The sequence below is a fragment of the Silene latifolia genome, unplaced genomic scaffold (assembly GCF_048544455.1).
Source record: "Silene latifolia isolate original U9 population unplaced genomic scaffold, ASM4854445v1 scaffold_158, whole genome shotgun sequence".
Taxonomy (NCBI): Eukaryota; Viridiplantae; Streptophyta; class Magnoliopsida; order Caryophyllales; family Caryophyllaceae; genus Silene; species Silene latifolia.
In genome coordinates this window covers 532,550-601,800 of record NW_027413142.1, presented here as the reverse complement: position 1 = coordinate 601,800, position 69,251 = coordinate 532,550, and the positions used below count along the sequence as shown (strand labels likewise).

General features: G+C 39.6%; 5 protein-coding genes across 14 annotated transcripts; 4 read left to right on the top strand and 1 right to left on the bottom strand.

Moving 5' to 3' along the window:
• Positions 1–9,136: 9,136 nt before the first annotated feature.
• LOC141637954 (uncharacterized) lies at positions 9,137–18,708 on the top strand. Of its 2 annotated transcripts, none has more exons than XM_074447380.1 (12): positions 9,137–9,468; positions 11,177–12,040; positions 12,146–12,179; positions 13,656–13,735; positions 14,123–14,182; positions 15,305–15,415; positions 15,804–15,884; positions 15,982–16,056; positions 16,391–16,868; positions 17,405–17,517; positions 17,610–17,640; positions 18,209–18,708. In XM_074447380.1, exons 2-12 carry the CDS (start codon positions 11,234–11,236, stop codon positions 18,379–18,381), a joined length of 2,043 nt encoding a protein of 680 aa, XP_074303481.1. In that variant the 5' UTR covers positions 9,137–9,468; positions 11,177–11,233; the 3' UTR covers positions 18,382–18,708. The 2 variants fall into 2 exon arrangements, with proteins under 2 accessions (XP_074303481.1, XP_074303482.1); XM_074447381.1 differs by having other exon boundaries at positions 9,356–9,468; positions 11,185–12,040.
• Positions 18,709–19,226: 518 nt separating this feature from the next.
• LOC141637952 (lysine-specific demethylase JMJ27-like) lies at positions 19,227–36,687 on the top strand. 8 transcript variants are annotated; one of them, XM_074447372.1, is made up of 25 exons: positions 19,232–19,817; positions 20,499–20,614; positions 21,274–21,373; positions 21,460–21,601; positions 22,104–22,167; positions 22,243–23,086; positions 23,883–24,212; positions 24,842–25,378; positions 25,473–25,545; positions 25,630–25,715; positions 26,185–26,304; positions 26,444–26,731; positions 26,826–26,859; positions 31,468–31,547; positions 31,933–31,992; positions 32,784–32,894; positions 33,256–33,339; positions 33,437–33,511; positions 33,642–33,750; positions 34,037–34,149; positions 34,267–34,297; positions 35,096–35,236; positions 35,551–35,663; positions 35,782–35,812; positions 36,256–36,687. In XM_074447372.1, exons 1-25 carry the CDS (start codon positions 19,278–19,280, stop codon positions 36,330–36,332), a joined length of 4,299 nt encoding a protein of 1,432 aa, XP_074303473.1. In that variant the 5' UTR covers positions 19,232–19,277; the 3' UTR covers positions 36,333–36,687. The 8 variants fall into 8 exon arrangements, 6 of the variants coding, with proteins under 6 accessions (XP_074303477.1, XP_074303476.1, XP_074303475.1 ...); XM_074447371.1 differs by having other exon boundaries at positions 19,233–19,817; positions 25,473–25,715; XM_074447373.1 differs by lacking the exon at positions 22,104–22,167 and having other exon boundaries at positions 19,233–19,817; positions 22,269–23,086; positions 25,473–25,715.
• Positions 36,688–40,909: 4,222 nt separating this feature from the next.
• Positions 40,910–49,755, top strand: LOC141637953 (lysine-specific demethylase JMJ29-like). 2 transcript variants are annotated; one of them, XM_074447377.1, is made up of 13 exons: positions 40,910–41,889; positions 41,986–42,101; positions 43,350–43,449; positions 43,536–43,677; positions 44,188–44,251; positions 44,327–45,227; positions 46,038–46,367; positions 46,984–47,484; positions 47,579–47,651; positions 47,759–47,844; positions 48,311–48,430; positions 48,562–48,751; positions 49,445–49,755. In XM_074447377.1, exons 1-12 carry the CDS (start codon positions 41,068–41,070, stop codon positions 48,745–48,747), a joined length of 3,441 nt encoding a protein of 1,146 aa, XP_074303478.1. In that variant the 5' UTR covers positions 40,910–41,067; the 3' UTR covers positions 48,748–48,751; positions 49,445–49,755. The 2 variants fall into 2 exon arrangements, with proteins under 2 accessions (XP_074303478.1, XP_074303480.1); XM_074447379.1 differs by having other exon boundaries at positions 40,913–41,889; positions 48,562–48,747.
• Positions 49,756–56,984: 7,229 nt separating this feature from the next.
• LOC141637908 (nuclear transcription factor Y subunit B-3) lies at positions 56,985–59,402 on the top strand. The gene is made up of 2 exons (XM_074447312.1): positions 56,985–57,183; positions 57,787–59,402. The coding sequence occupies exon 2, from the start codon at positions 57,853–57,855 to the stop codon at positions 58,357–58,359; it is 507 nt and encodes a 168-aa protein (XP_074303413.1). The 5' UTR covers positions 56,985–57,183; positions 57,787–57,852; the 3' UTR covers positions 58,360–59,402.
• A 1,519-nt stretch (positions 59,403–60,921) lies between these two features.
• Positions 60,922–65,736, bottom strand: LOC141637932 (uncharacterized). Its single transcript, XM_074447350.1, has 3 exons — positions 65,542–65,736; positions 63,135–65,364; positions 60,922–61,303 (listed from the first exon to the last, which is right to left on the bottom strand). The coding sequence occupies exon 2, from the start codon at positions 65,340–65,342 to the stop codon at positions 63,171–63,173; it is 2,172 nt and encodes a 723-aa protein (XP_074303451.1). The 5' UTR covers positions 65,343–65,364; positions 65,542–65,736; the 3' UTR covers positions 60,922–61,303; positions 63,135–63,170.
• Between the last annotated feature and the right edge of the window lie 3,515 nt (positions 65,737–69,251).

The following is a 69,251-nucleotide window of genomic DNA, read 5'->3' as shown; positions in this document are numbered from 1 at the left end:
GTCTTTCTTAGGCCGTACCATATCCCCCCTCCACATGGATGTGTATTGGGCATCCGATGTGGAAAAAAGAAAGGACGCCGGTCGAGACCGGGTTTGAGAGTCTTAGGTAGTTTTTGATTGCCCCCGGCCGTGCTTGTCTAGCTTGGTTGATCATGTGGCCGGCGGAGAACGGATGCTTGGGAATTTGTTGAGGAAGGTGAATAGGCAAGGAGATATGAATAGGCGTGTTGAAGACGCTTGGTCACCGTTGCATTGATTGACACTCAATCGTTGTTGCAACGATTGACATCCGTGGTTGCATGTTCGACACGTGTCCGCACGCCGATTGGTTGACGCTTCATGGGTCGTTCGCCGATTGGCCTGCTTCATGGGCTTTTCCCTATAAATAGGGCAGTTGCTCTGAAAAATTGGCCACCAATTTCATTCTCCAAAATTTTCTTCTCTCTAAACTTCCAAGGGTTTCTTTGTCTTCTAATTTCCGAGTTTGTTACTCGTGAGCGTTTTCTTCAAGGTAAACAAACTTTCCAATTCTTAATTTTGTAAGTTCATTGTAAACATGTCTTCTCGTCGATGCCGGGCCTAGTAAGCGGCGTCGGGGACGACCTCCTCGACAAGGCACAGGGGCCCTAGGTCTCCTTCTCCCGAAGTCGATCCTCGTATTCTGGAGGAATGGGAGGATGACTCCGATGTCGATGATGAGCCAGACGATTTTGATGATGATGCTGAAAGGGCTCGTCCTAGTAAGGCGAGGGAGTACGTTATGGATCATGGTGACGCCCGTAAAGTCCGTCTTGACCGTGCTTGGACCCATAAGTTAGCCCGCTGTTACGTGAGATATTTTTCGAGAAACATTTCTTCTTTGGTGAGGGCTACGAAATTGTTATCCCTGAGGAGGGTCGTTTGTCTGTTGCTCTCCCCCGGGCCACACCGGCGTATACATGCGGCACTTGGAGTACGGGCTCCGATTTCCGCTGAACGAGCATGTTATGGCCATTATTAAGGCCATGAACGTTCTTGTTGCCCAACCGCACCCATTGGCTATGAGGGCCATAGTCGGCTTTGTCCGGCTTTGTCTCTTCAAGGGGGAGGCCCCAACGGTGAACTTATTTCGCCGACTTCATTACCTCCGGCCGTCATTCTCGGCGCGCCGGTGGTACGTGTGCACACGGAGAAGGGTTATGTCTCTGTTGACAAACTTTCCTCTTGCAAGGGGCGGGGTCGGTGGGTGTACGTTAAGGTGCTTGGATGACTATCCGCGCCCGCGACTTTCAAAGACCGAGTTAATTTGCGGTGCGAGACTAAGGCGGAGCATGACGGATGGGTCTCCGGAAGAAGCTTAAAATGGACGTCGGCAAGGTCCTTCTTACGGAGGACGAAAACGCGATGAGGCTTTTGAGTTGGACAAGAGTGGGCTGCCGAAAAGATGGATCCCCGACGCGAGATCATTCTTCAGGACGAGCCGCTTTGCCATGTCGGCCTCATACCGGCCCTAGCGCGGGGTGAGTGGGGTCGGTGTGAGGCCCATCACCGTTCTCATTGTGTCTTTGAACTTTGATTTATTTCTTCTACTTAATTCTTGCTTCGTTTCCTTCGCAGGCCATTTTGGACCGGACCTGTCTGAGGATATCCTCCGGAGAATGGGGCTGAACAAAGATAAGACCGTTGCTAACTTACGTCCCAAAGCTCTCCCCAATGACCGCAGGAGGTCGCCGACTGATCTCATGGAGCATCGGCTAAAAAGCTTGAGTGCGGTGGAGACCCAGGCGAAGGTCGTTAGTAACGTGCCGCGCCACACGCGAAAAACGAAGTCCTCGGCGGTGGTGGCGTCGACATCGGCTCCGCCTTCCATCCCCCCTGTTCAGAAGAAGACGGTGGAGATCGTTTATATCTCCAACGGGGATGACTCCGACGAGGAGGAGGGGTCGCCCCTTGTCCGTAAAAGAAAGCAGACGGCCTTTACCGCGACCGTTGATTCTGCTGCTGACGAGGAAACGCGTCTTTCGGCCAAGAAGGCCAAGCACGGTATTGTTCTATCTGTGGCTTCAGATTTAGCTGGTTCCTTAGGCGCCGCTCGTGACAGGAGCTCTCGTATGTCTGCGTATGTCGATACTTATGCCTACTTTAAATTTTGTAGATCGGCCGCGATCGTCCGCCGCTCCTGTTGGGCGGCAAGTGGAGGGGAGTTACTGTGCGGCTGGTGATCAACACGTCACCGTGAACTCTTCATCCCGAAGGTTTTCCTCCCCCACCGCAGTAGGTGATCAAAATGTCACCACTTGTCCCTTTATCCCGAAGGTTTCCTTCTCCCGCCTGTTAGGTGATCAAAGGGTCACCACCGTCCCTTCATCCCGAAGGTTTCCTTCTCCCACTCATAGATGAGGGCACGGGCCGATCAAGGAGTGGCGAGGTGGAACAGTCTTCTACCGGTGCTCGTATCGTAGAGCGGGAGAGAAGGCCGTGGCTCAATCCGCTTTTGAGCTTAATGCCACTAAGAAGGTGGCCGCGAAGGCAAAGCAGATCTTCTCAATGAGCGAGAGGCTTAGGGGAGATCTTTGAGAGGGCGCTCTTGGGCTGAAAGAAAACTTAGGCGGGGACGTTGAAAAGGAGGTCCTTCTTGAGAGAGCCAAGGCCGAGGCTGCGGCAGCCCGAAGGCGCTAAGTCGCCGGAGAAGTGTAAACTTGTTCGGAGGCACGCCGACCTCTACCTCCAGAGAGGAATGAATCCGGGGACTGTTTAAGGCCCGGTCGGAGGTGGTTCGGAGCAAAGAGGCCGTCATTAGGCAAAAGGAGAAGGACATTGAGATGCTTCAAACCGTCATGCTCCCTAACATGTGTCTTTGAATTCCGGGATTTGGCCGAAGGAGTGCTAGGAAGTGATTGAAGAGCTCTTCCCTCTTGATGGTTCCTTTCCGTGGGATAGATATGACGTCTTGCTTGATGACAAGCTCGAAGCCAAGGAGAAGGCCGTGGCGGAGAAGGCTAAAGAGGCGGTGAGGAGAGAAGGCGGAGAAGGAGGCGGCCGAGAAGGCGACTCTTCTTGAGAAGGCTAAAGAGGCCACGGAGGAAGTCAGCGGGCAAGGGCAGTGAGGCTGCCGAGGCTAAGGCCGAGGTCTTGTGAGCCGAGGCCGCAAGAGAGCTCTTTGGTTACCCGTCGAAGAAAGTGCATTCATTATCGCTGTTGATGGTGAGCAACAACGGACATAGGGAGATAATATCTGTAACCTTTTGTCTTTTGGCTTATGCTTGTAATTTCTTGTAATTCGTTGAACATTCTTAATAAGAGCTCGTTTCTTTTGCCTCCGGCCCGGCCGAGGTTTTTACCTCACTTCTTTTTCTTGCGCTAGTATTTGTGCGTCTCGATTGTACCTTAGCGTCTATGTCTTCGTCTGGGTTGTCTCCTTACGTTATTAATTGAGTGTCTCTTTTGTTCCCGCCTCGGCTTGGCCGAGGCAGTCTAGAGTGCGTATCTCAATCGTGTTAACGCTTCCAAGGCATTTTGAACGCTCTGCAGTATCACTGCGTTGGTCATTGCCATCGAGGTGTCCGCTTCCCTAGCGGTGATTGCGCTCTTGTCGGTGTGTGACAAATGTGAGCCAAAGATCTATTTCTTGTTATCGATTAGTGTGGTGTCTACCACTTGAGTGACTGCGACGGCGTCAAACCTCTTGGGGTGGCTAGTGGCGTCTACTACTTGGGGTGACTGCGACGGCGCCTGTTTCTTCATAGAGACTGCCGTGGCGTCTACCACTTGGAGTGACTGCGACGGCGTCAAACCTCTTGGGGTGACTGCCGTGGCGTCTACTACTTGGGGTGACTGCGACGGCGCCTGTTTCTTCATAGAGACTGCCGTGGCGTCTACCACTTGGAGTGATTGCGACGGCGTCAAACCTCTTAGGGTGACTGCCGTGGCGTCTACTACTTGGGGTGACTGCGACGGCGCCCGTTTCTTCATAGAGACTGCCGTGGTGTCTAGTTGTCTACCACTTGGAGTGACTGCGACGACGTCAAACCTCTTGGGGTGACTGCCGTGGCGTCTACTACTTGGGGTGACTGCGACGGCGCCTGTTTCTTCATAGAGACTGCCGCTCTTGTCGGTATGACGGTGTGAGTCGACATCTCGCTATCGATAAAGACTGCCGCTCTTGTCGGTATGACAGGTGAGTCGGCGTCTGCTTCCTAGTGACTATGGGAAGAGCGAACATTACGATGGAAGACTTGGATGATTCTTCATTTAGATAAAAACATGCGTCGGGGGTGCCCACAAATGCTTTTTGGACACCTCCGCCGCTACATAGATTATTCCCGAGATTACCGCGTCCTAATGGCCTAGTCGGCCACTAGTTACATCCATGAGGTCGCCCTCCCGTTGTGGATAGACCTTTCCCTTTTTCGATTTCTTTGCCACTTTGAGGGATTGCATGTTGCATCCTCCGGCGGCTATCCGGACGTTGACCACCTCGTCGTTCTCGTCTTTAGAGACGAGCTTATGCGCTTCCCCCCGGTCCGAGACATACATCAGTGTTAGGGCCCGGATGGACATCACTGCGTCAGCCTCGCTCAGGGTGACTCGGCCTATGAGAACGTTGTAGGCGGACGAGCCGTCGATGACCACGAACTCAGCTAGGACATTCTTAGCCGCTTTCTTTTCGCCGAACGTTACGGAGTCCGATTGATCCCAGTGGTACCGGCCGGCCCCAGAGAAGCTGTATAGTGGGTTGGTGCGAGGGCTCAAGTCCTTGACTTTCGGTAGAGGCCGAGGAAGCACTCCACGAACATGATGTTCGTGTACGCGCCTGTGTCAATCAGGCACCTCTTGACCAGGTGGTTGGATATGTCCAAATTGACTACAAGTGGGTCGCTGTGAGGAGCGATGACTCCTTCGTAGTCCTTCCTTCCGATGGTTATATCGGGGATGTTGGAAGCGGGGATCGCTGTGTTGGGCACAAAGTTGATGGCCTGATATAGCTCGTTCAGGTGTCGTTTGTGCCCATGAGCGGACCCTCCGTTCTCGTTGCCCCGATGACAACATGGATCACTCCTATCCGTTCGAAGACGGATTTCTTACCCGTCTTTGCCGCGTCGGTCTTTTGGCCTTTGGCAACGTACTTGCCGAGGCTCCCCTTCCGGATCGCTCTTGAATGGCATTCTTTAGATGCCGACAGTCGTTGGTTAAATGGCCGGTGTGGCCGTGGTACTCACAGTACTGGCTCGTGTCACCGTCACTTTTTGGCTTGGGGGGTTTCTCCCACTTCTGGCCCTCGCTTTTGCTCAGGGCAAAGACCTCGGCGGCTGATACGACGAGTGGGGTTTTATCACTATACCGCCTCTGGTGGTACGTTCCCGAACTCCACCCGGTGCCCGTCGAGTCCTGTCTCCCGGGCAGTTTGTCCCGTGACCTATTATTCTCACGGCGTCGTTCATCGGACCGTGACCTATTGTCGTCACGGCGTCTTTCATCCGGATTATCCCCGCGCTCTTCTTTTCTCGAGTGCTCGGCCTCGGCACTGGGCCTACCTGTCTTGTGGTAGTCCTCCACCTTAATGGCTTGGTCGGCCATCTTCCCGGCGAGTCTAGTCTTTGGCCGCCGCACTTGATGAGCTCATTTTTTAAGTCCCCTCTCGGAGACCTTTCATCGGCCGTGGGCGGCGATTCGCTATTCGGATCCCGAACCTGCTGAACTTTGGCGTCGAACCTCTTCACATAGCTTCGGAGAGTCTCGCCTCCCTCCCTTGATAGTCGGGAGGTCCGATGTTTCGACGGCCCTCCTCTTATTGCGAGAATACTTGGGCCAAAATCTCTCTCTCAGGTCGCCATACCCGTATATCGATCCGTCGGGGAGTCCTTTGTACCAGCTTTGTGCCATCCCATGCAAGGTTGTGGGGAAGACACGGCACCAGACCTCATCGGGCTGTTCCCATACCGACATGTGGGACTCGAAAGCCTCCGCGTGGTCGGATGGGTCGCCCTCTCCTGAGTACGATATGGGTGGCAATTTTAGCTTAGTTGGCACCGGGATTTCTAGGACGTAGTCGCTGAGGGGCTGTCTGACCACGTGTCGAACGGCACGCGGCGATCGGCTCCTCACGCCCTAGTTCGGCTCCTCTCCCGTGGCGGGAAGGACTTCTTCCCGACTCGCGAGTCGGGCTTCTTCTTCTCCGACTCGATGAGTCGGACTTCTTCATTTCTCCGGGCGAGCCTCGTGGGCTGCTGCGGTGACGCTGTCCTCCCGCGAGCGCGGTCGGGACTTGTGTCCACCACTTGCATTCAGGCTCTTCCGGCGTTTTGACAGGGCCAACTTTTTCTAGCGCTCCATTCAAGTCTCTTAGAGTCACATTACAGGCCCCGGTCTCTGTGCGGGTTCCGCCGCTCTTGTCGGTGTGACAGTGTGAGCCGACGTACTACCAATGAGGTCTAGAAGTTGCTTTAGTAATGCCACGTCGACCACATGTCCCATGAGGGTGACTTGGTTGGCGGGCGCATCTGGTGTTATCGGCATCCCGAACTCCGGTTGGATCACTCCGCCGGTGGAGGGCTGCATGACTCCAGAATTGTTGAAGGTATCATCTGGGTGGAGGGCTCGTCGATTCGAACACCTCTTCTTTGTTTCGACATTTTTTTAGCTTTTTGGGTGGGTTTTTGTTTTGTGTTTTTAAGGGATTTTATTAGCTTTTAGTATGCCATCCCCACAGACGGCGCCAATTGTTCCGGGTGTAATTCCAGAGCAAGTATAGTTACCACCCGTGGCTTGTCGAATGATGTCTTGGGTTGGATTCTCCCTTGGCCTTAATCGTTCCTCTCGGCCTCTCCTGCAACAATGAACGAACTGAGGGCTTGGCTTTGAGCCAAGCGTACCCACTCCGACGCCCAAGTCAGTAAACTTAGATGTATAAGTTGTATGTTAATTGGCTAGGAATATATTGTAGAGAGATAAGGGAGATTATACCAGATGAATAGTGTATTTAGGTTAAGTTGTGTATTTCTGGATTGGATCCTTTCCTCAATGAAGGTTGAGGAGTATTTATAGACTTCACCTTTTGTCACGTAGTGGCCAAGTGGCTAGCGGTGGAAAGATCGATCTACCCCTCGGCCGAGGGACCTATGGTGGCGGCGGGCCCCGGTGACTCACCGCCGAGGGGTCTTGGATATGAGTACGGGTATGTGTTCCGGGCGGTTGTCATCGGGACCCGGAGTTGGCGGTAGCCGATGGGTCGACGGCTAGGTCGTCTAAGTCGTTGACTTGCTGTGGATATCTTTGACCTTGCTCAATATGTTGACTTGGTCAGCGGTGCAGAATATGCCCCATCAGAACCAATTGATTGATATAAAGCTGGCTTGTTTCTTACCTGGAAATCGTACAATACCGAAATAGACCCGATTCGTGATTTTCCAAAATCCGAAGTGATTGAACCCGCCCATCTAATCCATTGAATAGGTTTATATGAAGTCTCTCTTAAAACAACATCATCCGTCTTAAGATGGACATATGTCAAATATACCCTCACTTGATTATATACAGGAGGGACTTTTTTTCTCATCTACGTAGTGTCATATAGTATTAAGTTTAAGACAAGTATTATCAACTTAAACTAAAAATTGTAGCCATGTTATAAAAGTAAAATTGCCAGCAAATATAAGAGTTTAGCTAATAAAGTTATAAGGGGTAATTTTAATGACCTTAGTTTAAAATTCGTAAGCACTCAATTTTCCCTAATTGTCCACTACAATCTACAACCATAAGAAGGTACAATTGAGAAATTGTATCTGGAGTTATGAAAAAAAATTATTTTAGTAAACCCTGACAGCTACACCGCTCAATACATGTCACTATGAGGTACTACATGTTTTTATACGGTAGTTTTTATTTAGAAAGTCTTATCGAGATTTTTGAATGATTAACAAAGAAATAAACTTCTCTTTTAAGTAAAATACTGCTTCGGGTTCAATCAATTGTATTCCATTAACTATTTTTTTGACATAGATTTCAAACCTATATAACTATTGATTAGGAAATAGACAATACATTTTGGCTAAAACTATTCGTCAAACTAGATAATAGGTTTCAGGTAGTTTGATGTTACATCAATGTTACTGAAGGCGAGATTCAAAAAGGGGATGTCACTTTGTGTGACGTGTTAATTCATGGGTAATAACCTTTTTAATACCAACTCAGCGGGTAACAGACTAACAGTCTAGCACAAACTTTTTCCAATCTAACATTTTAGGCAACTGCACGAGTTGTGCCATTTAAGCGTATTAAATATTCCATATAACATGCTTTTCACAAACTGTACGTTGTTATATCTGCTTTAAACACATCATAAAAAACACTAAACTCTCATGCCATTATTGAAAACCCTCGCCTCGTTATAAATCACACAACATATGTAAATTTTATGTACACGAACCTATATACCCCGAGGATCAAAAGCGATGTCAAGGTGTTCTAACCAACGACCCAAGCTAAAGTGCCTCAATCCCAAATGGGCAGAAATCCGAAGTGAATCAACGTCAATAACGCTTAATAAAGTAATTCAAACCTAAAATAACCCAACAAAAAACGAAGCATCGGACTTTGTTCTTTTGTCTTAATGCTCATTTAAGTTCAGCGTAAGTCGGCTGAACTTTATTCAATTAAGCTATATTCAGCTCATCTCGTCACAAATTTAACTCCTACTCCAGCTGCATCCAATTTAGCTCATTTTTAGCCGAAAAGAATAACAATTAAGAAACTAAAAATAACCAGTAACTCATTGTCGATTGACCTATACGAGATCCAGTATAAGTAGAGGCGGACATTGGGCTGGGCCGGGTCGGGCTGGTGGGAGCCAAGGGCGGGTTGGGATGGGGTAGAGCAGCCCTGGCACGACACTAACATAGGACCGGGCTGGGCTGATTTTGGTCAGGCCCGGGCACGGCACTATAGGGGCGGGTTGGTTACAATTTTTTTTAAAAAAAAACGGGCTGAAAAAACCCAACACTAACACGGCCCGTAGGGCTGACCGGGCTGGGCCAGGCTGGGTCATGTGCTGATCGGGCTGCTAAATTCTGGCCCGTGTGACAGTACTGGGCCGGGTCGGGCTGGCCCGCTATGTTGTCCACCTCTAAGTATAAGATACTCCCTTGTCCCTACCTAACTAGACTTGAATAAAAAAAGTTTGGCACTCCCCCAAAAAATTCGTGAAAATTCAAACCTCATCCGCCAAAAAATTAAACTAAAACTCAAATCCGAGTTTCATATCCGATAGACACGAAATACATACAAGCGAAATGTTCCGAAACTACCCCACATAAAACACCTAAAACACGACACGTGTCCCAATTTTATGCCAAAACTACCCTTCCCTCTCTATTTACTCACTACTACTACTACGAACTAAGGAGAGAGAGAGAGAGAGAAAGAGAGTGTCAAAGTCGTCGAACAACTTCTCTTTACACCTTCGAATCTTCATCTTTTCGCTCTTAATTCTCTGTAAGTTCATCATTTTCTCACTAATTTCGTACTAATTGTTGTTGTTTAGTGGAATTTTGGCATCAATTTTGTGTAATTATTGTGTATTTTAGCTGTGAATCTTGCTAATTGTTATCTCTAGGGTTTTGTTGTTTAGTGTTAATTTCGTGATTTTGTAGCATGTAATTGTTATGAATTTGTGCGTTTTGTTTGGTTTGAGTTTGATTTGATGTGTTTTTAGTTGCGTAGATCTCGTTGTAGCGAAATCTCTTGAAATTCTGTATTTTTTGTAGATTTAGTTGCTGTTATGTCTTCAATTTCGTGTAAGTATAGTTGCGGAATCTTGCTGCCTTGTGAGTGCTAGGGTTTTCGTGTTTAGTGTCGAATTTACGAACTTTTTAGCATGTAGTTTGAATGAATTTGTGAGTTTTGTTTGGTTTGAGTTTGATTTGCACTGTTTTGAGCCTGTGTAGATCTCGTTGTAATGAGCTACTGGAATTCTGTGTTTATGTAAATGTAGTTGTTTCTGTCTTCAATTTCGTGTTTTTATTGCATATTATAGTTGCGGAATCTTGCTGTTTGTGAGCGATAGGGTTTCCGTATTTAGTGTCGATTTCATGAACTTTTTAGCATGTAGTTTTAACGAATTTGTGCGTTTTGTTTGTTTTGAGTTTGATTTGCACTGTTTTGAGCCTGTGTAGATCTCGTCGTGATGAGCTATTGGAATTCTGTGTTTATGTAAATGTAGTTGTTTCTGTCTTCAATTTCGTGTTTTTATTGCATATTATAGTTGCGGAATCTTGCTGTTTGTGAGCGATAGGGTTTTCGTATTTAGTGTCGATTTCATGAACTTTTTAGCATTTAGTTTTAATGAATTTGTGCGTTTTGTTTGTTTTGAGTTTGATTTGCACTGTTTTGAGCTTTTGTAGATCTCATTGTAATAAAGTCTTGGAATCCCGTGTTTTTGTAGATATAGTTGCTGTTTCTCTCTTCAATTTTCGTGTAATTATTGTGTATATCAGTTGCGGAATCTTGCTAGTTGTTTGCTCTACAGTTTGTGTTTAGTTTTAATTTCATGATTTTTTAGCATTTAATAATTGTGAATTTGTGCGTTTTCGTTTTTATGAGTTTGAATTGCTGTGTTTTTCGTTTGTGTAGATCTCGTTGTAGTGAACTCTTGAAATTCCATGTTTTTGTAGATTTAGTTGATGTTTCTGTCTTCAATATCGTGTAATTATTGCGTATTATAGTTGCCGAATCTTGCTAATTGTCAGCTCTATGGCTTTTGGTGTTTTTTGTTAGGTTTTTGAATTTTACGCTTTTTGTGGTATGAAATTTGTGCATATTGCTTGTTTAGGTTTGATTTGACGTGTTTTGAGCTTGTGTTGTGTTCGTTGTCGATCTCGAGGTGGTGACACATGAAATTCTGTGTTTTTAGTACAAGTAGTTGTTTCTGTCTTCAGTTTTGTGTTTTTATTGCCTGTTATAGCTGCGGAATCTTGCTGTTTGTGAGATCTAGGGTTTCGTTTTTAGTGTCATGATTTTTTTTAGCATGAGTTGCCGAGTTGGTTATGAATTTGTGCGTTTCGTTTGTCATGAGTTTGATTTGCTGTGTTTTAAAGCTTGTGTAGATCTCGACGTAATGAACTCGTGAAGTTCTGTGTTTTTGTAGGTGTATTTGTTTGCGATCTGCAAGCTGAAATTTAAGAGTTTTTGATGTTGTTTTTAGGATTGCAGAGGCTGTTGAGTAAGAGGAAGTTTGATTTTGTTGAGTTAAAGTAGGGCGATGGGTGAGGAGGAGACGAAGACGGAAGCGAAAGAGACCACATCGAACGGAAGTAAGTTGCCGGAGAAGGCGGCTGAAACTGTGGTGGAAAAGAAAGAAGTGGAGAATGGAGTGAAAGAGATGGAAGTTGATAAGAAGGACGAGGAGAATAAAAATGCTGAAGAGAGTACTGATAGTGACGAGAAGGAGGAAGTTAAGGCAGCGGTAGAGAAGGAACTTGTGGCAGAGAAAGAGACAGAAGTTAAGGACAAGACAGAAACTGGGGCAATGGCTGAAGATGAGAAAAAGAAAGATACAACGGGGGAGAACAGTAAGGGTTTGGACGAGAAAATGGATGAGGTGATGGAGGCTGAAGCAGAGGAAGTTAAGGAAGAGGCTAAAAATGAGGCAATAGGAGAAGGGAAGAGCATTGTCGAAGATGAGAAGAAGGTTAATACAACAGGGGAGGAAACAAAAGCGATAGATGAGAAAATGGATGAAGTGACAGAGGCTGAGGATGAGAAAGTTAAGGAGACAGAGGAGACCAAGGAGAGTGAAGAGGAAAAAGAGGATGCAAAGGAAGGGGAAGGGGAAGAGAAAGAAAAAGAGAAAGAAGTGAAGGGGAGTGTGGAAGAGAAAGGATCGAAAAAACGCAATAGGGCAAAGGGTGACGCGGTGAAGAGTTTGGACAAGAAGAAAAAAGTTGTTGAAAAGGAGCCGGAACCTAGGACTCCTACTTTTGACCGTCCAGTACGTGAAAGGAAATCAGTTGAGAGGCTCGTTGCGACAATTGAGAAAGATACCTCCAAGGAATTTCACATTGAGAAGGTGCCTATGCAGATTGGCTTTATTCTTTTATCTTTTTTTTTTTCTTTCCTTTTTTGACATGCTGGCAATTGGAGTTTTAGCTGATGTACCAGCTTGATATTGCAGGGCCAAGGCACGCCGCTGAAAGAAATACCCAATGGTACAGTTTTGCTCTTTGGTTTGTCATTTGTATGAATTGTTCTTTTTTTTTGAAGCATTTCATGTTCCTTTGTGCTATTATTATTGTGAAATACCCCTGGTTGTTTAATTATGATCTTTCTTAATCTTGCCCTGCTGAGTGGCTGGCTCTATGTCTGAGTGCACTTCTTCTCTCCTGAGCTGAATGGGCAACAGTGGCTTAATATGAGTGTCATAAAGAGAGGATGAAAGCTATCTCTATAGCGGAAGTTTCTTTTCTTTTCTCGGAAATTAACGCATTGTATTCCGTAGATTTGATTTCTAGCCGATAACGAAGATTCCATCTTTACTTTGTTTCCATTTAGAGTTATTCATGTGATATTTCGCTAAATGAAGATTTAGCATTTATGTACCTAGTAGTAGGTTTGATTGAATTTGCCTTGATTTATTGTTCACTGTCAGTTTGATACTCCCTCCAATTCAATCCAAAGTACCCATTCACTTTTTAAAGTCAACTTTGTTAAATATTGACCTCAATTATACAAAGCCAAATTTTAAATTTTTTTATCTAAAATTTGCATATTCACGTTTGTTATAAAAAGGGGTTTCGGAAAATTATAACTTCGACCAAAAAACATAATATATAAATGAAGAAAAACGTGGTCAAAGTGTCGTCTCGTAGACCGTGAAAAGTCAAATGGGTAGTTTGGATTGGATTGGAGGTAGTATCACATAAAGTAGTTAGTGCCTCAGTGATGAAGTCTTTGTTTGAGACTTGATATGGGAATCAGTCACTGTGGTCTTTCCCTGGTCGTTGCGCTGTAGATGCGGCCAATACGGCCTCAATATGCTAGGGCAGTAACTTTCAAAACGTTGATCACCCTGTCACAGAAAGGTGTTGAGGAGGATATCCTAAACCATTGGTGCTAATATTGATAAATAATGAATTATCTACATATCATCAGACTTTCACCCTGGTTCTTGCCGATGTGTGTTTCAAACAGTGGTTTGTTTTCATGGTGGGTTGATGGGCCTGTATAAGTAAAGTTTCTTTACGTTTGGAAAATAGTATTACTTAATAACTACCAGAATTGCATCTCTAGTAAAACACAAAATCTTGTTGGCACTGAACTATTTTTATTTTGGACGGAGGTTTGCCCACCATTCTTCTTTGTATCACTTGTTGGTACTGGTTAATGAGTTTACCCTTAAATCACATTTGTTTGTAAAGACATAGGTTTTTCTGCAGATATTTTTCGATTTATTTGTGCATTTATTTGGAAATAATATCAAAATTGTGTAACACATGGTAGCAAGTGCTTATAAGAATATAGACGGTACTATAAGCTTGAGTATTTGACAGACGCTCTAATATAGTATCCACATTTATGAATGTTAGTGTTTTTTGCTAACTTGTTTTTATTTTCATTGTGCACTGATGATAATGTTCAAGGAGTTATGATATTTTCCTGCTGTTCTGACATTGTTTGGATTGCAGTTGCATACAAGCTGTCAAGGAAGAGAAATGATGAGACATTCAAGTTGCTTCATATGATCCTGTATGGGAGGAGAGGAAAGGTGTGTCCAATAGATTTATCATCATACAGTTGCCGTGTATTATACATTCCTTCCCTCAATGTACACACTTTTTTTGGTTTAATTTGCGTGGTTGTGCTTGATCAGATGGCCCGAACGTACCTATGTTATTCCTTGGAATAATAAGTGAGTGAAATCCAATGTTTCATGTTGATGCAGCATGAATGCATGATATGGGCTATAATGTGTCAGCCTTGATTAACTTCATCTCTTTATTCTGTTGTAATGTTTGCAAATCTTTGTGCCACCCCCGTAGTGCTTTATCAAATCTAACTAAAGAATGTCTGTCATTTTTACTATTTTTTGCTATACTGAAATTTAATCACTTTATTGTCATGATCTAAAATGTTCGGTCTGTTCTTGCTGCAGGCTCCTCAGGTGAAGCAAAATATATCACGGTTTTCTGGCTTCGTGTGGCATGGAAATGAGGTACAATTTTAACACCGTTTTGATTCTCCCACAAGAAATATTAGATACGTATGGTATACAGCTTAGTTTGAAAATGGGCAAGGCGCACCGAGGCATTAAGGGGCCGAAGCGCAAGGTGAAGGCGAAGGCGCACGCCTTTTGGACGTTATTTATAACAAATTTGTAATTTCCTATTAAAATTTTGGGCAACAATAGCCTTTTTAGGAGTTTTCAAGTTTGCTAAGTTGGCTAACATGTCATGGAGTAAAGTTAGAAATAATGGGGAAAATAAATGGCGAGCCTTGTCTAAAAGATATGGGAAGTGCTTACTAGTTAGCCTTGTTACTTGTTAGGCGAGCCTTGTCTTAAAGGTGCACCTAAAATGCACCGAGGCCTTTTGGCGCACTTTTTAAAACTAAGGTATACAGTGGATTGAAATGTTGTCTTCCTGCATTGGCTTTTTTCGTGTCCAAGGTAGGTGTGCATATTTGCGTGTCACTTTCTGAATGTTGCCTTTTAATAACTACTCCCTCCATTTGATTGAATTAGCCTCGTTTGCGCGAACCTGAACTCTGAAGATGTGTGTTACTACTCTTATGTTTCAGTTTCTTTCTCCTGTTTGCAAAGGAAACTACAAAATTTCTCAATGGGAGAGGATAAAGTTACTGATGTTCTTTTCCTGTGAGATCCTGTGAGATCGTCATCATTGTCATAGTAGGAGTAGACGTTCCTTTTTTGACTTCATTGCCATAGTAGGAAATTACTCAGATATGCACATGCATCTGTTAGTCTTGTTGACCTTCAGTATTTCTGGAAATGTCGTTGAATATTGCATTAAGTACTTCACAAGCCACCCTCTTTCTGTACTATTGTTATGCAAGCTCCATTTGTGTCTCTTCCAGAAAGGAATGTTAGATTCGGTACAAATTCCATATCCTTGAGTGTCATGTCAGTCACTTGTTTGGCCCAGAAAGTGTAGAGTCAAAGTAAATAGTGTCTGCGTGCTACCTAGTAGTAACATAACCTTCCAATGGAGTGTAAACCATATTTCATTTTACGTCAGTTTTTTTTTTATATTTTCAATTAACCGCTGCCGCACCTTGTATTTGGTCTTTGTGGGTAAGTTTTCTATTGCTGTTGCAGGAGAAGCAAAGGCTGAAAGTAAAGGAGAAATTTGACAAACATGTCAAAGAGAAATTGATGGAAATCTGTGATGTGCTCGACATCCCACTTACTAAGACTACCTCTAGAAAGGTATGTCCAGTGATGATAGATTCTTGTATTCTTTTCTAACTTTTGAGGTTTCTATTAAAAGTCCCACTTGCTATCGATTACGCGTAATGAGCAGTGATGTGGTCTTTCTAAAACGCTCTCTCGGGTCAGTGGTCATTTATGTGAACACACAATACTGGTCTGCTTGTAACCTTCGACAGTCTGGCAGATGAAGGACAATACAACATCCCCCCTGTTTAGTAAACTGTTGTGCTTAATTCAAATGGATTGTATTGAGTAAAATATGTACAAAGCCTTGTAAACTATGATTGTGCTAACTTGTATTCTACCCCGTCTGCTCCTTTCTGTTTTGGTTGATCACTTGGCAAGACGACTTAAAACATTGTACTTGTCATTCTGTGCTGTGCAGGAGGATATTGTCACCAAGCTGCTGGACTTTTTGATGGCTCCCCATGCTACAACTACTGTTTTACTTGCAGATCAAGATCAGGTTTGACTCAAAGCTAGCAGATGTGCATTTGCTCCGTTTACATTTTTAATGTTCCTTGGTTAAGAGCCATTTACAATCTGCATTGGTCATTTTTCAGGGAAGAAAACGCAAGAGGCCTTCCTCTGCCACAAAAGCTGCATCTCCCCCATCATCATCCAAAGGGTCTTCAAAGGTACCCCCTTATTGTCTGTACCTGTTGTATTTCACTATTTCCTGCTCGTTTAAGATTACTCTTTACGTTAAAATGATAATTCTCAATAGCATCTTGGAAATTTCCGATTGATCAATTCAAAGATGTAAAAGTTTGTGTGGAAGAAAAAATTTAGCTGTCAATTTTGTTTTTAGGACCATGGTATTAAATCAAGGCCAGGACTCTGAATTCTGAAACCCGTCTTTGTAAAGGTTTTGAAGAATACTATGGTCAAGGCTTTATAGGAAATATAAGCGATGTTGCATTATTGTAGTGTTGCCTAAAATTATTTTGTTTTTGCTTGGCATGGTTGTAGAGCCGCAAAAAGTCTGGTGATAATTCTAAAGCAGAGAAGAAGGCTACACCGGTGACTGATGAGGAGTCTGAGGAAGAGGAAGAAATTGAAGAGAAGGAGAAGGAGAATGGTACTGCAGAAAAATCGGAGGATGAGAAATCCGAGCAGTCTGAAAGTGAAGAGAAAAAGGATGAATCTGAAGGTGATTCTGAAGAAGAAACCAAAAAAGAGAAGGCAAGTGCAGGAAAAACAACGAAAGAAATCAAGAAAAAGACTCCAAGTGTTGAAGCTTCAGCTAAAGCTGCTAACAAAAAAGTTGTCAAGAAACCTAGATCAATACCCAAAGGAACTCCTAGAAAATCATCTGCAAGCCGGTCGAAGACTAGTGAGGGCGATGACACAACTCCCAAAGTTTTCTCAAGAAAGAAGAAGACTGAAGAGACAAAAAAGGAGAAGTCATCATCAGCTTCGAAGAAATCGAGCACAAAGGAAAAGTCTGGTAAAGTATTTGCACTTGAGCATCATATTGGTCAATGCTTTAAAAATGTCGGCGAGTACTATATTCAGGTTCCATGGTTGAATGTTCATCAACATATCTTCTCTTATGAGGGCTCTCCTAAATCAATTTTCGCCTATCTTTTGTAAAAAGCTAAAGCTACTACGTATTAAGGAGAAATCATTTTCACTATCAGAAGAAAATTATGAAATTGAATTAAAAAATCCTGGAGCTGTTTTTTGTAAAATTCTGCATCATAATATCGAGAATGGATCCTCTCCATTTCCTCTCTTAAACTCATTTAATAATATTTTTCCCACAAAACCTCATTCTCTCTTTATTTTTACCCATAAATTTTGAGCCGTTCGATAATGCCAGAATTCGATCTGGATCACCGAAAGGCAATGGCCTCTCCATTTCTTTTTAGGAAATGGAGAGAAACTCTCCATAATATCATACCCCTATTATAGTAGAAGTCGGAGCAACTTTCTTTCTGGTTGTCCGTCCTTTACTTAGTTTTGCTATGTGTTCTTCTGAAGGTTCAAAGGCTGTGAAAGCAAAGGAGAAGCCAAAAGAAGATAAATCAAAGCCGAGTGATGATGAACTAAGGCAGGCAATATGTGATATTCTTAAAGAAGTTGACTTCAATACGGTGAGAATCCGACATCATTACATTGAATATGCCTAGCTTCTTCATATTGTAGCTCATACTAAAATTAGATTCTCTTCTGGAACTCCCTGCAGGCAACGTTCACAGATATTCTGAAGCAACTTGGTACGTCCTCTTTCCTTTATCATTCTATGTATGGCAAACCTGGTCACTGAAATACAACCACTTGCATGAGCTGACCTCTTACGTATGACTCAAAAACTTGTGATGGTCTTGTTAGATGAGTTGATTGATCATACAATTAAATGCGGAACGCATAAATATTTGGGTCGCTCTCATATCTGAGATTGTCTCATACAAGACACTTCATGCGTCCATTCCTATACTTGCCATTTCGACATTCGCATCTTAGCCTTTCATTAAATGTGGGGATTTGCAAGGGGAGGGAAAGGAATGAAAAAATTGCAATCTCCCTTGTTTAGATAGCAAATTGGGGTTGAGGTATCCATTTTCCCTCACGGCTTATAAGCCGAATTTTATTCGTCGAACATAAGCTAATTTTGGAGGAAACCGCCTCTTTGTGTTGCTAACAGTCTAACACAAGGGTAACGCTGCGTACATCCGATCCCCCTTACCCCGCAATTTGCTGGAGCCATTGAGGCACTGGGGTAATGTTGTTGTTGCTGTGGTTAACATGTGTCGTGTTACTAACTTGAAATTGGGAATACTGCAGCCAAGCAGTTCAGTACAGATCTTGCACCCAAAAAGTCAGCAATCAAGATTATGATACAGGATGAACTCACAAAATTAGCTGATGAAGCTGACGACGAGGATGACGAAGAGGAAGACGAGGAGGATGCTGAAAAGGACGAAGCTCCTCCCGCTGCTAAAAAGGTCAAAGCCTGATTTAGTAGGAGAGGGTAGACAAATGGTGTAATAGGATGTAATTACCATGCTTTCCCTCCTTTTGCCCTCTTTCCCTTATGAGGGAAAGTGGAAATAGATAGTAGCATTAACTTTTAACTGTGTTTCATGTTGATTAGTGTATCTGTACAAGTAGCTGTAATTTATTGACTGTTTATAATATTTCTGGTGAGAAAACTAGGCCGCCTCTGCAGGATTAGCGTGCTTGTAACAGTTTAAATTATTGCGCAGGATGCTGCTGTAATGTACTGTATAACATTCATAAACTTGTACTTGTAGCTTTTTATTTTGAGGATTTTTGGACATTAACTCCCCTGTTCTCAACCGTGATGCGAAACATGTCAACCGTGATAATACCCTCTCCTATCCAAATCGAAGGTAATATTTGATTTTGGGTGGTTTTCGTGGTGGTACTTTGACAGTATTTTTCGCCATTATTACGCGACTATTTTTTTACAAAAAATATAATTTTATGAAAGTTTTTCTCAGCAAATCTAAATATATAAGTTGTCTTTCAAAATTTCATAATTCTAAGTTCTAAGGATATAGGTCAAAGTTTTCGAGTTTGACCAAGAAAAAATGCAATATGGTTTGGATGAGAGGGAGGATTCACCGTATTTGGTTTTATAGGGTGGTTGGTTATGTCAAGTTCATAGTTGACAGATTGACTCGCCATACTCCTTTTTAAATGACAGGTGGAACAAATTGAGTGAATGATCAAATTGTTCATCTTAAAATAGAAAGTATAACAACTCACTAAGACCGTCAATATGAAAAAGGACAACAAATGACGGAGTATTAAATATTCAAACTCAAACCATAATTATTTATTTAAATTCTCTATTTTAACATCTACTCTTCCAGTTATAGTATTATTCATGGAAGCTACTGCTTCTGCTGAACAGATTGTACACAATTCCATGGATTTAGTTGTCAATAATATTAAACTTGAACCAGTTGAAGAACAAATCAATAGCGCAATCAATGGTGCTGGTAATGGCGACGTATCCATGGAATTAGATGTTGTTGTTAAACACGAACCGGAAGACGGAGAATTTTCTAGGGTTTCTAAGAAATTTAATGTAAAACAAGAACAAGACGAAGAAAAGAGTGTTAATTTGGCTAGGGTTTCTGATAAGCGAGAAGTTGGTAAAGTTCATCAAAGGAAAAATGGCCGAAAAAAAGCCGTAGAGGACACCGTAAATAATGATGTTGCTGTAGATAAAGATGGTGAGGTATTTGGGAATGGCGTGTGTTTAGAGAAGAAAAGGCCGCGCATAACTCAGAATAACGAGGATGAGGATGAGGATGAGGATGAGGATAAGGAGGAGGAGGCGCCTCCGCCAAAGAAGTCTAAGAAGTGTCGCCCGTTTGCCCAGAAGAAGAGGCAAGACAGAGCTGCTGTTTTTGATGAAAATGTATTTTCAACTACGTATATTAATTACCTTTGTGTTGTTCACTTGTTTTTGATTTAGATAGGAGGATTTGGAGGGAAAAAGAGGGGAGGGAAATGAAGGGATGACAAATCCTTTGTTTGGTTAGTAAAATGGAAGTGGAGGGATTTTGAGGCGGGGGAAAATGAATCCCTCCATTTCCCCCCTTCAAGGCAAATTATTTCATCTCCAACAAAGACAAGATTTGGAGGGAAAATGGCGTCCTCCATTCTCTCTTCCCTTCCCTTCCATCCCTTAGGGTGTGTTTGGATAGCAAAAATGGAGGGAAAGGAAGGGGAGGGGGAAGGAGGGAAGGGAAAGGGAGAGAAGGGAAAGGGAGGGGGAATGGAGTGTGGGTGTTTAGATACAATTTCCCTCCAAATCTTCCCTATTATGAAGAGAATTTAATTTGACTTGGATGAGGGAAATTTGATCTCTCCAAATCTCTCCCCTTCCATTTCCCTCCACTCTCATTTGCTATCCAAACAAGGGATTTTAAATCCCCTACTCCCCTCCTTTTCTTTTCCCTCCAATTCCCTCAATCCAAACAGACCCTTTACCCTTCCCTCCTTCTCCATCCCCTCTCTTTCCCTCCACTTTTGCTATCCAAACACACTCTTAATGAACTGTAACGTGACACCGTGACGTGTTTTGTATGGTTGACAGGGAATAAAGGTTGATTCGACTATGTGTCATCAGTGTCAAAGGAATGACAGTGGGCCGGTGGTGCGCTGCACCAAGTGCAAAACCAAACGCTTTTGCCATCCCTGCATAGCCAACTGGTCTGTCTCTCGTTGCGCTTCTTGCTGTTTTTGTACACCTTGTTTGCAGTTGTTGTTTTGCGGGGTAATTTATTGTTATTTTAGTGAATGTATGTTGATCAGGATGGCATACGCAAAGATGGAAGTAGATTCTATGATGTGTTGTTTGAAAAAAAGATTGATACTTGTTGTTGTAGTTATGTTTGGTAACGGGTTTAGTTTTGGAGCTAAATTAAATGTTTGTATCAGATGGAATATTTTTAGATTTCAGTTTTCAAGGGCGCTGCACGCTGATTTTCAAGTTAACGAACTATTTTACAATAGTATGCCCTCGCAATTAGTTGTTAGAAGATGTTAAAAGATTGAACCCCTCATTCAACATGGTTCGGCACCACCACTCCTTGATTAACGATTGTAAATAGTATGTTGTAGTCATGGAAAGAGCATTTACTCAGATAGATACAGGTTTCTGAATTTACTGATTTAGAAGTTATGTTATGCATGTTAAAAGTTCTTACAAGTTACAACACATAAATAGCGTGCCATAACATCCTTCATCTGCACTTGTCTGGTTCGTGATCATCATCTGATGTCATTATAGAAAGTTGATTCGAACAATCGTGCAAAAATATCTATTCACTAGACTTTGATATGCTGCTTATGCTGATTATATTGAACAGGTATCCTCGAATGACACATGATCAAATTGCTGAGGCTTGCCCATTTTGCCATCACAACTGCAACTGCAAGGCTTGTTTGCGGATGGAGGGGCCTGTCAAAGTGTGTTCTCTTGTGTTAGAATTGGTATCTTGTTTCCTTTGTAAATGATTTAATATGGACTTCACATGTTGGATGACTTGTGGCAGCAAATGATGAAAGATGATTTCGAAGTCTGCGATGAAGAAAAAATTGAACATTTCAAAAATCTGTTAAAGGCTATTTTACCATTTCTGAAGCAAATCAATCTGGAGCAGATGACCGAAAAGGACATAGAGGCCAAGATTCAGGGTAATTCATCTTTATTTTATTTTTTTCTGAAAAGGATTACATCTCAAACTTGTGATGTGAATGTTTTTTTTTTTTTTTTTTTTTTATGTATATTCAGAAATTTATTGGACATTTATTTAGTGCGAATTAGGAATATTATCAGGAAATAATGTGAGCACAGGCAATCGTCTAGAGTAATGCTTGTGAATTAGATGCAAGATCACATCAATTTTTTTACTTCCATAGTTGTTAGCTCCAAGTAACTTCTCTGTGTAATCTGTTCTAGTTAATGCACTTTCATTTTGTGAATCCACAAAGCGTCACCTTAGAAATCAGTTAGTAGCTATTTTATTGGTGCAAATTACAACGGTGGTGGGCTGAGGCTGTGCGTTGCCAACATTTTCCCGCCCTCATGAGAACCTTGTCTGTGGCATTATAACTACTGATAGTTGTTGGTTTCTGTCTGGCATATTTAACTGACCACTACTTGGAATTTGTATTGGATTGGTCTTTCCGCTTGTAGGTGTTTTAGTTGGTGAAGTAAACATTCCAATGGGAGTTTGCGATAGTGACGAACGTATATTATGGTATGCGTTTTACATTATAGGATCCTTTATTTCATAAGTTAATGACTCTCGAAGGCCTGATCACCTGTTGTGTAGTAACCACTGCAGAACATCTATTGTAGATTACCACAGAAGTTGCCCTGTTTGTTCATATGATCTTTGTCTCACGTGTTGCCGAGAAATTCGTGCTGAAAAATTGCAAGATTGTGAAGAAGTCATCATGGAATATGCACAAAGAGAGGCTGGTCATCGTGAAAGATGTCTTGGACTATCATATTCTGCAGAACACAATAAACAACAAACTAATAAATCGAGAAGACGTAGGAGGGCACCTATGAACCAGGATTGGCTTGTGCAATCGGAGAGAACGAGTGAAGGTAACGATGCTTGTGCGAGTGAAGGTAATGATGCTACTGAAGTTGCCATTGATAAAAAACAGATGGCAAAGCCTGTTTGGAAAGCAGATGAAAACGGCAGGATACACTGCCCAGAATGCCCAGCAGTGGAAAATGAAGGGTGTGGCGGGCCGGTTCTTGTATTGAAGTCTTTCTTGTCTGAAAATCGAGTTTCAGATTTGGTGAATGAAGTGGAGAAGATAGTATTTTCTTCTGAAGAAGAGGGTCTACCCAAGGCTCCTAATAATTCATTAGTTTTTGATGTTATCTCGGGGTGTAATTTACAGAAATGTGCCTTTAGAGAGAGTTGCAACGACAATTATTTGTATTATCCAGACGCCAGGGACATTAAGCAAGGAGATCTGAAACAATTCCAGCATCATTGGGCCCGTGGAAAACCAGTAATTGTCCGAAGTGTTCTTGAGACTACACCTGGTTTAAGTTGGGAACCACTTGTCATGTGGCGTGCTGTTCGTCAAATTAAGAACACCAACTATGACACTCTACTTGAAGTGGAAGCTGTTGATTGTTTGGATTGGTATCAGGTAACAGCACTTACTTTATTTTGCATAGTACTTCCTCTGATCTGTTTGATTGTATACGTTTTCCAATTTGGGGCAATCCATTTAATTGAATACGTTTTTATTTTAGGTTTCATTCTAGTGCTCCCTCCTATCCAAATGATTCTACCCATTATGACTTTTCACGGTCAAAATATTGCATCCTTGACTTCAAATAAGGGATGGATAGAATCGTTTGGATAGCTGGGATAACTTTTTGCAATACCAAGACACCTTTCTATTTTCTCATGATGTACACCATTTTTATTGGCCCTACATGCTTTACAATGGTAATTAGGTAATTTACTTTATTGAATAGTCTCTTATTCTACTTAGTTTGACTCACCTAAACTTTGTGCATGAAGCAATAGTATTTAATCAAATGGTTCAGAGGAAGTATTTTCTTATAGTTCATTCGTAAATTGCATATATTCTACTGTTATTGATTTCTTTTTAGCTTATGCTGTGACCGATTGTCTACAATTGCATGTTTGCTACTGCTTGCAGGATTGATGCTCACTTTATTATGAATTTCCGAAACTTAGGCAGATCATTTAGTTCTTTTATAGATTACTGGTTTCTGTTTGATTCAAGTTGCGTACTTGCAGTGTTGTTTGTTATAATCATGGCCCAATGCTGTCAATTTCTAAACAAACTTCTCTCAAGATTTGCATGCCCCTTTGCATCTATTTCACCTTTGAAATTAAAATTTTATTGTTTGTTCGTTGTCTGCCTTCTGATCTGTACACCTGTTACTGACACAGTGTTTAATCTGATGTAGATTGATGTTAATGTGCGCACATTTTTTACCTCGTATACAAGTGGAGAATTTGACAGTCACAATTGGCCTGTCATATTAAAATTGAAAGATTGGCCACCCGATGTTCTGTTTGAGGAGCATTTGCCGCGCCATGGCGCTGAATTCATTAGAGCATTGCCATACAAAGAATATACACATCCCAGGGATGGTGTTCTGAACTTAGCTGCCTTGTTGCCTGAAAATTACCTAAAGCCAGACCTGGGCCCAAAAACTTGTATTGCATATGGGTTTCAACAAGAGTTGGGTCGTGGGGACTCAGTTACAAAGCTTCATTATGTTATGTCTGATGCGGTATACTCATATCATCCATTAAACTTCTGTTCTTTTGTCTGCTTGCTAAAAGTAGAATTGTGTCATAGCAAAACTGCCTTGTATCTTTTTTTTTCTGATTATTAGGACAAGTTTATCAATTAGATTTCTGAGTGTGTATGTTTTGCAAACAATCCTAATTAATGTATCTTCGAATAGTCGTGGGTTGCTCAGGACTTCAGTGTGATTTTGATTTAGCCTAAATATCAATCTATGTCCTCCAAGGATACGTAATGGAGCAAAAAAGAAGAAAAAGAATTCTTACTGTGAATTTACTGAAGTGTCTTTGTCCCTGAAACAGAGTTTCTTTATTCTAATGGTTTTTATTCTTCCCATTTGTTCGCATGGACAAACAAGTCTTCATCTTTTCAATTTCTTGTTTGTAGTTTCCAGCATTTTTTCTTGCATTTTGTACAGACTTCAATTTTAATGCTGAAGTTAGACTTGTCTAATCTAGAATTATTTTGCATTTTGTGGTTGGTCAATGGCTAGAGAGTAGTGACTACAGACTGCATTTGTATTTCGGGGTTAAAATGTTTTCTGTGAATTCTGTGATTTTATGTGGCGTTTTTTTGTGCTTAATATATATCTTTTATGTTGTGTTAATCTAGGTCAATATATTGACACATACTGCTGAAGTTACTGTGGAACCTAAGAAACTCGAGGCTATTTCTAAATTGAAAAAAGAACACTATGCTCAAGATCAGAAGGATTTCTTTTGTAAAGACTTCTCTGAAAATAGCAAGTCTAGTGAAAACAAACAGATGAATCATGATGGTCATGTAACTGCTGATCATGAGAACACCGGGAAGTGTATTAGTGATTCTAAAGGTAAAAGTATGCTTGAAAGTTTTAGTGAACATGGGAACGGAAGTAAGTCGGCAGACTTGTCTAAACTGGGAAATCAAGCTACCGAACAAGTATCTGATGTGCTGTGTGAGACCAAAGCAGAAGGTTCTGACAAGGATAGTAGAGAGGTGACAGATGATGAGACTGTTACTCGATCTACAGAAGTGGAAGGTTCTGACCAGGACAGTGGAGGAGCTCTTTGGGATATTTTCCGAAGAGAAGATGCCCCTAAGCTACAAGAGTATTTGAAGGCTCATTATCGTGAGTTCAGGCACATTCAATGCGATCCACTAAAGCAGGTAGTTTGTTAGTTACTTTTTAGTATGTCAAACAGGAATTGTGGCAATTTTGTGAACCCTTGATTGCTTGAGTGGCTGACAATCTCGTGTCTAGGTCATTCACCCTATTCATGATCAGTCATTCTACCTGTATGAAGAACACAAAAGGAAACTGAAGGAGGAATACGGTAAGTATACACTATTACAGAAAGACATTACTATGAAGGTTTTGCCCAACCTGGGGAATTTTACTCCCAAATGCTTCATGTTAGGAATTGAGCCGTGGACATTCATTCAAAAGCTTGGAGAAGCGGTCTTCATACCTGCTGGGTGTCCTCATCAAGTTAGAAACTTGAAGGTAAGCATGGTCTTTCTCAGTGTACTAACGATCGTTTGTTCTCGTACAAGTGAGATTTAGATATGGTGGTGTTGTAGCGTGATGAGGGTTTAAATAACAGTAAATCAACGGCAATTAACCTAGGGCCTCGATGGCTCTCGCCTATGACAAGATAAGGACGTCTGATGTATACAACCTCAGAGACTGTTTCCAAAAGACAATACAAAATGCATCATGATTTGCATTGACTGACTGCTATTTCACCTTAAACAGAAAAGGCATACAACTTAGCGAGTCAGTTATTATTATCTTCGGCAAAAATCAAAAGCTTTAGAATAACAAGTTTTTGGCTCAATTGCAAATGAAAAAAATATTTCTATTCATCTTCGGCAAAAATCAAACTTTTTCTGGAAACGTGTCAGTTATTACTTATTATTATCTTAAAAAGATCGTTGTTATTGTTCTTGATTGAATTTTTGTGTTTGTACAGTCCTGCATCAAAGTTGCGCTTGATTTTGTATCGCCTGAAAATGTTCAAGAATGTATGCGGCTAACTGAGGAATTTCGCGTTCTGCCCCGAAACCACAGGGCAAAGGAAGATAAGTTGGAGGTAACGTAAACTACAGTTCAGTAGTTCACAACATTTGTTAGTGCCATTGTCGCCTTTTTGCATCAGTAATGGCAATATACACTGGTAATGTACGGCTAATGTTCTTCTGGAGAGGTATTTGATGGTCTTCATGATGTAGGTGAAAAAAATGTCTATATTTGCTGCGGAAACAGCTGTCGAAAATATACTGAACCGAAAAAAGAGAAAAAAGCAACAACCAATTCAGAAAAAAAAAGGTTTGAAAGGAAAGAGAAAAAGGGCTGCACGCCCTAAAAAGGAAGATCTGAACCAAAAGAAAAAAGTTGTTGAAAAGGAGCCGGAACCTAGGACTCCTACTTTTGACCGTCCAGTACTTGAAGGGAAATCAGTTGAGAGGCTAGTTGGGACAATTGAGAAAGATGCCTCTAAGGAATATCACATTGAGAAGGTGCCTATGCAGATTGACTATATTCATTCATGTTTCCTTTTTTGACATGCTGGCAATTTGGAGTTTTAGCTAATGTGCCAGCTTGATTTTGCAGGGCCAAGGCACGCCGCTGAAAGAAATACCCAATGGTACAGTTTGCTCCTTGTCTGTTCATGTGTATGAATGGTTCTTTTTTGAAGCATTTCATGTTCGTTTATGCTATTTTTGTGAGATACTCATAGTTGTTTAAGTATGAACTTTCTTTATCTTGTCCTGCTGAGTGGCTGCCTCTATTTCTGAGTGCACTTCTTATCTCCTTAGCTGAATGGGCAACGATGGCTTAATATGAGTGTCATAAAGAGAGGATGAAAGCTATCTCTATAGCGGAAGTTTCTTTTCTTTTTTCGGAAATTAACGCGTTGTATTCCTTACATTTGATTTCCAGTTGATAACGAAGATTCCATCTTTTACTTTGTTTCCATTTAGAGTTATCTCATGTGATTTTGCGCTAAATGAAGATTTAGCATTTATGTACCTCGTAGTAGGTTTGATTGAATTTGCCTTGATATCTTGTTTACAGTCAGTTTGAGATTTGCTATTTCCGTCAGCATATTACATAAAGTAGTTAGTGCCATAGTGATGAAGTCTTTGTTTTTTGACTGATATGGGCCTAAGGGGATCAGTCAGTGTGGTTTTTCCTCGTTCGATGCGCTGTAGTTGCGGCCATTACAGCCTCAATATGCTATGTGTGACGATCCGCACACTTGAGCCCTTAGATTTATTTTATGCTTATGTAATTTCATTTTCCTTGTACATTTGTAGTAAGTATTTTCTTAGTAGTTTTAGAATAGGTTTCCATAAATAGGTATATCGCTATTCTGAACTAAACTTGTAAAATCAATGTTTCCTGCTACCAGGATGTAAATATCAAATTTCCCTCTTTAGGGAGTACTAGTGAATGAAAATCTACTTCCTACCTTGTGCCTTCGTATTGCTTATTGTTGCTTTGTTGTGAACGACTCTTAGCCTTCACTTTACTAACAAGCCGTGTTTGTGGGATCGACACTAGGATCCCGACTCACACCCCGAGACCCGAGTATCGTGCTAGTGGGCGATCCCTCACTAGTACGAAGAGCCTTGTCGCTTGCATCTTGCCTTGAGAAGGGGCAAGGGTGCGCGCCACGGTCCGGCAAAAGTAGCGGACCGTGACATTTGGTATCAGAGCCCGGTCTTCGGACGGGCGTCTGCAAGCCGCATTTGTTCATCAAGATCGAGAAAATGGGCGAAACAATCGAGGACCGAGTGGATGCCTTAGAGGACACAATCGACGTTAAGCTTCCCAAACTCGAGGACATCGTGATGCGGATGGCCGCGAGCCTCGAGGAGTTGCAAAAGACGGTTTGTGACCTTGAGACGAAGGTAGACGGGATGGATACCCGCATCCAAGCGATCGGTGGTGCGATCCCCGACGATCGGGAGGAAGAGATCAATCATCTGCATCGAAAGGTCGAGATGTTAGAGAACACTTGCGCCACGCTCGTGAAAGCGGTGGCGATACGACGGAAATCTGTGGGGAGCCATAAGGTGAAGGCACCTCCACCTCGTGCCTACGATGGGGCGAGGGATTCGAAAGCGGTGGATAACTTTATCTTCGATATGGAGCAATACTTCCGAGTAAGTGGGCTCGACGAAGACGCGGAAGTTGTCACGGCAAGCATGTATCTAGTCGACGATGCCAAGATGTGGTGGAGGGCTAGGTACAAGGAAATCGATGCGGGCACGATTACGGTGACATCGTGGGCCGACTTCAAGAGGATCTTGAAGGATCACTTCTACCCCGAGAACACGGAGTTTGTTGCTCGGAAGAAGTTGAAGGAAATCAAGCACACCAAATCAATCCGAGAATATGTGAGGGAATTCTCGGCGTGCATGCTCGAGATTAGCGAAATGTCCGAGACGGATAGGACATTCGAGTTCATTGACGGGTTGAAGAGGTGGGCACAACAAGAGGTCATGAGGCGTAATCCCAAAACTCTGTCTTCGGCCATTTCGGTTGCGGAGCGCCTACTCGACTTTCACGGAGAGCGAGAGGCACCAAGAGTTGTGGCACCAACGGGGAATATGGGTGCATCACAAAGTGGGTACAATGGACAAAGGCCACAAAACAAATGCCATTTCGATTGGGAACGATCGGTTCCGCTCGCAAGGAAGTCAAGGCCAATCGGCGAGCACTACAAACTCGCCCTCAAGCTCGTCTTCTAAGGCGGGAAACTCTCTCGCTTCCACGACGAAGAGACCGTTCGCGTGTTTTGTGTGCAAGGGTCCTCACAAGATGGCCGATTGTCCGAGCAAAGCGGAGTTCAATGCCATGTTCAAGGAGATGCCGAAAGGGGCTCAAGAACGTCTTGATGGGGCGTTGGCCGACTATCACCAAGAGTGTAACGAAGACTCGAGTGATGGTGAAGACCAACCACGGATGGGCTCACTCCAACGGATTAGCGCGATGGGGAAATACGAAGATTCCTCCGCCAAGAAATCCAACGGGCTCATGTACGTGGACTTGATGGTGAATGGGAAGCAAGCACGAGCCTTGATCGACTCGGGCGCCTCCCATAACTTTGTTACGAAAGAGGAAGCGGATCGGTTGGGGCTAGTTCGCGGGATGCTAACAAATACTGAAGCGGTCAACGGGAAAATGAGACGCGTCCAAGGAGTGGCTAAGAAGGTCGCGGTTCAAGTGGGTGAGTGGGCGGGGAGCTCGACTTCACCACCGTTCATTTGGATGACTTCAAGTTAGTACTCGGGATGCGCTTCTTTCGAAAGCATTGGTAGTATTGAAACCAAGTGATGGATCGATGCTACTAATGGGGTCTATCGTAGTGAATACGGTAGTTAGCGACGAAGACAAGGGGCGAAGATCGAATTTCGGCTATGAGGGTGATACCGATGCCGAAACAAGGGATGCGACCTTGGAGAATGCCTAAAGGTTCGGTGGAGCCGAGGGCGAACAAGACCCAGGCTAACTACGATGCTAAGTGGCCCGGGGGACGAAAGAAGAGTCTACCCCCTCACCGAGGAGTAGACAATGAGGCGAGATGCCCAAAGAAGTAGGCCTCGTACCATCGGGGGCGCGTCGATGTGCTTGAATCGACGTCCTGGTTTACGGGTCGGTCGACCCAAGAGATAAGGCCTCGTACCATCAGGGGCCGCGTCGATGTCTTCGAATCGACGTCTGGTTTGCGGTCGGTCGACCCAAGAGAGAAGGCCTCGTACCATCGGGGACCGCGCCGAAATGTTGATTCGGCGTCCCGGAGGACTCACATTCCCTTGAATGCAGTCTTTGAAGTGACGAGAGACAAGACGAAGGTCCGTTGGGGCCGATTGGAGAAAGCCCGAGAGAGCACTTTTCAAGCAGCGGCAAAATGGGCGTTCCCGAGAGACAAGGAGCACGTGGTGGACTTGGAGAACATGATGTTCGGCACTTCTATGTCAAGGAACTCCACCTATCCTTGAAGGGACGAAGAGGCCGATCATTGTTTGGGACGATGCGCACATTCAAGCCGAGTTGTACAAGCCAATCCCCAACACCGCATGGACAAATCGAGCTCACCGAGGATGTCTCACTGAAGCACCGTTCAAGATTTTTGTGTTGCCGAGGGCGGCAACAGACATTAGGTGGGGAAAGTGTGACGATCCGCACACTTGAGCCCTTAGATTTATTTTATGCTTATGTAATTTCATTTTCCTTGTACATTTGTAGTAAGTATTTTCTTAGTAGTTTTAGAATAGGTTTCCATAAATAGGTATATCGCTATTCTGAACTAAACTTGTAAAATCAATGTTTCCTGCTACCAGGATGTAAATATCAAATTTCCCTCTTTAGGGAGTACTTGTGAATGAAAATCTACTTCCTACCTTGTGCCTTCGTATTGCTTATTGTTGCTTTGTTGTGAACGACTCTTAGCCTTCACTTTACTAACAAGCCGTGTTTGTGGGATCGACACTAGGATCCCGACTCACACCCCGAGACCCGAGTATCGTGCTAGTGGGCGATCCCTCACTAGTACGAAGAGCCTTGTCGCTTGCATCTTGCCTTGAGAAGGGGCAAGGGTGCGCGCCACGGTCCGGCAAAAGTAGCGGACCGTGACACTATGGCAGTAAGCCAGTAACTTTCAAAACCTTGATCACTCTGTCACAGAAAGGTTTTGTGGAGGATATCCTAGCCCATCAATGCTAAACTGCTAATATTGATAGATAATGAATATCTACACATCATCAGGCTTTCACCCTAGTTCTTGCCGATGTGAATGTTTCAAACAGCGGTTTGTTTCCATGCGCGGGTTGGTGGGCATTTATCAGTTGGAAAATAGCATTCTCTAACAACCGGAATTTCATCTCTAGTAAAACACAAAGTCTTGTTGGCATAGAACTATTTTTTGGACGGAGGTTTGCCACCATTCTTGTTTGCATGTTTGTTTGTACTGCTTAATGAGTTTATACATAACCGCTCTTGTTCGATTTATTTATGTATTTCTTTGGAAATAATATCAAAATTCTCACACATGGTAAGCAAGTGCGTATAAGACTATAGACGGTACTATAAGCTTGAGTATTTGACAAATGCTCTAATATAGTATCCGCACTTTTGACTGTTGTCATTTTTTTGCTAACTTGTTATTTATTTTCATCGTGCACGGATGATGATGTGTTTGGAGTTGTGATATTTTGCTGCTGGTCTAACATTGTTTGATTTGCAGTTGCATACAAGCTCTCAAGGAAGAAAAATTATGAAATATTCAAGATGCTTCATATGATCCTGTATGGGAGGAGAGGAAAGGTGTGTCCAATAGATTTATCATCATACAGTATATGTTGCTGTGTTATTATACATTCCTTCCCTCAGTGTGCACACTTTTTTTTTGTTTAATTTGCGTGGTTGTGCTTGATCGGGTGGTCCGAACGTACCCCATGTTATTTCTTGAAGGATAAGTGAGTGAAATCCAATGTTTCGTGTTGATGCAGCATGATATGGGCTATAGTGTATCAGCCTTGATTTACCTCATCTCTATTCTGTTGTAATGTTTGCAAATCTTTGTGCCACCCTCACATTGCTTTACCAAATGTAACTAAAGAATGTTTGTTGTTTTTCCTAAGTTTTGCTATACTGCAATATAAGCACTTTATCATCGTGATCTGAAATGTTTGGCTTGTTCTTGCTGCAGGCTCGTCAGGTGAAGCATAATATATCACGGTTTTCTGGCTTTGTGTGGCATGGAAATGAGGTACAACTTTAACATCGTCTTTACTCTCCCACAAGAAATATTAGATACATATGGTATACAACAGATTGAAATGTTGCCTTCCAGCCGTTGGCTTCTTTCGTGTCTAACGTAGCGGTGTGCATATTTGTGCGTTGCTTTCTGAATGATGCCTTTTAATAACCACTCCCTCCATTTTATTGAATTAGCACCTTTGTGAGGGGAAAAGTGGGTCAATGGGCTAATTCAATAAAATGGAGGGAGTTATTTTCTCAAGGTGGTTTTATTGTAATTTGTGCAAACCTGATTTCTGAAGGCTCTGATGTTGGAAAAGTGGACCCCGAATCATTTTGGGATTAAGGCTCTGATGTTGTTGTTGTGCAAACCTGAATTCTGAAGATGTGCGTATGCTCTATGTTTCAGTTTCTTTCTCCTGTTTGCAAAGTAACTACAAAATTCCTTAAAGGAGAGGATAACGTTGTCGATATTCTTTTCCTGTGAGATCGTCAGCATTGCCATAGTAGTAGACGTTTATTTTTTGACATTTATATAATTTTGAGTGTCTAGTCACTCAGATATGCGCGTCTAATTAGCCGTGTTGACCTTCATTATTTTTGGAAATGTCATTGAATATCGCATTAAGTACTTCATAAACCACCCTCTACCGCTACTATTGTCGTTGAAGTCTCCATTTGTGTCTTCTCCAGAAAGGAATGTTAGACTCGGTACAAATTCCATATTCATATCTATATCTTTTAACCGCTGCCACACCTTGTATTTGGTCTTTGTGGGTAAGTTTTCTAGTTCTGTTGCAGGAGAAGCAAAGGCTGAAAGTAAAGGAGAAATTTGACAAGTTGGTCAAAGAGAAATTGATGGAAATCTGTGATGTGCTTGACATCCCAATTACTACGGCTACCTCTAGAAAGGTACGCCCATTATAGATTCTTGTATTCTTTTCTAACTTCTGATAAAAAAAAAATTTGTTTAAATTATTTGTTTCTATGTTTTCTATTATAAAAAGTCTTTCGAAAACGCCCTCTCAGGCCAGTGATCATTTATGTGCACACAGAATACTAGTCTGCCTGTCTCCTTCCAAAATTCAACATCACCCCTGTTTAGTAAACCGTTGTGCTTAATTCTAATGGACTGTATTGTGTATAATTTGTACGAAGCCTTGAAAACTATGATTGTGTTAACTTGTATTCTGCCCTGTCCCTCCTTTCTGTTTTTGTTGACCACTTAACAAGACGACTGAAAACGTTGTACTTGTCATATTGTGCTGTGCAGGAGGATATTGTCACCAAGCTGCTGGACTTTTTGGTAGCTCCCCATGCTACAACTGAAAACGTTGTACTTGCAGATCAAGATCAGGTTTGACTCAAAGCTAGCAGATGTGCATTTGCTATGTTTACATTTTTAATGTTCCTTGGTTAAGAGACATTTACAATCTGCATTAATCATTTTTCAGGGCAGAAAACGCAAGAGGCCTTCCTCTGCCATAGAAGCTGCATCTCCCCCATCATCATCCAAAGAGTCTGCAAAGGTACCCCCTTATTTTCCCGTAGCTGTTGTATTTTCTGCTCGTTTAAGACTACTCTTTCCGTTAAAAACTTAAAATTCTAATTCTCAAGAGCATCTTGGAGTTTTCTGATTGATCAATTCAAATTTGTGAGGGCGATGACATAACTCCCAATGTTTTCTCAAGAAAGAAGAAAAATGAGGAGACAAAAAAGGAGAAGTCATCAACAGCTTCGAAGAAATCGAGCACAAAGGAAAAGTCTGGTAAGTATTTGAACTTGAGCTTCAATGCTTTAAAAACGTCAAGAGTATCTATATTTCAGGTTGCATGGTTGTATGTCCTAAATCCATTTTTTTCTATTCGTTTGTAAAAACTACTCAGGAAAAGTCATTTTAAGTAAGAAATTTTGAAATTGAATAAAAAAAGTCTGGAGTTTCTTTCTGTAAAATTATTGTATCATAGACAAATAGTATTATTATAGAAGTCGGAGCAACTATTTCTTTCTGGTCATCCTTCCTGTACTTAGATTTGCTATGTGTTCTTCTTAAGGTCCAAAGACTGTGAAAGCAAAGGAGAAGCCAAAAGAAGATAAATCAAAGCCGAGTGATAATGAACTAAGGCAGGCAATATGTGATATTCTTAAAGAAGTTGATTTCAACACGGTGAGAATCCAACATCATTGTTGCTTTCATGCATCCCTTTAGACAATATTCAATGTGCCTAGCATTGTCATATTTAGCTGATACTAAAATTTGATTCTCATCTGGAACTCCCTACAGGCAACGTTCACAGATATTCTGATGCAACTTGGTACGTCCTCTTTCCTTTATCATTCTATGTATGGCAAACCTGGTCACTGAAATACAACCACTAGGAGTGCGCAACATCCAGAATTATTTTTATTTTATTTTTTTCCTTAAAATATTAATTTAAAATACATTGAAGACCTACTTAAACCGGTCCAATCCGGTCCAACCAGTCCGGATTTATGGACCGGAATTTGAAAAAGTGGGTATGTAAAATTAATTCCGGTCCGGTCCGGTCCGGTCTTGGACTGGAATTTTTCTGGTCCGGTCCCGATCCGAAATTTTTATAATCCGGTCCGAGATTTTTGACGATTCCGGTCCTGTTTTGGACGGGTGCCCAGCCCTAACAACCACTTACATGAGATGACCTCTTACGTATGACTCAAAAACTTATATGATGGTCTTGTTAGATGAGTCGATTGATTATACAATTAAATGCAGAATGCATAAATATTTGGGTTGCTCTCATATCTGAGATTATCTCATACAAGACAGTTCAGGCGTCCATCCTATACTTGCCATTTTGACATCCTATGCTTGCCATTTCGACATCCGCATCTTAACTTTTCATTTAAGTGTGAGGGGAGGGAAAGCGATGAAAAAATTTCAATCTCCCTTGTTTGGATAGCAAATGGGGGTTGAGGTATCTATTTTCCCTCATGTCTTATAAGCCGAATAAAAAATTCGTCAAACATGAGCTAATTTTGGAGGAAAAAACGCCCAAGGTTCCCCACCTACTTACTTTTATATCTGAATGGTTAACATGCGTCGTGTTACTAACGCGAATTTGGGAATACTGCAGCCAAGCAGTTCAGTACAGATCTTGCACCCAAAAAGTCAGCAATCAAGATTATGATACAGGATGAACTCGCAAAATTAGCTGATGAAGCTGATGACGGCGATGATGATGAAGAGGAAGACGAGGAGGATGCTGAAAAGTCTGGTAAGTATTTGCACTCGAGCATCATATTGGTCAATGCTTTTAAAATGACAGCGAGTATCTATATTCAGGTTCCATGGTTGAATGTTCTTCAAAATATCATCTCTTATGAGGGCTCTCCTAAATCAATTTTCGCCTATCTTTTGTAAAAAGCAACTACGTATTAAGGAGAAAATTATGAAATTGAATAAAAAAATCCTGTAGCTGTTTTTTGTAAAATTACTGCATCATAATATCATATTACAGTAGAAGTCAGAGCAACTGTTTCTTTCTGGTTGTCCGTCCTTTACTTAGTTTTGCTATGTGTTCTTCTGAAGGTCCAAAGGCTGTGAAAGCAAAGGAGAAGCCAAAAGAAGATAAATCAAAGCCGAGTGATGATGAACTAAGGCAGGCAATATGTGATATTCTTAAAGAAGTTGACTTCAATACGGTGAGAATCCAACATCATTATCACTTTCATGCATCCTGAGTCCTGACATTCAATATGCCTAGCATCTTAATATTTTAGCTTGTACTAAAATTTGATTGTCTTCTCGAACTCCCTACAGGCAACTTTCACAGATATTCTGAAGCAGCTTGGTACGTCCTCTTTCCTTTATCATTCTATGTATGGCAAACTTGCTCACTGAAATATAATCACTTGCATAGTTGCATGGGATGACGTCTTACACACAAATACTTATATCACGGTCTTACGTGTTAGATGAGTCTATTGATCATACAAGACACTTTATGCTTCCATCCTATACTTGCCATTCCGACATTCACAGCTTAACCTTTCATTTGGATGTGGGGGTTTGCAAGGGGAGGGAAAGAAAGGAAACAATTTCATTTTCCCTTGTTTGGTTAGCAAATTGGGGTTGAGCCGTTGAGGAAACCATTTTTCCGCATGTCTTATAACTGAGCCAAATAAAAAATTCTTCAAACACAAGCTAAATTTTGGGAAAAACACAAGCTTCTAAATGGTTAAGGCAATGTTTACATTTGTTGTATTAATAACGTTAATTTTGCAAATATTGCAGCCAAGCAGTTTAGTACAGATCTTGCACCCAAAAAGTCAGCAATCAAGATTATGATACAGGATGAACTCAAAAAATAAGCCGATGATGAAGTGGAAGACGAGGAGGATGCTGAAAAGGACGAAGCCTGATTTAGTAGGAGAGGGTAGACAAATGGTGTAATAGGATGTAATTACCATGCTTTCCCTCCTTTTGCCCTCTTTCCCCTTACGAGGGAAAGTGGAAATAGATAGTAGCATTAACTTTTAACTGTGTTTCATGTTGGTTAGTGTATCTTTACAAGTAGCTGTAATTTATTGACTGTATAATATTCCGGTGAGAAAACTAGGCCGCCTCTGCAGGATTAGTGTGCTTGTAACAGTTTAAATTATTGCGCAGGATGCTGCTGTAATGTACTGTATAACATTTTTATTTGGAGGATTTTTTGACATTAATTCCCCTTTTGTCAACTGTGATCCGAACAGCTAATTTTGTTTAGTTGGTTCGGAAATGGTTGGCCTTCAAAAATGGCGATGGTGCAATGGATGAGATGAAACAATCTCAGGGTTGGCCTAATTGTAATGAATTGTGCTCAACTTCTGAATGACCAGCCTCTAATCTTTATGACAGTATGAGACGAAAAAACCAAATGGGTTTGGTGTGGTGGTTGCTCACCTCATCCCTTAACCATGAGGTCAGGGGTTCGATCCCTGCTCATGGGAATGGAGCAAACTCTTTGGCCAGCCGTTTACCTCTTCGTGAGAGCACCCGCGGCGAGGGGATATACACTGTTGTCGACGGTGGACACCCGGTTTACACCAAAAAAAAAAAAACAATGAGACGAAAAGTAGTGCCAGGAAATTTCTTAAACTTGTTTCATCTATCAATGTAGGGTTAATACTTGATGCATTTCAATTAAGAATTAAGACGCGTATGGATTCGAACCTGAGACCTATTGTCCACAATACCTCCGTCTTAACCACTAGACTAAGACATAAACAGATGTTGAAATATGGAAACGATTAAGAATACGCTAATTGGGATTCAATAGGTCTTAGTATAGACGGGTGGGGCGAATAGACGGGTAAAGACCTCTAATAAAATGGGTAGGGCGGCAAGGTGGGGCACCCCCATGTGCTTCCCACTCTATGACAAATGGTATTTTGTGAGGGGAAGTGGTATCCGTCTATACGTATAGACGGATAGTGTTCGTCTATAATGAGAATTTGTGATTGCGATTATCGTGTGTAATGTCTTCTCATGATTAATTAAACTGTCATTTTCACTTGTATCCCAATAAAAAAAAGTTTGTTAAAATTAAGTGGAATGACCACAATATATATAGAATATAGATTAATGATTACTTATGGGTGAAGAAACAAAAGCATCTTAACGAAATTTCTAACAAAGAGTGGAAAATTGGGAATATAAAATTTCCAGACTAGCGTATTTGATTTTACCATAGGTCTTCCTTAAGACGGATATATTTCACTCAACTTACTTAGATAAGACAAATTTTTTGTTAATCTCAATACATTTTGCTTTTATTTTTATATTATGTGATACTCGACTCGTCCTAAACTTACAACGAATATATCATCTTAATTCTTAAACAAAATTTTGGGTTGATTTTATACGGTGGCTTAAAATTTATATGTCAAGACCATGGCCATTACTAATTACTGTATCACACTATCACCTTTGTCCTTTGGACAAAATTTAAGCAGTTAGTCTTGTTAAAGACGGGTCGGAGCAAGTGACGGGTAATGCCACTCACAAAATAAATAGGGGGATAAGGTGGGGTACCCTATGTGCTTCCCTCTCCCCTCTATTTGGGTCATTTGTGAGAGAAAATGGTATCCGTCACTCCCAAGTAACGAATACGTGTTGTCTTCAATGAGATTTTGACGGGTCAATGGCTCGGTACAGCCGTACAGTAGACTGAATAGTGGAGGGCCGGAGGCTACGGTTCCACTTAAGTTATTATACTTCCTCGGATTCACATCAAAGGTAACACTTACCTAAAACGGACGATTCACATCAAAGGTAACATATCTTATTTGGCCCATAACATTATCAAAGTATCCTTATACCTATTTCATACTCCATCCTATTCTAAATAACTGTCTCATTTGCCATTTCCGTCTATTCACATAACTGTCTCATTTGTCATATTTGGACATGGTTTTTTATTTTCCTACTCTTGACTCTTTTCTTTATTTATCACCCCAACCACCCCTAAGGACCCTAACCCATCATTCAATATTTTTCATTATTTAACTCCTATATTTTTACCCCTATACAATAATTTTCATTATTTTAACTGTATTTCTTAATTTTCGTTTCATTGTCCAAATGTGACACTTATTTGGAATAAAATGGAGTATTTACACAAAATGTCATTACATACTCCAAATACCATCCCATACTTAAACCCATAATTACATGACCCACATATTTTTCCCTCTTTACCCTTACTTTTTCCACATTTTCTTAAATACTCCATTTTTCCCATGTTACATTTAATGTGGATCGGAGGGAGTAGTTGCTTTCATTAACATATAATCAAACCATTTTTAATAAAAGCACTTGCATATTCGTTTTAAATAAATCAACTACAATAGACAGTACTGTACTTATTAAATCAAAATGTACATTCATTACCTTGATTGATGGTTGCAAATACACATTAATTACAAACCCTTTTGTTTGTAAATAATAGAAATGTATTAGGCCTTGTTCTTTTCAGCTAAATAGAGCAGAATTGAACTAAATAAAGCTAAATTTAAATAAAATGAGCTGAAATTAAGTCTAAAAAAAGCGGGTAGATCACTTTCCCAATCAGTTTTTCAAAATGTTTTCAAACACTATCCTCCCCTCAACCAAAAACCCTTAATTTTATTTTTTTCTCTTTCTCCTATAATCTACTCGTAATTAATTTTCACTCAAAATTTTCAATTATAAATCTCATCGAAAAAGTAAGAGCATGTTTGACCCTGTTTTTAAAATATGGTTTCTGTTTTTCAAAAGTAATTTTCAAAAAACTGTTTTTTCTAAAAATTAAGGTATTTTGGTTAAGCTCATAATAAGTGCTTTTTATAATTTCTAGTGTTTGGCCTAATTTACTTGTTTTAGTTTATTTTGAATTCATTTATTGTTGTATAAATATATTTTCCATCAACATATATAGAAAAATAGAATCATAGATAAATGAAATAGGTACGGATTACACTATATTGTAAATTATACTATAAGACCGTTGTATAGTACGACCGCTTAAAAAGTCGTCATTTTATGTTAAAAAATGATAATGTTTTATTTTTTATAAAGTGACTAATTTTTATTAGTGGTCACTTTTTAACATAAGAAATGATCACTATTTATCGTAAAATGTTCATTTTGTGTCTCTCGCAGTCTCGCTCCATACGATGGTGGTGCACAATAATTACTGAACTTAGTAAAGTATAATTTATTGTGAATCCAATTTATGCATAAGAGAATGTAACATTTTTTATGTTTTTTTTTAATCTTTTCATGATACTTGTGATATTTTTTACTTAGTACCCATTTTTATAATACTAGGCTATAAATATGTATTTTATTGTATGGTTTTATAATGTTACAAGTAACGTAAAAGATCACAAATTTTGTTTATTAACATAGTTTGACAAAAAAAAAAAAAATTACGGTAATGTCACGGCATGCCTTGAAATAATATTTTACCTAAACAAAGTTGGAAGTTTATAGTTGTTGGTTTTGGAAGAAATAGAAACAGAAGCATCAATTTGACGCTTCTGTTTTTGGGGGTAAAAAAGTGGATTTGAGCTTTAGAAAAACTGTTTCTATTTTTTAAAAATAAGGTGTTTGGCAAAGCTTCTAGTTTTAGGAAACAAAAATAATTTTTTTAATCTTGACCAAACACATACTAAATACGTTATTACAATTTAATAATACTATGTTTATAAAAGTATACCTGTGCAACCTGCAAGGTTGTAAAAGTAATCCTGACAAAATTGACTCGACCTGAATAATCCAACCGGCACTAGGCTAGTGACACTCAAACTCAAGACCCGAATTTGACGTATATCTGAATTGACTGACCCAAATGTTTAATGTTACAAAATGATTTTTACTCACAAATAACTTAATAATAACGTGACGAATAACCCTAGCCTACCTGAACTTTTGCAAATCCAATATTACCCGACTTCAATAACCCGATCCAGTTGACCAATTGACCAGGGTAAAAGTAGTCAGTTAGTCTTGCTGAAGACGGGTCGGAACAAGTAACGGGTAATGTCGCTCATAAAACGGATAGGGAGGACAAGGTGGGGGCACCCCCATGTACCCCCTCTCTCCTCTATTTAGGTCATTTGTGAGAAGAAATGATATCCGTCACTCTAAAATGACGGATAGGTGCTGTTTCAGATTTTGTGAAAAGTAGTAAGGAATAAGAAGAACAATTAGTCTTGCTGAAGACGGGTCGGAGTAAATGACGGATAATGCCACTCACAAAACGAATAGGGGGGACAAGGTGGGGCACTCCCATGTACTTCCCTCTCTCCTCTATTTGGATCATTTGTGAGAGAAAATGGTATCCGTCACTCCAAAGTGACGGATATGTGTCGTCACAAATAAGATTTTGTGTAAGAAGAAGGTGAATAGCCAGCCGCACACGGTTGACAGAGACAGACTAATGCTCATTTTGGCGGTTCCTTTTCAAATTCTCCCCCCTTTTTTTCTCTCCCCCTTTATGGTAATAAATATTCAAACTCACAAACCCTAATTAATTAAATTCCCTATTTTCACTTCTTCTCTTTCAGTTAAATTATATTCATGGAAGATTCTGCTTCTGCTCAACCAACTGTGCAAAATCCCATGGATTTAGATGTCAATAATATTAAACCGGAACCAGATGAAGAACAAATCAATTGCGCAATCAATGGTGCTGGTAATGGCGACGTATCCATGGATTTAGATGTTGTTGTTGAACACAAAGCGGAAGACGAAGAATTTTCTAGGGTTTCTGAGGAACTGGCTAGGGTTTCTGAGAAATTTAATGTAAATCAAGAAGAAGAAGATGAAAATACTGTTAATTTGGCTAGGGTTTCTGAGAAATTTAATGTAAATCAAGAAGAAGATGAAAAGACTGTTAATTTGGCTAGGGTTTCTGAGAAATTTAATGTAAAACAACAAGAAGAAGAGGATGAAGATGAAAAGAGTGTTAATTTAGGAGCTAGGGTTTCTGATAATCAAGAAGTTGCTAAAGTTCATCAAAGGAAAAGGGGCAGAAAAAAAGCCGTAGACGACACTGAAAAGAAAGATGTTGCTGTAGATAAAGATGGCGAGGGATTTGGGAATGACGTGTGTTCAAAGAGGAATCTGCGGCCGCGAAAGAATAAAGATGTTGCTGTACAATTTAGTGATATAGATGGTGAGGGATTTGACAGTGACGTGTGTTCAGAGAAGAAAAGGCGGCGACGTAGAAGTAAAGATGTTGCTGTACAAGTTAGTAATAAAGATGGTGAGGGAACTCAGAATAACGAGGATGAGGCTGAGGATAAGGAGGAGGAGGCGCCTCCGCGAAAGAAGTCTAAGAAGTGTAACCCGTTTGCCCAGAAGAAGAGGCAAGACAGAGCTGCTGTTTTTGATGAAAATGTATTTTCAACTAAATTGATTACCTTTGTGTTGTTCTGATTTAGTTTCCTTTTATGAGTATGAATTATATCGTGACGTGTTTTGTATGGTTGACAGGGAATTAAGGTTGATTCGACTATGTGTCATCAGTGTCAGAGGAATGACAGTGGACCGGTGGTCCGCTGCACCAAGTGCAAGACAAAACGCTTTTGCTTTCCCTGCATAGCCAACTGGTCTGTCGCGCTTCTTGCTGTTTTTGTACACCTTGTTTGCAGTTTTGTGTTAATTTATTGTCTTTTTAGTGAATGTATCCTGCTCGGGATGGCATAAGCAAAGATGGAAGTAGATTCTATGATGGTTGTTTGAAAAAAAGACTGATACTTGACTTTCCATTACATTTTCGTTCTTTCTTTTTGTTTTTCATTTTCCCTTTTTATTCGCATTTTGAGGCGTGCGTTCACCCATGGACGATTCGAAAGGATGATTCATGTCAGCCGACCCCAAATCATTTTGGGATTAAGGCTCTGATGTTGTTGTTGTTGTTGTTGTTTAGTGAATGTATCCTGCTCGAGATGGCATGAGCAAAGATGGAAGTAGATTCTATGATGGTTGTTTGAAAAAAAGACTGATACTTGTTGTCGTGGTTATGTTTGGTGACGGTTTTAGTTTTAGAGCTAAATTAAATGTTTGTATCAGACTGAATGTTTGTAGACCTTGTTTGAAGTTTTGTGTTAATTTATTGTCTTTTTAGTGAATGTATCCTGCTCGGGATGGCATAAGCAAATATGGAAGTAGATTTTTTAGTGTGTTGTTTCAAAAAAAGATTGATATTTGTTGTTGTGGTTATCTTTGGTAACAGATTTGTATCAGACGGAATATTTTTAGATTTCAACCAAAAATGAATTTTGCATTCTTCTTGTGCCCCTAGACTATCTCCGTTATTTGATATAGAGTATAAAATATTTCAGTTTTCAAGTTAATGAAAATGAAGTTCAAATTTTTTTAGGAAGCTTATTGTTACCAAATTCTTAAGGAGTACTATTGACTATAGTATGCCCTTGTAGTTTTTTAACATGTATGTTGGAAGATATTGAAGATTGAATGGAATGGCTCCCTTCATTCAACATGGTTCCGCACAATCACTCCTTGATTAACGACTATAAAAAGAATAGTAAATAGTATGCTTGTAGACTTGTAGTCGTGGAAAGAGCATTTACTCAGACAGATACAGGTTTCTGAATTTACTGATTTTGAAGTTATGTTATGCATGTTAAAAGTTCTTACAACACATATATAGCGTGCCATAACATCCTTCATCTCAACTTGTCTGCTGTGTGATCTTCACCTGATGGTCATTGTAGAAAGTTGATTCGTACATCCGACCGCCCCTTACCCTGCAATTTGCGGGAGCCATTGAGGCACTGGGGTAATGTTGTTGTTGTAGACTTTGTCATGCTGCTTATGCTTATTATATTGAACAGGTATCCTCGAATGACACATGATCAAATTGCCGAGGCTTGCCCATTTTGCCTTCACAACTGCAATTGCAAGGCTTGTTTGCGGATGGAGGGGCCTGTCAAAGTGTGTTCTTTTGTCTTAGACTTGGTATCTTGTTTCCTTTGTAAATGATTTAATATGGACTTCACATGTTGGATAACTTGTGGCAGCATATGATGAAAGATGATTTTGAAGTTGCTGGTGAAGAAAAAATTGAACATTCCAAAAATCTGTTGAAGTCTATTTTACCATTTCTGAAGCAAATCAATCTGGAACAGATGACTGAAAAAGACATAGAGGCCAAGATTCAAGGTACTTCATCTTTATGTTTTTCTGAACAGATTAAATCTCAAACTTGTGATGTGATTTTTATGTATATTCGGAAATTTATCAGACATTTATTTAGTGCGAATTTGGAATATAATCGGGTTATAATGTGAGCACAGGCTTTTGGGGTGGTATTCCTGAAAAGGCAATCTTCTAGAGGAATGCTTGTGAATTAGATGGCAATATCACATAAATTTTTTACTACCATAGTTGTTAGCTCTATGTAACATTGTAACTTCCCTTTTTAGTCTGTTTTAGTTAATGCACTTTTTTTTTTGTGAACCACAAAGTGCTACCTTAGAAATCAGTCAGTAGCTATTTTATTGCTGCAAATTACAACGGTGATGGGCTGAGGCTGTGCGTAACCAACATTTCGCCGCCCTCATGAGAACCTTGTCTGTGGTATTATAACTACTTATTTTTGTTGGTTTGTGCCTGGCATATTTAACTGACCTCTACTTGAAATTTGTATTGGATTGGCCTTTCTGCTCGTAGGTGTATTAGTGGATGAAGTAAAAATTCCAATGGGAGTTTGCGATAGTGACGAACGTATATTCTGGTATGTATTTTAAATTATAGGATCCATTATTTCATAAGTTGATGACTCTCCAAGGCCTGATCATGTGTTGTGCAGTAACCACTGCAGAACATCTATTGTAGATTACCACAGAAGTTGCTTTGTTTGTTCATACGATCTTTGTCTCACGTGTTGCCGTGAAATTCGTGCTGGAAAACTGCAAGATTGTGAAGAAGTCATCACGGAATATGCTCAGAGAGAGGCTGGTCATCGTGAAAGATGTCTTGGACTATCATATTCTGCAGAACTCAATAATCAACGAACTAATAAATCTGGAAGACGTAGGAGGCGACCTAAGAAGCAAGACGGGAGCACGAGTGAAGGTAATGATGCTCCTGCGAGTGAAGGTAATGATGCTCCTGCGAGTGAAGGTGATGATGCTCCTGTGAGTGAAGGTAATGATGCTCCTGCGAGTGAAGGTAATGATGCTCCTGAAGTTAACATTGATAAAAAACCGAAGGCGAAGCCTGTTTGGAAAGCAGATGAAAACGGCAGGATACACTGCCCAGAGTGCCCAGCAGTGGAATATGAAGGGTGTGGCGGGCCGTTTCTTGTATTGAAGTCTTTCTTGTCTGAAAATCGAGTTTCAGATTTGGTGAATGAAGTGGAGAAGATAGTAATTTCTTCTGAAGAAGAGGGTCTACCCAAGGCTCCTAATAAATCTTCAGTTTTTGATGTAGTCTCGGGGTGTAATTTACAGAAATGTGCCTTTAGAGAGGGTTGCAACGACAATTATTTGTATTATCCAGATGCGAGGGACATTAAGCAAGGAGGTCTTAAGCAATTCCAGCATCATTGGGCCCGTGGAGAACCTGTAATTGTCCGGAGCGTTCTTGAGACTACACCTGGTTTAAGTTGGGATCCACTTGTCATGTGGCGTGCTGTTCGTCAAATTAAGAACACGAACTATGACACTCTACTTGAGGTGGAAGCTGTTGATTGTTTGGATTGGTGTCAGGTGACAGCACTAACTTTATTTTGCGTAGTACTTCCTCTGATCTTTTTGATTGTATACGTTTTCCATTTTAGGGCAATCCTTTTGATTGTACACGTTTTTATTTTGGGTTCCATATTAGTATTCCCTCCTTCCTATCCAAATGATTCTAGCAATTTGACTTTTCATGGTCAAAAAATTGCAACCTTAACTTCAAATAAGGGATGGATAGAATCGTTTGGATAGTAGGGATAACGTTTTGCAATACCAAAACACCCTTCTATTTTTTCATGATGTACCCCATTTTATATAGGCCCTACTTGCTTTACAATGCTAATTAGGTAATTTACTCTATTCAGTAGTCTCTTATTCTACTTAATTTGACTCACCTAAACTTTGTGCATGAAGCAATCGTATTGAATCAAATCGTTCGGAGTAAGTATTTTCTTATAGTTCATTCGTAAGTTGCATATTTTCCCAGATATTCTACTGTTAGTGATTTCTTTTTAGCTTATGCTGTGACAATTGTCTACAGTTGCATGTTTGCTACTGCTTGCAGGATTGATGCTCACTTTATTATGAACTTGCGAAACTTAGGCAGATCATATTTAGTTCTTTTATAGATTACTGGTTTCTGTTTGATTCAAGTTGCGTACTTGCAGTGTTGTTTGTTATAATCATGGCCCAATGCTGTCAATTACTAAACAAACTTCTCTCAAGATTTGCATGCCCTTTGCATCTATTTTATCTTTGAAATTAATATTTTTATGTTTGTTCGTTGTCTGCCTTCTGCCCTGTACACCTGTTACTGACACCGAGTTTAATCTGATGTAGGTTGATGTTAATGTGCGCACATTTTTTACCTCGTATACAAGTGGAGAATTCGACAGTCACAATTGGCCTGTCATATTAAAATTGAAAGATTGGCCACCTGATGTTCTGTTTGAGGAGCATTTGCCGCGCCATGGCGCTGAATTCATTAGAGCATTGCCATACAAAGAATATACACATCCCAGGGATGGAGTTCTGAACTTAGCTGCCTTGTTGCCTGATGATTACCTAAAGCCAGACCTGGGCCCAAAAACTTATATTGCATATGGGTTTCAACAAGAGTTAGGTCGTGGGGACTCAGTTACAAAGCTTCATTGCGATATGTCTGATGCGGTAATACTCGTATCATCCGTTAAAGCTTCTATTCTAATGTCTGCTTGCTAAAAGTAGAATTGCGTCATAACAAAACTGCCTTTTATCTTTCATGTCTGATTATTAGGACATGTTTGTCAATTAGTGTATCTTCAAATAGTCGTGGGTTGTTCAGTTCAAGGTGATTTTGATTTAGCCTATAAATATCAATCTATGTCCTCCGAGGATGTGTAATGGAGCAAAAGAAGAAGAGGAAAAAAATTCTTGCTGTGAATTTACTGGAGGTCGTTGTCCTTGAAACAGAGTTTCTTTATTCTAATGGTTTTTTTCTTCCCATTTGCTCGAATGGACAAACAAGTCTTAATCTTTTAAAATTCTTTTGCATCTTTTACATCTTTGATACTCCGTATTTTACACAAATATGGAATATGATACAGACTTCAATTTTAATGCTGAAGTTAGAATATTAAAGTCCCTTGTCGAATCTAGGATTATTTTGTATTTTATGGTTGGTCATTGACTTGAGTACAGAGTAGTGACTACAGACTGCATTTGTATTTCGAGGCTAAAATGTTTTCTGTGATTTTATGTGGCGTTTTTTGTGCTTAATATATATTTTTATGCTGTGTTAATCTAGGTCAATATATTGACACATACTGCTGAAGTTACTGTGGAACCTGAGAAACTCGAGGCTATTTCTAAATTGAAAGAAGAGCACTATGCTCAAGATCAGAAGGATTTATTTCGTAAAGATTTCTCTGAAAATGGCAAGTCTTGTGAAAACAAACAGATGAATCATGATGGTTGTGTAACTGCTGATCATGAGAACACCGAGAAGTGTATTAGCGAACATGGGAACGAAAGTATATCGGTAGACTTGTGTGAACTGGGAAATCAAGCTACCGAACAAATATCTGATGTCCTGTGTGAGACCAAAGCAGAAGGTTCTGACAAGGATAGTAGAGAGATGACAGATGATGAGACTGTTACTCGATCTACAGAAGTGGAAGGTTCTGACCAGGACAGTGGAGGTGCTCTTTGGGATATTTTCCGAAGAGAAGATGCCCCTAAGCTACAAGAGTATTTGAAGGCTCATTATCGTGAGTTCAGGCACATTCAATGCAATCCACTAAAACAGGTAGTTTGTTAGTTATTTTTTAGTATGTCAAACAGGAATTGTGTCAATGTTGTGAACCCTTGATTCCTTGAGTGGCTGACAATCTCGTGTCTAGGTCATTCACCCTATTCATGATCAGTCATTCTACCTGTATGAAGAACACAAAAGGAAACTGAAGGAGGAATACGGTAAGTGTACACTATTACAGAAAGACATTACTATGAGGTTTTGCCCAGCCTGGGGAATTTTACTTCCAAATGCTTCATGTTAAGTCTGAATTTTATTCAATCGTTAGGAATTGAGCCGTGGACATTCGTTCAAAAGCTTGGAGAAGCGGTCTTCATACCTGCTGGGTGTCCTCATCAAGTTAGAAACTTGAAGGTAAGCAGCACTGTCTTTCTCAGTGTACCCATGATCGGTTGTTCTCGTACAAGTGAGATTTGTATATGGTGTTGTAGTAGCGTGATGAGGATTTGAATAACAGTAAATCAACGACCATTAACCTAGTGTCTCGAAGGCTCTCGCCTATGGCAAGATAAAGGTGGTCTGATATATAGAACCTCAGAGATTGTTTTCGAAAGACAATAAAAAATTGCATCATGATTTGCATTGAATGAGTGCTATTTCACTTTAAACCGAAAAGGCGTACAATTTAGCGAGTCATTTAAGCTTTATTCTGTGATATTTCAAGGCTTAAGAATAACAAGTTTTTGGCTAAATTGCAAATGGAAAAAATATTTCTATTCATCTTCGGCAAAAATCTAACTTTTTCTGGAAACGTGTCCGTTATTATTATCTTAGTAAGATTGGTATTATTGTTCTTAATTGAATTTCTGTGTTTGTACAGTCCTGCATCAAAGTTGCGCTTGATTTTGTATCGCCTGAAAATGTTCAAGAATGTATGCGGCTAACCGAGGAATTTCGCGTTCTGCCCCCAAACCACAGGGCAAAGGAAGATAAGTTGGAGGTAATGTAAACTACAGTTCGCAACATTTGTTAGTGTCACTGTCGCCTTTTTGCATCAGTAATGGCAATATACACTGGTAATGGAGGGTAAATGTCTTTATGGGGAGGTATCTGATGGTATTCATGATGTAGGTGAAAAAAATGTCTATTTTTGCTGCGGAAACAGCTGTCGAAAACATCCTGAACCCAGAAAAGAAGGATCCCATCTCTCTCAAGACCCAAAAGCAAAAACCAACTCCGAAGAAAAAAGGTCGGAAAAGAAAGGGAAAAGGGGTTGGACGCCCTAGAAAGGAAGATCCGAACCAAAAGCAGTCTTAGGTCGGTGAGTACTCCCTAGTTATATCTTTTATTTTGTCTGCTGTTCAAGGTCGTACTTTTTTCCCCTTCATTATATGAAATGTAATCTTTTCAGATGGAACCAAAAACTTGCTATTTTTTATTCCAGATTGTGACGGAATAATGCCAAATGCCTCGTTAAAGTGTCTGTAATTCTTTTTGATGTGCCTCGTTAAACTCCCCTCTTGTTTTTCACTTTTTCTTTTATGTTTTTCGCATTTTTGTTGTGTGCGTTCAACCATGGACGGTTCTAAAGGATGATTCATCTCAGCCGACCCCAAATCATTTTGGGATTAAGGCTCTGATGTTGTTGTTGTTGTGCTTCATTCCATGACCCAATTTTCATTTGGTCATGTAGCATTCATTCCACAACCCAGTTTTCCTTACCCCGGCTGTCATTGTTGTACGCTCTTTAACGATACTTGGGTTATGCTGTTGCTATATTATAAGATATCATACATTTGCCGGGCTTGTTTGCTAGAAAGAGCCTCTAGTAACTTTGATTGACGTACTGACCTGTGCTAATATGAGAGACTATCTACCATCTCATTTATCTTCGTCCCTCACAATCGAAGAATAACATTAATATTCATTTATCTTTTCAACTGAAATCAAGAGCAAGATCAGGTTTTTAATGGGGTTTTAACATTGGTATATTTGATGGTTTTTTGGTCTTCAGATCTGAATTTGTGAAGCAGAGCAATTTTTGCTGCAGCTTAGCTTTGTTTCGGTGTTTCTGTTTGCAAGTAATGAAGCATTTTGAACTCGCTGCATGCTGCTGGAAGCGAATCTTTTGTTTAATCCTAGTAAATGTCCCAAAGCTTTCGCCTTATTTTGTACTTCGTAATTGTTAAAATGTATCAGTAGGTGTATTGGAAACGTATATTTTTATTACTGCCGGGAAGCAGATTCCTGAATTTTGGTTGTGAAAACATTGGCAGTAATTACGGAGTACTTGCTCCTTGGTCGATTATTTGGAGTTGATGTCAATTCATGTGCAATATATCCGTCTTAAGATAAAACGGGTCAAATAGCATACCACTTCCGTAGATAAGATAAGTCTTGCTAATACCTCTGTTTTTGTCTTATTTATGCAAGTGATATGTTATTTAACCCGTCTTAAGCTTAAGACCGTTACATATTTTCTTCATTCTAAGATTACACAGCATGAGTATTATTACGGCCACGCATTTGTCATTTGTCAAGGACGGAAGAGGTGAGTAATCAAACTCGTATAATTGTTCCGGGATTGATGACCTCTTTGTCTCAACACTTCACAGCCGTAATTTTTATTTACCTATGCATTTCCCGTGTTAAATTACGTTTTACTAACTTGTCATTTAAATGTACTTCTGGTAGGTGTTTTCTCATATACCGGTTCGATACTTCCCTGAACGTATTAGCTCAGATAAGTCTGTTGAATGCTTCCTTTACGGAACACTTAGTAAGAAGCGCGCTTTTACAAAAGAATGTTCTGTTTGCGTTGAATATGGGTCAGGTTTTGCATGAACTTAAATCGCACTTTAATTACTTTTATTCCTAAAGTTTAGGTGGACCATATATAGGCCGATTGAACTTAAATCCCGATAATAGAGTATTATTATTTTTTTTTTTTTTGGTACATAGGAGGGGCAAAGCCGAATCCATTTTTGAAATAATGGTCAAAAATAAAATATTTGTCGTTTTGGATCGGTTTTGAAAATATTTGTCAAAATGGTGTCCACGTAGGCTCATGATTTCTGGACCTAAAACACGCCACTACCAATGGCGTGTTTATAATGAGTAGGGAAAGAAACTTCATTAAAAAATGGACTAAAACAAACACACCATTGGGAATGGCGGGTTTGGGAGGGGAAACACGCCATCCCCTGTGGCGTGTCATATGTAATTTTTTTTTTTTTTTTTTTTTTTTAAGTTTAGACAGCTGAGGAAAAAAATTGTTGTAAAGACACGCCATTACTAGTGGCGTGTTTCCTTCACAAAACATGTCATTAGCAGTGGCGTGTTTCAGGTCTAGAAATCCCGAGCCTACGTGGACACCATTTTGACAAATATTTTCAAAACCGACCCAAAACGACAAATATTTTATTTTTGACCATTATTTCAAAAATGGACTCGGCAAAGCCCCATAAACTTAGTTATTTGCTATGACACGGGGAATAGCTACCCCAAAAATATCCTCTCTAAGAATGGAACGGAGTGCTTCATGCGGTTGGTCCAAATGCTGAACGAGGTTGCTTTATGAGTTACCGTATTAGATTTTCAGCCTTAAATAAGAAGTATTCGTCTATTTTTAAGGACTTGCCTGGAATTCATGGAATTATAAAGGGGTAAGTTTTATTGGGCGATAATTACTGGGGAAATTAATTAGTGAGGTAATGAGTTCCTTGATAATATGTTTGGCATAAGAGTAATGATTACTGAGCAGATCTTTTACTCCTTTAATCATTACCCATGGAGGGTGGGTAATGTATTACCCCTTCACAAGGATAATAATTCCAGGAGGTGAATAATTACCCGCATACCAAACGTGAAAAATACACCTCACATATTACTCTCATATTCATTCCCCTCCTATTACCCTCAATTCAAACAAGCCCTAAGGAGTAACTGATTTTTGTACGAGAATAATTTATCGAGTATCGGCCCCCTCAAATGTCCTCTGTTTTTGAAAATTTGTGTGGCTGCTTTATCTGACCCAAAAAATCATTCGTATAATTTACGGACATTTTTGATCCGGAAATCTGAAATCCTGAAAACCGTGTATTATACACTTAAAGTAGAGCCGTTTGCGAGGTCGTATCGGGTCATGTTTCTTTTCCTCCCAATTTTTCTACCACGTGTCAAGGGTCACTTCATGAGTTACCGTATTTGTTTTTCAATCCAAATAAAGAAGTATTCACGTATTTTAAGTAGTATCTGATTTTTGTCCAAAACAAATTTATCGTGTATCGGCACCCCAAATGCCTCCTATTACTTCTCAAAATTTGTGTGCCTGCTTTATCTGACCCAATAAACCATCTGTATGATTTTCGGACATTTTTATTTCGAGACCCCTAAATCCCAAAAACCATGTATTATACACTTAAATTTGAGTCGTTGGGGAGATCGTATCGGTCATGTTTCTATTCCTCTCAGTTTTTCTATTACGTGTCAGGCGTCGCTTCATGAGTTACCGTATCAAATTTTCAACCCTGATTAAGAAGTATTCATCTATTTTTAAGGATTAACTAATTTTCATCGAAAACTCATTTTATCACGTACCAACACTCTCAAATGTTCTCGGTTGCTTCTCAAAATTTGTGTGGCTGCTTTTGCTGCCCCGAGAAATCATCTGAATGACTTACGAAGGGTTTTTTTCCGGGATGCTGAAATCCTGAAAACCGTGTATTATACACTTACATTTGAGCCGTTTGAGAAATCGTATCAGGTTATGTTCCTTTTCCTTCCAGTTTTTCTACCACTTGTCAGGGATCGTTTCAGAAGTTAGCGTATTCAATTTTCAACCTAAATAAAGAAGAGTATTCATCAATTTTTAAGGAGTAACTGATTTTCGTCTCAAACTCATTTATCGCGTAACAGCACCCTTAAATGTCCTCTGTTGCTTCTCAAAATTTGTGTGGCTGCTTTAGCTGACCCGAGAAACAACCCGTATTAGGAAATATTCATCAATTTTTAAGGAGTGTCAGGGATCGCTTCATGAGTTACCTTATGACCGTGGGTCAGGATTTCTTAATTATGGTTGAATATTTTTAAGGAGGAAATTTGTGTGGGTCATATTTCATTTCCTCCGAATTTTTCTACCAAGTGTTAAGGGTCGCTTCATGAGTTACCTTATGACCGTTTTTTATTTTTCAACCATAATTAAGAAATATTTATCAATTTTTAAAGAGTAACTGATTTTCGTCCGAAACTGATTTATCGCGTACCACTACCCTCAAATATGATCTGTTGCTTCTCAAAATTTGTGTGGCTGCTTTAGCTGGTCCGAAAAACCATAATTAACAAACTTCCACCTTAAAAATTTCCGTGACCCGAGAAATTTCCGTTACCCGAGAAACCACACAAATTTTCAACCATAATTAAGAAATATTCATCAATTTTTAAGGAGTAACTAATTTTCGTCCGAAACTGATTTATCGCGTACCACTACACTCAAATATGATCTGTTGCTTCTCAAAATTTGTGTGGCTGCTTTAGCTGGTTCGAAAAAACATTCGTATGAGTTACAAACATTTTTGTTCCGGAAACCTGAAATCCTGAAAACCATGAATTATACACTTAAAGTTGAGCTGTTTTGGAGATCGTACCTGGTCATGTTTCTTTTCCTTCCTGTTTTTCTACCTCGTGTCAGGGGTCCCTTCATGAGTTACCGTATTTGATTTTCAACCCTAATAAAGAAGTACTCATGTATTTTAAGTAGTACCGAATTTTCGTTTAAAACTCATTTCTCGCGTGCCATGACCCTCAAATGTCCTTTGTTACTTTGCAAAATTTGTGCGGCCACCTTAGTTGACCCGAGTAACCATCTGTATAATTTACCGACATTTTTGTTCTGGAATCCTAAAATCCTTAAAATCGTGTATTATACACTTAAATTTGAGTCGTTGGGAGGTCGTATTAGCTCATATTTCTTTTTTCTCCCAGTTTTTCTACCACATGTCACGGGTAGTTTCAGGAGTTACCGTATTTAATTTTCAACCCTAATTAAGAAAATATTCATCTATTTTTAGGATTACCTTATTTTCGGCCGAGACTCATTTATCGCGTACCGGCACCCTCAAATGTTTTCTATTACTTCTCAAAAATTGTGTGGCTGCTTTATCTGACCAGAGAAACCAACCGTATGATATACAAACATTTTTGTTCCGGGACCCTAAAATCCCGTGTAATATACATTTAAATTTGAGCCGTTTGAAAGGTCTTATCGGGTCATGTTTCTTTTCTTCCTAGTTTTTCTACCATGTGTCAGTGGTCACTTCATGAGTTAGTGTATTCGATTTTCAACCCTAATTAAGAAGTATTCATCTATTTTTAAGGATTAACTGATTTTCGTTCCAGCCTCATTTGTCGCGTACTGACACCTTCAAATGTACTTTGTTGCTTCTTAACATTTGCATGGCTGCCTTATCTGACCCGAAAAAATATCCGTATAATTTACGGACATTTATGTTCCAATACTCTGAAATCTTGAAAACCGTGTATTATATATTTAATTTTGAGCCATTTGGAATGTCGTATCGGGTTATTTTCATTTCCTCCCTGTTTTTTCTACCACGTGTCATAGGTCGCTTCATGAGTTATCGTATTCGATTTTCAATCATAATTAAGAAGTATTCATCTATTTTTAAGGAGTACCTTATTTTCGTTCGAAACTCATTTATCGCATACTGGCACCCTCAAATGTCCTCTCTTGCTTCTCAAAATTTGTGTGACTACTTTATCTGACCCAAAAAACCATGCGTATAATTTACGAATATTTTTGTTGCGAGACCTAAAATCCAAAAACCATGTATTTTAAACTTAAATTTGAGCTTGTTGGGGAGGTCTTACCGATCATGTTTCTTTTCCTCCTAATTTTTCTACCACATCTCAAGGGTCGCTTCATAAGTTACCGTATTCGATTTTCAACTCTAAATAAGAAGTATTCATCTATTTTTATGGAGTAACTGACTTTCGTCTAAGACTCATTTATCGCGCACCGGTACCCTCAAATGTCCTTTATTGCTTCTCATAATTTGTGTGGTTGTTTTTGAAGGAAATGTAGATTCATATACATGTTAACATACTCTTATATGTCTAAGTAATTTGTCATAAAATTAAATACGGATCTTATGCATGCAAACAAAATAACAAAGAGAAGAAATCATGTCCTTACATTGTAGATTTCGGCTATTAGGGCACAAGAGAGATCACCTTTCTCTTCTTGTTCTTGAGCTTTTCCAATGGAAGAACAAAGATCTAAGTATAAGATCTCTCCCCAAGCTTTATACCCAAGGCTTAACACTTAATCTAATTAATATTATAAATACTAGTATAATATTAATCTAGTAGAAAAATGACCCAAAATTATTATATACCCTTAATAATTTCGGCTATGTGGGAGAGAAAAAGAAGAGAGAGTTTTTGTCTCTCTAGAAATCTTATATTTTGATGAGTAAAAGAATGAATAATCATACACTACCTCTTAGTGAATATTTAGGCAAAAATAAGAAAAATCTCAAGTATTTTTCTTCCCAAAAAACCGGTGGGAGTGGAGGAGGGAAAGAGCCAATGCATGAAATTGTTGCTCTTAACAATGTTCATAGGCTTGCATGGCTAGACTACTTTTTCATCATTATGTTTTCTTATTTAAAATATAAACACAATATTAAGTCCATTCCTCCTCTTATTTTCGGCACTTTACATAATATGGTGTCCATATTATTTTTGTCAATTGTCTATATGTTACATGTCACATGTCACATATATTTGTTATGTATTTTTAACATATTAAAAATCAACGTATTATCAAAAATACGTCACATACAAAAATTGACTTAGTAATTTCATAATTACTCGTACCAAAATATTTTACCACTTTATAAATCACAACAGTTTGTATTTATAATAATTCATTCAAATTTAATTGTTACATTAAACAATTATTTCATCCGAGTAATGATACAATTCAATTACTCGGACCGTATCTCATTTAATCACATTTCAATTTGATACGTAAATTTTACTTCCAAAATCGTCCGTCAATTTTCAAGTAATTTAATTAACTCGTAACATTATACGATTAATTAAATGATCAATTAAGAGTATCGCCCTATAGGTATGACCTAGGGGTCAATCGATCACCACCGTCATACGACAAAGAATGTCAAACTCTAGTCACCAATCATTACCGATATATGTTGACGATTGATGACAAGAATAATATTACTTCCCAATTGTATTCTTTAAAATGAGATTTAATAACGATATTTAAATCATGTGATCGCACTATTGTTGAGGACACATTTCCCAACAGTTTTATCTGACCTGATAAACCATCCGTATGATTTACGAACATTTTTTGTTCTGGGGCCCTGAAAATCCTGAAAAACGTGTATTATATACACTTAAATTTGAGTCGTTTGGGAGGTCGTATCAGCTCTTGTTTCTTTTCCTTCCAGTTTTTCTAACACGTGTCAAGGGTCGCTTCATGAGTTACCGTATTTGATATTATACCTAAATATCAAGTATTTATCTATTTTTAAGGCGAACCCGATTTCCGTCTAAGACTAGTTATTGGTACACTTAAATGTCCTACGTTGTTTTTCAAAATTTGTGTGACTGCTTTATGTTATCCGAGGAACCATCTTGTTATTTTTTTTTTCAATAAATGAATTTTAACATGTATGGGGGAATATGAAAGGTGGTGGTGTCGGACATTATTGTATTGGATTGATTAGGGCTGTGTGAAGGGTGGTTTGTTGGTGGAGTCGCAGCTGTGATCATTAGTTGGGGGAAAGGGGCAGATAATTCCACGGGTGGTGGTGGTGGTCACCTAGAGGAATGGAGGTGGTGGAAACATGAAGTGTATTGAAAAAGGTAAGGAGTTAAAAGTGTATTTTGCGCATGTGAAAAAAAAGAAGTAAAATACATATGTGAAATAGCAAATTTAATAAAAAACCCAAATTTTCATTTGAGACGAACACTATCCGTTTAAAATTCTTCCTCACAAAATGAGAGTGGATAATGCAATTAGGTGGACAATGGATACCCTATTGCCCTCCCACTTATATCTCGTGAGTTGTGAGAGGATCACTATCCGTCTACAGTTTTAAATGGATAATGTCCGTCTATATTGAGACGGATTGAATAAAAAAATTGGTAATGATAAATGTCGCTGTATTTTTCGCTAACCCCACAATTATAGAAATTAACTTTAAGGACATGTTAATATTCACCGTCTCACAAACATTCGTGTCATTAGTAATATTTCGGGGTGGTCCATGAGGAAAATGGGAGCGCAATGCACAATCTACCAATCTTATCCACCCACGTGGCAAAAGATGCGACATGGACGGTAAAGATCACGTTCAAACATACGTGGACCAATCCAATGGTTAGAATCTCTTCCCTAAACACACCTTTTCTTATCTCCAAAGAACGGCCTAGAAGCTTCCACGTACCCTCCTTTAAAAATATCTTCTCATTTATATATCCCTCACTCCCTCTCTTTCTCTCTCCTCACAAATATCTTAACGAACACTACAACCGCCTCCTTCCTTCTCTTTTCTCTTCTTTTCACTCCGTCTACTCCTCGAATTTCGCGCTTATCCGCCATTGTTGTGGTGTATGAAGCTCTTGCGGAGTTATTACTGTTCGAGATTCGTTGTTCACTGATTTTTCGCCTTCTTTTCTTGATTATTCACTACTTTTAAGGTATGTTTTCGACGAATTTCGATCGATTTCTATTTCGCGTGTGTTTATCATCTGCCTTTTTTATTCGCGATTTTTTGTGTTCAGTTCTTAGAGCATCCATTGTTGATTATTTCGAGCTTTCATTGCTGTTCGATTTTGCGTAATTTATCAGCGATTTTTGCGATATGTGCAGATTTTGAGGAATTATTATTGTGTGAGATTTTTGTATTCCGATTTTCTGCGTTTGACTGTTGATTATTAGCTAGTAACGTATAATGTCTTATAATGTTCATTGTGTGTTGTTTTCTTAGAGTTTTGATGGATTAACAATGGCGAACAACTTCGATTTTTGTTGAAGTCACTAGTTAGGGTTTCCGTTGATGATTATCCACTATTTTTAATATATGCTGTCAGTACTCCGTGAATTCTGTATGTTTTGATGAGTATAATCTATTGCCGATGCAAATTACTTCGATTTTTTTTCGAATCACTCAAAAATTGAAGAAATTGTTCCGTAAAGTCGTTGTCGGACATATTAATGTCGATTTTCAAATAATGAAAGTTTTATTTATTTTTTTTATCGAATTTTGGATGATTGACGAGCTTGTTAATAATGTATTTCAGTGCGGAGTTACAGATTGAAACATCAAATTTCGAATTAGGATATCGAGTTGATCAGTGATTTGACTCATGGCGGACTCGGACAATGACTCAGGAGGGAGAAACCACGGCGAAGGCGGCCATCACTTGTCGTCACCCAAGGAGCAAGATAGGTTCCTTCCGATAGCGAACGTGAGCAGGATAATGAAGAAAGCGCTCCCTGCTAACGCGAAAATATCCAAGGACGCAAAGGAGACTGTTCAGGAGTGTGTTTCGGAGTTCATCAGCTTCATCACGGGAGAAGCCTCTGATAAGTGTCAAAGAGAGAAGCGAAAGACTATCAATGGCGATGATTTGCTGTGGGCTATGACTACCCTTGGGTTCGAGGATTATGTTGAGCCTTTGAAGATTTACTTGCAGAGGTTCAGAGAGCTGGAAGGTGAGCGAACTGGAAATCCGGTTCAAGGGAGTGGTACTGGTGGTGGTGGTTACGGAAATGGAGGTAGTAGTAACGGAGTGGTGATGATGGGGCATGCTATTGGTCAAGGTGGTGGTGGTGGTCATGTTTATGGAGGTCATGGTTATGGATCTAGGTAGACTCTTAACTAGTACTCCCCTCGATTCATTTACGTTTGTTCAAATTCCGTGATGAGAATTTTGAATTTTGAACAAACGTATGGAAATGATGAGGATTATGTTTAGATTTTACAATTTTCAAAAAATTGATCATGAGGAAGTATTATTATAATTATTATAAATATATAACTAATTGTGAAAGTCTTTGAAGATGTTAATAATTGTTGATGATGCAAGTAAATTAAAATTAAAATTAAAATTTGAGTGGGGGTGATTTTTCTAGTACTTTACTCGTTATGGGCGGCTGAAGATAGGGTTTTTAATTAGTGTTTTTGGATAATGGTTATGAGGTCAAGGAGTGATAATTTGGGATTGAAAGGGATGTAAAAGTATATATATATATATGTGGTAAAACTATTGGTCATATGATGATAATGACGACGAGGATAATGATAGCAATCGCGACATTGTGTATAGAATGTGTCTGTAGCTAATGGATTTGAAATTTGAATGGTACTCTTATTGATGTTACGAGTTGTGGAATGTATTTCCTGATTATTTATTTACCTTTGTATAAAAGAAACGGTAGTAACCTTTCTATGAAAGGGACGGTACCAAATGGGTTGTGGCAAGTAGGTTTTGGCAATTGGTGGAGGGACTGATTGTATTTCGGAGTAGTTGGGGTTGTAGGAGGGGGATGATGCGGTTGATGGTAACATTCTCTTTGTGGTGATGGTTGTTGGTTGGGGAGTTTGCAACTTGTCCGTGGTGGTGGTGGTGGTGGTGGTGGTGGTGGTGGTGGGTGGTGTCCGGCGTCAATATGGCAAGGTTGAGTAATGCGGTCATGAGAGATCCAAACCAAATAGATTAGCAATGTAAACACTTACCCCTCCCATTTGCCTCTTTGTTTCAGGTCACAAGCTTGTGATGACCGTCACAAATGAGAATTTATGTTAAGAAGATATTTATCACAACTCAGTTGCTTGTTAAATGCTTTACCGTTGTACAGTAAATCAACTACTCTTTTTGGGTAATTTTATACTGCATTTGTTTATTAAGCATTATTCGTTGTGAAAAAGCACACCAGAATTTATGCAGGTGTAATGGTGTATCTTTGAAACACTAACTTAAACTAAGTACTTGGAATTAGCATCAGCAAATACCCATTCCGTTCGACAAGTTCGACCATTTAAAAATTATTATAGATCTCAATTGATTAACCAACTAGAACATCAACTACACTCGGATTTTCTTTTCGAGACCTTTGATAGGTAATCCTAAACCAGGGTAATCTTGAAACAATATTTGGTACTCGTAATATACTCGTCTTGAAATGTTTACATAATGCTCAAGCAAGGTACAAAGAGAATAAAATTACTTTCAATATTATTAAAAGATAAAGTACATAGTAAAATATTAAAACATATCCAAAACAAAAACATAAACTATTGACTGAAACAATCAAAAAAGAAAAATGTAAACTATTAAACGGAACAAGAGGAATGACGCGAGAAAGTAAGATGTGCCTATAGTAAGAATACGCAAAATTCAAAACTTTTCATCAACTAATGCTAAACCAGTTGGTCTTGCTTCAAACGGGTCATTTTGGTATGAAGTAATACGACAGGGTTTTGTAACCATTTTACAGCAAATGTGACCACTATTGAAAAACAAGTTACCATAAGCTGTAACATTGGTGGTACCGTTGTGATTACATTTTATCATAGAATGATCATATATGCCCGTCTAAAGCTTCAAACGAAAAACAGCTGTCTAAAACAAGAATTTATTTTGCTAAACTAGGGTTTGGACCTAGCAAAATGTCGTTCTAAGAAAAGTAAGATTGATACTCCGTACTTGGTACAAGTATAGGATACTCATATCTTGTTTTCACGAGCTTGTGTTTTTCCCAATCGTATCATTAAGATTTAAGACTACTTTGTCACCAGCTTTGTTGTTCCAAAAGGACACTCGTGTCTCCTACTCAAAGGTGGCTTTATTCCACTAAGGGTGCAGTATCTAGTCTTACTAAAAACAGTAACTCTTCCTTTTTCGGGTCGTAAATCTTAAAACGGATCAAATATTACCACATCCTGCTAACATAGACATAACTTTGACATTTACTAAGCAACCTGCCATGTGATTTAGTATGTACTTAATCCGTCAAGGGTTTGTGTACTAAAAATGATCTAACTAGTTCCAACCATAACCAGGTCTTCCTTCATCCTTGCCCCCTCCACCGCCCTAACAAAGTTGCAACAAGTTCACTATGGTCATTGCTTATCGCCCACACCACGATGGTGGGTGTCAACATAATCTCCCTTTCATTGTTGACCTATACAATAAAAATACCAAGGGACGCCACAAACCACTACTAGTGAAAAGGGAATGCACAATGATCCTAAATACCAAAATTTTGTATTGAAAGAATGGACAGATTCTCTACAAACCTATAACTATGTACACGAAAAAGATCGATCTACATCTCTTTACAATCCTACAACTATGTACACAAAAATCCATCTACATATCTCTACAATCCTACAACTTTGTACAGAAGAACCAAATTGGCAGTAGACGATATGAACAGCAAGCTAGAGCCAGTCGAAGATACACCAAAGACGGAGGGGTTCACGAAATGATACAACAAATTATCCAAACAAAAGAAGCGCATACATGAAACAAACTTCAAAAGCTAAATCCTATTACATAGTATCGGAACAACAATTCTCTAGAATAAGTTACCACAAGACGATAATTTTCCTTGTTTCGATGAAAAGTAGCGAGAAAATACAATGCAAAAGACAGCTAAGGAGTAGAGGGTAAAGAGATGAACTGGAAACTTGCAAGGAGTCGCCACCATACATGACTTCAACTTGGAAATTGTAGAAAGTCAGGTTCACGGCTCTTCTCTCATAAGCTTGTCGGTCTAACCTTCCGTCTCTGAGACAGTTGCCTTCAAGAACTACAAATAAGCAATTAATTAGATAAATATAGAAAGTACATTTCTCAAACGTTTGGTTGTTGAGCGTGTGGGTGGCATTAAGCAAAATTTACAATTATTAATAAACATTAAAAGTACTTCAGGTTTATGCAAAAACTTCGATAAAAAGGCTCAAACGACTGCAGGAAGATGAAACCCCCTCCAAGCAATGACGAAAAAGAATTGACCCCAGATGGAATATATCTTATTTATGATCATCAGAGCATTCATACCTTCTTTCAACACCTTCAGAAGAAATCTTATGACAACTACGATAACGACAGTTTTAATCTAGTTTGCAATAAGAATGGCAAATTCATTAAAGGGTTTTTTTGTTATAAACTACCTCATATTTAGGGGTATTTGTGAAAATACTACCTTACATTATTTTTTTTGTTTTCGAGTACCTTTGGTTTCTTTATTTTTGGTCAATAACTACCTATGCTAAGAGTATAGACGGAATTGGTCAGTTTTCTGGCTTTAACCTATCTCGCATGAGTCCTTTATGTTTCAAACTTGCTTAGACTCTATTTTGGGAAGTCATGATGTAATTACACTTAACTTTAGATGTTCGTAGTTATTATTGAAATATGAAAACATAAATTATGCTTATTTGAAGTTAAATTGTGGTTTGAACGCACTTTATCATTGTTGTTTGGTGGTAAGAGAGTAATATAAGATAGGTTAATGTCGTTAAATCGACCAAATTTCGCCATATTTTCAGCAAGGTAATTTTTGACCAAAAAAAGAGAAAACAAAGGTAGTCTAAAACAAGAAAAATAATATAAGGTAGTCTTTTTACAAATACCCTTAAATATAAGGTAGTTTTTGACCAAAAAACTCTTCATTAAATGTGCAAATTAGCAGATAGCTGTAATGTGAAATAACCAAATGATGCAACCATTCAAACTTGTTCAAGCATAGCGAAGACAAGGATGATGTAAAACAGAATATATCCAAGCAACTAAAACTGTAAAACATCCTACATGTAACCTTGGCAAGATGAGTTCCCCGATAGAAGGAACAGATTTCTCAGCAAATACGGAGTACATAACATGATGATTTATTCACAAAAACACTACTAGAGAACCTCTCTCAAGATTTCAATGATGATGCCATTTTTCCCAGTAATCAAATAAAAAATCTCATTTTTTTTTAAAGAATAGAAACTACACACCATTGCACTACTAGAGAACCTCTCACAAGAATACAAGATACAACAACAGTACCTAAAGCCTTAACGACTCCTGTAAATTGTGGGCAAGGAGAAATTGGATGTATGCTACCTTACCATGTGTTAGAAACATAAAGAGGATATTTACGGATGACCCACAGTGAGAATTGCATTGAATGACGGGGTATTTCACAGTTACAAAAAACAACACCACAGGATTAGTGAGTCATTTTCCATCATAACTTAACCTCACCTAAGAATATATGGCCAAAATAGATATGCTGGATGACAGTTTAAACTACGAACTATTCTAAATAAATGCATCTAAGAAGGTTATAGTTGATTTCATCATTACCAAATAGCATATTGATGGATACAAAATAAAAGGATCAATCATAGTGTTCGACTGTTATACACTCATGATCAATATGCAATTGCAAGAGCAACATTAAAAGTACCTCCTGAGAAGTATGAAAATATTAAGTATATTTAATTTATTAGAAGCCCAAAGTGTGCAGTGCAATGGAAGCTCAAACTGTTGGCGGTCAACAATGTGTGAACCAGGCAAATATATAATAAACATGAATTAGACATAAAATGAACAAGGGTGAAACATGAGATCATACTTAACAAGCTCACCTTCTGTATAAAGATGAAAAGTTGACAGTTCATGTCCTACTCAGATGTTATACGCCGCCTCTTCCCATAATCAGCATCTCGTGATCTGGAGCGCTCTTCTTCATGAGAGACGCGGGATTTACTGTGAGTCCTTGATGATCGGCCCCTATCCCATCCTTCATCATAGTCTGCTTCACGTTCTCTGTGCCTATGATGATCAGCATATCTATCACGGTCTTCTCTGTAACGGTCCCTGTCCCTGTCTCGTTCTCGTTCTCGATCACGATCACGAGACTGTTCACGGTCACGGCCACGGTCACGAGACTGTTCAGGATCACGGCCACGGTCACGTGACCTCTCACGATCACGGCCATCTCTTTCATTACGATGTCCTTTCTCTTGCCAGTCCAGGTCATGGCTCGCATCTTTCTCCCTAGGCATATCCATATCATAGCCAGGTTCCCTCTCATCTCGGTACCTCCTATCAGAAGATCCAGAAAAATCCCTTTCAGAGGTCTTCTCCTTCTCTTTCGCAGGATTCTGCCAACCACTCCTATCATGACTACCCTCGCCATACTGGTGCTCAGAAACAGCATCCTCCCTGTAATTCGACTCACCAACTCTGCCACCATGCTCATCACCAGGCCAAGAACCCATGTTGGGATCTGACCACATACCCATTGGGCCATCAACACCACCATTGGGCATCATCCCTCCCATCCCATTCATAGGCATACCTCGACCAAAGAATGCTGGATTCACATGAGGCGCCACACCAGGTAAACCAACATTACCCACAGGTGGGAAAGAAGACATCATCCCTGGAAATGGAGGTGTAGGTCCACCGGGGAAGCCTCCATAGTTGCCCATACGCCCCATCGGCCCAAAGCCAGGATCAAAACCCTGATTCATCATGGCTTGAGGGTGCATTAAAGGAGGGGTTGGCCCCATACCACCTTGTCCAAACCCATTGCCGCCATTCACCATCATCCCTCTACCACCAGACATCCCAACAGGCCTGTTCCTCATTGGACCTACAGGCCCTCTACCACCATTCATGCCTTGGGGATTACCTCTCCAGTTACCCCTCCCACCAAAATTTCTATTTTGCTCCCCGCCTTGGTAATTACCACCAGTCGCAATATTGTTGCCAGTAGGCTTATTAACCACGGGATCATTAGGTCTTCGAGGCTGCGAGAGATTTTGTTGGTTGATCTGCTGACTCTTATTGACTTGTGCCTCACCCATCCTCTTAATATTATACGGTGAAGCAAAGGCAACAACACAAGGCCTGCCATTGAAAACCTGGCCATGCATCCCCTCCTTGCAATTTGAAGCAGCGATAGGATCATAAAACTCGACTTGACAGTAACCTTTTGATTTCCCACTAGCCTTCTCATCAAAGAACTTCACCTCCTTAACAGGCCCATATTTGACCAGCTCGGCTTCAAGTTCCACATCAGTAGTCCACCAATGCAAATCTCCCACAAACAAAATAGCCCCTCCACTGCCTGCACCACCAACACCACCGCCACCAACACCACCGCCACCCATCGGAGTAATCTGCACCGCAGAACTCCCATTTACATTCCCAACAGGACCACCCTGCCTAACCATTCCCTCATTACCCAGACTACCGACATTTATCGCATGAGGCGGAGCAGGCTGGTTCAATCCCTGGACTGGCCCACTATTACCACCAACTGCCTGTTCATCTATATTACCTACTTTGCTTGAGTTTTGCCCTAACTCAACCCTTAATCCACCACCTCCATTACCATTTCCTCCATACCCACGACCCATACCTGGCGCCCCGCTTCCCGGCCCAGTACTCACCCCACCATTAACCTGGGCAGGGATTTGAGCCCCTTGGTTCTGATACTCACCCTCCGCCCTACCAACACTAAACCCAGCATCTCCCCCAAACTTCCGCTCCCCAGCACCAGGATTCGACTCGTTCATAGTCGGGGGAATGGGAGTTTGGTTCGAAACTGGAGGGTCAGCCCTCGATGCATCCCCCTCATTTCCAAACCCCGAATCCTCATTCTTCCTCAACGATTGCAACACCCCTTCTCCAACATTAACATCATTATAAAGATCCTCATAATCATCATCATCTTCTTCCCCAAACCCATCATCCGCTACAGCGGAGATCGCCTCGTTACGATGGAATTGCTCCACCGCATCACCACCACCACTACCTACACCTACACCCTCAGCGTCATCCATCGTTTTAAACCCAAATCAAAACCTAGAGTACAGGTCAAAATTAGGGTTAGGGTTAGGGTTTCCGATTCCTCGCTACAAATTCAATTCTACGACAGTATAAATAAACAAAATTAAACCTATGAAACGCTAAATTAAAGAAGTAAATAACGCGAATTGAAATTAAAAGCAGAAAATTGGGAGGAAAAGTAAGTAAATTTACCAGGAAAGAGGGAGAAATCGAAGACGATAAGTGAAGAAAGAGGAAACCCTAATTGTGAAATTGAAAGAGAGGAGAAGAGACTAGAAAAGGATTTTCGAGAAAGAGAGAAAGGAAAAGGAAGGTGAGGTGAAATTCGGCGTGCTTCTACCACATCTAATTTTTTGATTTACGGAATATTCACGTGGTACTCTTAACGTCTATCATCTTATACGAAATCTATTCAAGTGCTATCCCTAAAGTTAGAGATGGTAATCCGGGCCGGGTTAAGGCGGGCGGCACGGACATGGCACGAGTCCGACATGGGCACGATACGACACGGATAAATAACACTAATGGCACGGGCACGGCACGAACGGGTTGGCGGCGGGTTGCGGCTGTGTTTTTTGGGAATTTCCGTGCATAGGCACGGCACGACCCAAGCACGGAGAGTCCGACACGAACCAGACACGATGGGCCTCGCACGGCATGGCCCGAGATTTGGCCTGTTTCTTAATTATTTAATTAAATTCCTTTTTTTAATATCGTTTTTTAATTATTTATTAAATCTAATACATTAAAAATACAAGTAATCCACTAATCAAGACATCAAATACATTAATAATTAAATCATTTGGGGTTTGGCTGAGTGGGCTAGGCAGGGCACGGCACGGCCAAGTGGCCAACCCAATATCTGTGCCTCGGCCGGGCCATTTTTTGGGGAAGGCACGATGGGTCGGCACGCCAACACTACCTAAAGTTCGCTTTGTACGTAATAACTTATATGAGTGGTACTCGCTTCATACACCTATTTTCACCGTATTTCAATAAAATATTTGTCACATATATTCACGTGGATTATAATAATATATTAATTAGTAATTACGTGATACGAATGATTTATTTTTTATTTTTCATTCGTAAGAGGCAGAAAACGAAGCAATGATTACGTATTTAAAGGACAATCCTTTTCACTTAAACCATAAATATTACTCTGTAATATATAGTATTTGTTTTAAACTCCCTCCAATTTCATTTATGGTTCCCCTTTCTTTTTGATATAAGAAATAAAGGAATCAATTTGGACCACACAATACATATGACCCCACATCAAATTGATTTTGGACCACACAAAGTTGTCCAAAAAAGGAAAGAGGGAACAATAAGGAAAATGGATGAAAAAGAAAAGGGGAACAATAAATGAAATTGGATGGAATATATTTTTATTAATATATTTGTTTAATATCCTTTTCACTCATTAACCCTCACTCACTCCGTTCAATCCAATTACTTCATTTGGTATTTGAAGGTCAAGATTTTTAGACTTTGATTATCCCCTATTTACTAAATGAATAAGTGAAATTTTCATTTTCCCGCCTAAAAATATTTTCTAAAAATGGACTTAGTATTTTAATTTGGCATATACTATAGATATGATGAGTTATAAATAAGCACAATCTTTTAAATGTAAATATTTATAAGATTTAATATTTTATTTTTCTCCACAAATTTATCTCCCGTCTCTTTATGATAAAGATTTTTTTTCTAAAAATAAAAATTTTACCAGAAAACATCATTGACATAAATTCTAAATTATACTCCGTAATGTTTTAATCAAAATAAAAATAAAAGTGGTATAAAATTATAAAGTACAAATTGCTAATCTTTATTAGAGAATGACTCAATGCATAATTACACGCACTGATATAAAACAAAAATATAAACTAATATTTTGTGTTCGTGAAAAAAAAAATCATTAAGATAATTTAAGAAAAGTTATAAAATGAAATCATTAATTTTGTAATAAATTTTTTTTTATTAAAATATAGATATCATTACATACTCAATATTTTTTACTGTATTACTTTTGTAGATTAAAATTTTTTCCTCATATATCAAAATACAATGACGTAAAATATAAAAACAAAATACAATGAGGTGAAATATAAAAAAATTAAAGTATAAATTTGAAATTAATAAGTAATGCACTAAAAAATAAATAATCTATAAATACCACATATTTATTACGCGAAATCTATACTAGTATATTATTATGAAAATATAAAACTTTAAATTGCATTTCGGAGATTCGCAAAAGGCAAATGACTTTAGGTAATTGAATTTGAAAGGATAGAGTTCATGACTTTAGGTTTGTTATTTGTTTTTATTATTACTCGTTTATTAAAAAATTAATACGGAGTAGAATTTTAAACAAAATTGTACATTTTAAGTTATTATGCTAGAATATTTAGGTGTTGTTTGGCCTTGCTTATGTAAAATGGTTTTTTTCTTTTTAAAAGTAGTTTATTCAAAAGTTACTTTTTGGAAAACATTTGGTTGTTCGACCGTACTTTTGTAAAAGCGGTTTCTCATAAAATTTACTCCTTCATATTCACTGTTTTCGTCCCTATTTTCTTAAACGGATTATTCAGGTTTTCTTCCCTTTCTTATTTTGGAAACTTTTTATTCTTATTTTATTCATTCATTTCTCCTATCACCAAACCCCACTTAACTTTTAATTTTATTTTATTTATCCCTCTCTCCTATCACCATACCCCACATAACTCACAATTCTTTATTTAATTCCCAATTATTCATTCCTCTCTCCAATTCACAAACTCCACCATCTTTATTTATTCATTCTTTAACTCCCTCTTTAATTCTTGTGCCCCAAAACAAAGGGAAGAAAACACCGAATTGGGGGGAGTATATGTTTTGCCTAATTACTTTAATGCAACTTTTGTTTTTTTTTTTGTTCTTTATGTGAAAAGTGGGAGTAGAAAAAGTAAATATCAATTTCTACTTTTGGGGGTGAATAATTAGTTTTTGACTTTTCAAAAACACTTTTAAAACTCTCTAATTTACCGTGTTTGGCCAAGCTACTACTTTTTCAATTACAAAAACACTTTTAAAGTTTGGCCTAACAACACCTTAAGATTAGACCTCAGAGTGAAACCGATAACCTGCCCAGCCCGAAAGTATGGTGTCTACTAAATTCAAACCCGAATGGATATGGGTCGGGTATAGCCATATATCATGATTAGATGAGTAAGGATGTGGGTCTTATAGTACCTACCCTTACCATCCATACTCTTACCCAAAAATGATGAAGTAATATGCATTAGCACTATTTTAGATGATCAATTTAATTTTCTTTATTTAATTAAAAAAAACGACTCTCGAGTCTCAATCAACCTCAAAGAACTACGACACTAATATCCCAAATTGACCCTAGAGTCGAGTAATTTATCGAGCTCACCTAAAAGATTATTTTTGTTAATCGACAATAACCTTCCTAAAACTTCGGGAAATGCTGATGTCAACCAACCTAGCTATTAAACTCATGAGCGATAACACTCATGATTCGAGTTCAAATCTCGTCAAAATCAAAATCGTTTTTATTACTCCCATTACATGAAAAAAACCTCAACAAATCCGTTACATAACCACAATCTCGCAAACAAATCCGCCACATAACCACAATCCTGCAAACCAAACGAACCCTTAATTCTTTAACACCAATTCCCATTGAAGACGGACACTTTTTGTCACAAGCTGAAGACGGACCAAATGTCGCCATTTTAACTACAAAATGTGACCATTTTAATGATAAATTATTATAGCTTAGGAAATTGTTCAGACAACTTTTTAGGTAAAATGGTTACATTTTCGTCTTAAATGAGTCACATTTTACCCCGTTTTCAACTTGTGACGAAATGTACCCGTCATAAGCA

Bases quoted from the DNA above. Each gene is read 5' to 3' on its own strand.
- LOC141637954 (XM_074447380.1), top strand. From the start codon at position 11,234: ATGGGTGAGGAGGAGACGAAGACGGAAGCGAAAGAGACCACATCGAAC. The intron at 13,736-14,122 runs GTGTGTCCAATA...TTCTTGCTGCAG, and splicing joins TGTATGGGAGGAGAGGAAAG to GCTCCTCAGGTGAAGCAAAA. The intron at 17,518-17,609 runs GTGAGAATCCGA...AACTCCCTGCAG, and splicing joins AAGAAGTTGACTTCAATACG to GCAACGTTCACAGATATTCT.
- LOC141637952 (XM_074447371.1), top strand. From the start codon at position 19,278: ATGGAAGCTACTGCTTCTGCTGAACAGATTGTACACAATTCCATGGAT. The intron at 19,818-20,498 runs GTATTTTCAACT...TATGGTTGACAG, and splicing joins CTGCTGTTTTTGATGAAAAT to GGAATAAAGGTTGATTCGAC. The intron at 31,993-32,783 runs GTACAACTTTAA...GTTCTGTTGCAG, and splicing joins TTGTGTGGCATGGAAATGAG to GAGAAGCAAAGGCTGAAAGT.
- LOC141637953 (XM_074447377.1), top strand. From the start codon at position 41,068: ATGGAAGATTCTGCTTCTGCTCAACCAACTGTGCAAAATCCCATGGAT. The intron at 41,890-41,985 runs GTATTTTCAACT...TATGGTTGACAG, and splicing joins CTGCTGTTTTTGATGAAAAT to GGAATTAAGGTTGATTCGAC. The intron at 48,431-48,561 runs GTAATGTAAACT...TTCATGATGTAG, and splicing joins CAAAGGAAGATAAGTTGGAG to GTGAAAAAAATGTCTATTTT.
- LOC141637908 (XM_074447312.1), top strand. From the start codon at position 57,853: ATGGCGGACTCGGACAATGACTCAGGAGGGAGAAACCACGGCGAAGGC.
- LOC141637932 (XM_074447350.1), bottom strand. From the start codon at position 65,342: ATGGATGACGCTGAGGGTGTAGGTGTAGGTAGTGGTGGTGGTGATGCG.